General features: G+C 41.4%; 3 protein-coding genes across 4 annotated transcripts in view; 2 read left to right on the top strand and 1 right to left on the bottom strand.

Moving 5' to 3' along the window:
• The first annotated feature begins 13230 nt into the window (after positions 1–13230).
• Positions 13231–41102, top strand: LOC133617094 (uncharacterized). Its single transcript, XM_061976811.2, has 3 exons — positions 13231–13493; positions 27012–27488; positions 37957–41102. Exons 1-3 carry the CDS (start codon positions 13316–13318, stop codon positions 38865–38867), a joined length of 1566 nt encoding a protein of 521 aa, XP_061832795.2. The 5' UTR covers positions 13231–13315; the 3' UTR covers positions 38868–41102.
• Positions 41103–47048: 5946 nt separating this feature from the next.
• LOC133617396 (uncharacterized) lies at positions 47049–64417 on the top strand. Its single transcript, XM_061977336.2, has 2 exons — positions 47049–47301; positions 62344–64417. Exons 1-2 carry the CDS (start codon positions 47124–47126, stop codon positions 63228–63230), a joined length of 1065 nt encoding a protein of 354 aa, XP_061833320.1. The 5' UTR covers positions 47049–47123; the 3' UTR covers positions 63231–64417.
• A 5560-nt stretch (positions 64418–69977) lies between these two features.
• sqstm1 (sequestosome 1) overlaps positions 69978–72089 on the bottom strand; it is a 6443-nt gene continuing 4331 nt past the window's right edge. The window contains exons 6-8 of one of the 2 annotated variants that reach the window (XM_061976813.1): positions 70565–70701; positions 70331–70487; positions 69978–70230 (exon numbers count right to left, since the gene is read on the bottom strand). In XM_061976813.1, coding sequence (XP_061832797.1) covers positions 70067–70230; positions 70331–70487; positions 70565–70701 — 458 coding nt within the window. In that variant the 3' untranslated portion in view covers positions 69978–70066. Of the gene's footprint in view, positions 70231–70294; positions 70488–70564; positions 70702–72089 lie in introns of both variants that reach the window. The other variant, XM_061976812.1, reaches the window with a different exon arrangement.

Below are 72089 nucleotides of genomic sequence, written 5' to 3' on the forward strand. Positions count from 1 at the left end.
CGTACATTTTGGGAGTGAACAGAGTTGTTAGAACGCTGGTTTTTAATATATTATTAAAGTTTGACTGACCTATCTGACTGTTTTTTTGACATTCCCTTTAGCGCAGTTAGATGCGGCTTATAACACGGGGCGGCTTATAGGTGGACAAAGTTTTGAAATATGCCGTTCATTGAAGGCGCGCTTATAACCCAGGGCGGCTTATGGTGCGGAAAATACGGTAGTCCTGCAATTGGGATGAAGCAGTCTAGCACTGAACAGGCTCCTCTGGCTACTGACAACGGTATGCAGAGGGTGACTGGCACCATCCAGGATGCTCACTAGTTTTTCCACAGTCTTCTTCTCTGCTACCGTCACCAGTGAGTCCAGTTTTATTCCGATCATAGAACCGGCCCGCCTGATCAGTTTCTCCAGTCTGGAGCTGTCCTTCTTAGATATACTGCCCCCCCCCCCAGCACACTACCATGTAGTAGAGAACACTGGCAACCACAGACTGGTAGTACATCCAAAAGAGTTTTTTACAAATGTTGAAGGAGTGCAGCCTCCTCAGGAAGTACAGCCTGCTCTGTCCTTTCCTGTACAAGTGGTCTGTGTTAACAGTCCAGTCCAGTTTATTGTCCACCCACACCCCTAGGTACTTGAATGAGTCCACGGTCTGTACCTCGACTCCCTCGATCACAATAGGTTGTGACCTTAGACTCGACCTCCCAAAGTCAATGACCAGCTCCTTGGTCCATGGACTGAGAGGCTACCGTTCACGAAGGAAGCCCTTGCTCCAGAAGCCACACCTTAAGGCTCGTCTAAAGTTTGCTGCTAATCACATGAATAAAGATAAGACCGTCTGGAGAAAAGTTCTGTGGTCAGACTAAACTAAAATTGAGCTGTTTGGCCACAATTCCCAGCAATATGTTTGTAGGAGAGAAGGTGAGGCCTTTAATCCCAGGAACACAAATCCTACCGTCAAGCATGGTGGTGGTAGTATTATGCTCTGGGCCTGTTTTGCTGCCAATGGAACTGGTGCTTTACAGAGAGTAAATGGGACAATGTAAAAGGAGGATTACCTCCAAATTCTTCAGGACAAGCTAAAATCATCAGCCGGAAGGTTGGGTCTTGGGCGCAGTTGGGTGTTCCAATAGGACAATGACCCCAAACACACGTCAAAAGTGGTAAAGGAATGGTTAAATCAGGCTAGAATTAAGAGTTGTAGAAATGATTGGAAACTCAAGACAGCCGTGACATTATGTTCTTTACACGTGTATGTAAACTTTTGACCACGACTGTATGTTGTTGTTTTTGTAATATTTATTTATGACTCAAAGTTGATACACTGTAATAGCAAGGGAGGCAATTGGAAGGAAAACAAGTGGGTCTAGGCTCTGGTGTTGACTGTGACTAAGTGGTTTGAGTCTTACTGAAGGTTTTACGATATATATATATATATATATAAGTTTTACGAAAAAAGTCCAAAGTCACGGGAGGGCGGAGGGAGGATAAGGCTGAGGGCCGCCAGGCCAAGTGTCCTCGCAACCAGCGGGGAAGAGTCAGGTGGCGACGGCGAGTTGAACGCCGCCGCAATTGGCGAGGCGGTCGCCCATGGAACGGCCACATCCGTGGCCAACGTGAGGTCCATGGCTGCCTGTGCGTCAGGACAGCTGGGAGTCGCGGAGGCGACGATGCTGGAGACGCATCCAAAGCCGTGGGACCGCCCGCCGGAGACAAGGAAGACAATGTCGTCGGCGTGGGCAGAGCCAGAGACGAAGAAGACGATGTCGTCGGCGGAGCCAGAGACGAGGAAGACGATGTCGTCGGAGTGGGCGGAGCCAGAGGGAGGGCCCACCTGGGTTGATGGCGGCGTCCACAGGCCCCCCGGGGTTAAAAGTAGCTGTGCCTCCCCAGCTGCACAGCTACTCATAGCCCCCCACCCTCAAGGGTCGGATCCAAGACGTCCCCACATAGGCCCACAGACGACATAGATGGGTGGGAGGAAGCTTGAAACGATGCTAAAGCTCTCGGTTTGGCCATCAACCCCAGAATTCTGTCAAGCCTCTCCACCATAAAAATCTCCGCCATAGAAATCTCTGCGGGGTTCTTATTTGGCTGGAGTATTCTGTCAGGAAGTGTTGGTGACGCACCCCAAGATGCAGAGATGGCAGGCTTGATGCAGGAAAACAGGACTCCGGAACCAGCATACAGGAACCAGGAAACAGGCAAACTGGAAACAGTTAACACAAACCAGCATACAGGAAACAGCAAACAAGAGACGAGGAACCAGGGAGAACTGGAGACAGCAAACAGTCCACAACATATAGCTAGTAATACTCCAGCACTGACTGGAGGGCGAGGCAGGTATAAATAGTGGCATAATTGGCAATTGCCACCAGGTGTGCCAGACTGCCAATCAGGTACAGTGTCATGTCTGTATTATTATGTTTTGTTTTAAGTCATGTTTTGTTTAGTTTCTGTCTTTTCACTCCCTTGTCTGGTCACCATAGCAACCATTAGTTTTCACCTGTCACGTCACGCACCTGTTTCACGCTTTGAGTCACGCACCTGCTTTCACTAATCATGTCCATAGTATTTAAGTTCATTAATTTTCTGTTGTTCGGCCTGACGACCTCACCCCATATATGCTTCTGCACACCCTTATGATCCTTGCTGCTCTTTTTTCATGCCGGTTCCATGCCAAGTAAGTTTTTGTTTATCAAGCCACAGTTTATGTTTTGTTTAATTGTTCATAGTTTCCGCCACTGTGCGCGCTTTGGTTTGATCCTTTTTTGTAGTTCTAGTGTTTCAATAAATCATGTACCTTCATTCCCGTCTCGCCCGTGCCAACTTTCCGTTGCATCCCGGAAAAGCAAACTCCCAAGATCAAGTCGTGACAGTAGGTCGTCAGCAGACCCGCTTTTCCGCACCTAAGTTGGCCGAGTTGGACATTTTGGACGAGGCTTCTTGGGCGGTCCTGTGCGCGATGGAGGATGAAACTCTGCGCTACTCCTCCGTGGAGTACAGAGACTCCATTTGGTCCCAGGAATGCGGGGACGCAGCGCAGTGCCGGAAGCGCCGCTCCCGACGAAGGACTTCAGGAAGAACTTCCGCGAGCCAGCAGGACACGCCGCTCCCACAAGCCCCTCCCCCTCCGGGCGTAAGCAAGCAGCAGCCAGCCCGGCTTCGCCCGGATGACGTCAAAGACCAGGATTTTTTTTTTCTGAATTCTTTTTCTTTTGATTCCCCGCTCCCCAGGACTCAAGCCACACCCAAGACACAAAACAATTTTTTTTCACCCACTCAATCCCAGGTACAAAAAAGACAATTTGGACAATTTAATGGGGAAGTTTCTGCCCTCCTCCGCCCACCCCTACAGAGAGTTCCAGACCGCAGGGAGCGCGTCTGGTATCCGCCCCTTGAGGGGGGGGCTAGGGCTGGGAATTGTTCAGGTGGGGTGGCTCAGCATCACCATGTCAAGCCACAGCCTCCCTCACGGCCGCACCACCAGTCTTCCGACCTGTCAAGCCACAGCCTCCAGCACGACCGCCCTCACCAGTCTTCCGACCCGTCAAGCCACAGCCTCCAGCACGACCGCCCTCACCAGTCTTTTACCATGCCAAGCCGCAACCCCCAGCTAGACCACCTCCACCTGCACTGCACCAGTAGCTGCACCACGGCTAGCGCCAAGGCTAGCACCAGAGCCACGGCTAGCACCTGTCGTTGCTCCACGGCTAGCACCAGTAGCTGCACCATGGCTAGCGCCAAGTCTAGCACCAGAGCCACGGCTAGCACCTGTCGCTGCTTCACGGCTAGCACCAGTAGCTGCACCACGGCTAGCGCCAAGGCTAGCACCAGAGCCACGGCTAGCACCTGTCGTTGCTCCACGGCTAGCACCAGTAGCTGCACCACGGCTAGCGCCAAGGCTAGCACCAGAGCCACGGCTAGCACCTGTCGCTGCTTCACGGCTAGCACCAGTAGCTGCACCACGGCTAGCGCCAAGGCTAGCACCAGAGCCACGGCTAGCACCTGTCGCAGCTCCACGGCTAGCACCTGTCGCCGCACCAAGGCTAGCACCTGTCGCCGCACCAAGGTTAGCACCAGCTCCATGTCAAGACCAAGACCCTCCACGCCAAGTCCAAGACCAAGACCCTCCACGCCAAGACCAAGACCCTCCACGCCAAGACCAAGACCCTCCACGCCAAGACCAAGACCCTCCACGCCAAGTCCAAGACCCTCCACGCCAAGTCCAAGACCAAGACCCGCCATGCCAAGACCAAGACCAAGACCCGCCATGCCAAGACCAAGACCAAGACCAAGACCCGCCATGCCAAGACCAAGACCAAGACCCGCCATGCCAAGACCAAGACCCGCCATGCCAAGACCAAGACCAAGACCCGCCATGCCAAGACCAAGACCAAGACCCGCCATGCCAAGACCAAGACCAAGACCTAGACCAAGACCAAGACCCGCCATGCCAAGACCAAGACCCGCCATGCCAAGACCAAGACCCGCCATGCCAAGACCAAGACCCGCCATGCCAAGACCAAGACCCGCCATGCCAAGACCAAGACCCGCCATGCCAAGACCAAGACCTGCCATGCCAAGACCAAGACCCACGCCAAGACCAAGACCTATACCAAGACCCACGCCGAGCTTTGCCGCCTGACGCGCCACGCCGAGCTTCGCCGCCTGACTCACCACGCCAAGCCACGCCTGCCACGATGACGACGCGCCTGCCTTTTCGTCGGCCACGGATATGGCCGCTACCTGGTCGCCCGCCACGCCAAGTGCGCCCACCTCCCAGTCGGCCACGAATGTGGCCATTCCCTGGGCGCCCGCCTCGCCTGCTGCAGCGGCGTTCCACTCGCCGCCGCCACCTAACTCTGCCCCGGTGGATACGGGGACACGTGGTCTGGCGACCCACCGCCATGTCCCCCTCCCGCCCTCCCATGACTTTTGTTAAGTTTTTTTTTCTTGAACATCTGGTATCTGTCCTTAAGGGAGGGGCTCTGTCATGTCTGTATTATCATGTTTTGTTTTAAGTCATGTTTTGTTTAGTTTCTGTCTTTTCACTCCCTTGTCTGGTCACCATAGCAACCATTAGTTTTCACCTGTCACGTCACGCACCTGTTTCACGTTTTGAGTCACGCACCTGCTTTCACTAATCATGTCCATAGTATTTAAGTTCATTCATTTTCTGTTGTTCGGCCTGACGACCTCACACCACATTTATGCTCGACACATTTCTAACTCCTTTTCATGTCCATCATTCACGCTGCTCCTTTTTTGTCCATGCCAAGTAAGTTTTCTTTATTCAAGCCATAGTTTGTAAGTTTTGTTTAATTGTTCATAGTTTCTGCCAATGTGCAAGTTTTGTGTTTATAGTCTAGTTTTGTTTCTCCGCCACTGTGCGCGCTTTTCGTTTATTCCTTTTTTTTGATAAATATAAATAAATCATGTACCTTCATTCCCGGAAAAGCACACATCCAAGATCAAGCCTTGACATACAGGTGAGGGAAAATAGCGCTCAGGGAGACAAGCAGGAAACTGAACCAAAATAAGAGCGCTGACAGGAAATAAAACATAAACACAGAAGAAAAACTCAAACATAACCAAACTGTCAGTGACAAGCCTGACATAAATAAACATTTACATAATCTTTCTGTGTAAATATCTCATTTCACAACGTATATATCTGCGGCTTATGCAACTAAGATATTGAAAAATATGTTTTCCTCTAAAATGTAGTCGGTACGGCTTATATAGTCCTAAAATATTGTAATTGCATGTGTTAATTAAATTATTAAGTAGTATGTGTCCTCTTCCTTCTCATTTTCCCAAGTTGTCTTGAACTGATTTTTTTAATTTAACATCCACATCCGGCATGAAGGTTTCTTAAGGTTCCAGGTTCCAAAAACCTTTGGAACAGCAAGCTTGACAGTGTAGGTACTGTAGTTGTACTAACAAGCATGATGTGCTGCGCGTAACATGATCGATATTATAGTGACTTACTCGATGGTCTGTTTGGTCCAGCTGGCCAGATACGTTTTTTTCAAGTTGAAATTGGATAACCACATAATTTACTGTAGGTCTGCATAGTTTGGCTCCAAGTTCCACATTTATACCCCCAGGTCACGCCGACCTCACTCTCTCGGCTTTCGTCTGCTCCGGCGTTTCACACTCTTCTTGGTTCGCGGTTCTAGAAGCAGCAGTTCATCCTCAGTATATTCAGCTTCAAAAAGATACGGCTGGGAATCCTCATTTTCCCAAAAATAGTCGTCTTTGTTGTCTGTTGCCAAGTCTGCCACGGTTAGATCTGCTATGATGTTGCCGGAAGTCGGAAGTCCGTTGCTATGGAAACAAAAATAAACGCGCTGGGGAAAGAAGTGATCAAATGATCAAAATATGGTAAATATTGTACATATTACATATTGTTATGAAGGTGTCTGTTACTACATTATATATATACTTGCAGTGTGTATATTATACATATGACATATTGTTATGAAGGTGTTTGTTGCTACATTATATATATACTTGCAGTGTGTATATTGTACATATTACATATTGTTATGAAGGTGTCTGTTACTACATTATAATATACTTGCAGTGTGTATATTGTACATATTACACATTGTTATGAAGGCATCTGCTACTACATTATATATGTACTTGCAGTGTGTATATAAAACATATTACATATTGTTATGAAAGTGTCTGTTACTACATTATATATATACTTGCAGTGTGTATATTGTACATATTACATATTGTTATGAAGGTGTCTGTTACTACATTATAATATACTTGCAGTGTGTATATTGTGCATATTACATATTGTTATGAGTGTGTCTGTTACTACATTATATATATACTTGCAGTGTGTATATTGTACATATTACATATTGTTATGAAGGTGTCTGTTACTACATTATAATATACTTGCAGTGTGTATATTGTACATACCGTATTTTCCGCACCATAAGGCGCCCTGGGTTATAAGCCGCGCCTTCAATGAACGGCATATTTCAAAACTTTGTCCACCTATAAGCCGCCCCGTGTTGTAAGCCGCATCTAACTGCGCTAAAGGAATGTCAAAAAAACAGTCAGATAGGTCAGTCAAACTTTAATAATATATTAAAAACCAGCGTGATGTGGGCGTGCATGGAATCGTATATCAACATGGACGGAGCTGCTGAAAAAAGCCACCCGGCCTCTTCGCGTAAACTTAAACTTACCTTAACCACTCGCTCATCTTTTCTTCATCCATCCCTTCGAGTTAGCTTTTATGATGACGCCGGCTGGAAAGGTCTCTTTTGGCAAGGTCTTCCTTTTGAATATCACCATGGGTGGACGTTTCTGGCCATTAGCATGGCAAGCTAGAACCACAGTGAAGGATGACTTCTCATTCCCTGTGGTGCGGATATTCACCGTACGTGCTCCCGTTGTATCCACAGTGCGGTTCACAGGAATATCAGTTGCTGTGAAATAGTAATCCGTGTGCGGATGGAGAGATTGCGTCTTTTCATGAACCGGATCCCTGTCACTTGGTAGGAGCCATTTTGTGGTCTTTACAGATGTAAACACACAAAGGAAATGAAACGTACGGTATATCCGCGCGCTTTTTCTTCTTCTACGCGGGCGGGTGGTTGCTTACAGTAGAAGAAGAAGCGCTTCCTGTTCTATGGGGGCGGGTGCTTACCTTGGCGGTTGCTTGCGTAGAAGAAGAAGCGCTTCCTGTTCTACCGGGAAAAAAGATGGCGGCTGTTTACCGAAGTTGCGAGACCGAAACTTTATGAAAATGAATCTTAATATTTATCCATATATAAAGCGCACCGGGTTATAAGGCGCACTGTCAGCTTTTGAGAAAATTTGTGGTTTTTAGGTGCGCCTTATAGTGCGGAAAATACGGTATTACATATTGTTATGAAGGTGTGTGTTACTACATTATAATATACTTGCAGTGTGTATATGAAACATATTACACATTGTTATGAAGGTATCTATTACTACATTATATATATACTTGCAGTGTGTATATAAAACATGTTACATATTGTTATGAAGGTGTCTGTTACTACATTATATATATACTTGCGGTGTGTATATAAAACATATTACACATTGTTATGAAGGTGTCTGTTACTACATTATATATATACTTGCAGTGTGTATATAAAACATATTACATATTGTTATGAAGGTGTCTGTTACTACATTATAATATACTTGCAGTGTGTATATTGTACATATTACATATTGTTATGAAGGTGTCTGTTACTACATTATAATATACTTGCAGTGTGTATATAAAACATATTACACATTATTATGAAGGTATCTGTTACTACATTATATATATACTTGCAGTGTGTATATAAAACATATTACATTTTGTTATGAAGGTGTCTGTTACTACATTATATATATACTTGCGGTGTGTATATTGTACATATTACATATTGTTATGAAGGTGTCTGTTACTACATTATAATATACTTGCAGTGTGTATATTGTACATATTACATATTGTTATGAAGGTGTTTGTTACTACATTATATATATACTTGCAGTGTGTATATAAAACATATTACATATTGTTATGAAGGTGTCTGTTACTACATTATAATATACTTGCAGTGTGTATATTATTGTACATATTACATAATGTTATGAAGGTATCTGTTACTACATTATATATATACTTGCAGTGTGTATATAAAACATATTACATATTGTTATGAAGGTGTCTGTTACTACATTATAATATACTTGCAGTGTGTATATAAAACATATTACACATTGTTATGAAGGTATCTATTACTACATTATATATACACTTGCAGTGTGTATATAAAACATATTACATATTGTTATGAAGGTGTCTGTTACTACATTATATATATACTTGCGGTGTGTATATAAAACATATTACACATTGTTATGAAGGTGTCTGTTACTACATTATATATATACTTGCAGTGTGTATATAAAACATATTACATATTGTTATGAAGGTGTCTGTTACTACATTATAATATACTTGCAGTGTGTATATTGTACATATTACATATTGTTATGAAGGTGTCTGTTACTACATTATAATATACTTGCAGTGTGTATATAAAACATATTACACATTATTATGAAGGTATCTGTTACTACATTATATATATACTTGCAGTGTGTATATAAAACATATTACATTTTGTTATGAAGGTGTCTGTTACTACATTATATATATACTTGCGGTGTGTATATTGTACATATTACATATTGTTATGAAGGTGTCTGTTACTACATTATAATATACTTGCAGTGTGTATATTGTACATATTACACATTGTTATGAAGGTGTTTGTTACTACATTATATATATATTTGCAGTGTGTATATAAAACATATTACATATTGTTATGAAGGTGTCTGTTACTACATTATAATATACTTGCAGTGTGTATATTATTGTACATATTACATAATGTTATGAAGGTATCTGTTACTACATTATATATATACTTGCAGTGTGTATATAAAACATATTACATATTGTTATGAAGGTGTCTGTTACTACATTATATATATACTTGCGGTGTGTATATAAAACATATTACACATTGTTATGAATGTGTCTGTTACTACATTATATATATATATACTCGCAGTGTGTATGTAAAACGTTGAGAGGATTTTAAGTTGTTTTAGAGGGCTTTGAAGGCTACAACGGTGACTCCCATTAGCCGCATTTTGCAAGCCTTTTTTTTTTATCATCTTGAGAATCCTAAAAAAAAAGGAGACGTGTGTTCTTGTCTCTCATGATTGTGGGAAAAAAAAGTGCTGTGTCCCTTTTAAGTTTGATGGCTTTGTATATGCCACCCGATCGCCTCCCTAGGGAGGTGTTTAGGGCACGTCCGACCGGTAGGAGGCCACGGGGAAGACCCAGGACACGTTGGGAAGACTATGTCTCCCGGCTGGCCTGGGAACGCCTCGGGGAAAGGGAAGTCTGGGCTTCCCTGCTTAGGCTGCTGCCCCCGCGACCCGACCTCGGATAAGCGGAAGAAGATGGATGGATGGATGGATGGATGGATGGATGACTTTGTATATACACTGAGACAAAGTCTAAGTTCATTATGTTCATTGTGTTTTGGAAACAGCACCATTTTGTTCCTCAGAATTTTCAACTAACTTGAGGTGTTCTGTCCAGAAAATTATTTGAGATTTGTACATTTTTAGAAATTTCTTGTTCTATTTTTTGGCCAAAAGAAAACAAACTGAAGTTGTCTTCATTTTTAAGTTATCATGCCATGATTTTACCTGCCCGGCCAACTTCGGAATAGACGTTCCTCTGAGCACAAATGAGTTTGACACCCCTGCTTTGGAGCCTTTCTCTTCTTGTGGCCCTGAACTCATCCAATGGTCGTGTAGAGTCCGGTCACTCGGATTTGCAGTGACCTATGTGATTGAACATCCTGTGAGTGGAGCTTTTCACCTCTTGGCGCTCCAATGCTTCCTCCTCCGGTGCTTTATCAGGCTCACCAGGCGTCAGGTCGTTCAACATTCAACTTGAACACCGAATGAAAACCAACAAATAGCCCAATATTCCAATGAACATACATTTTCACCATAATACTAAATAAATTAACTAGTCTTCCTCCCACCTCCTAAGACATGCACCTGGGGATAGGTTGATTGGCAACACTAAAATTGGCCTTAGTGTGTGAATGTGAGTGTAAATGTTGTCTGTCTATCTGTGTTGGCCCTGTGATGAGGTGGCGACTTGTCCAGGGTGTACCCCGCCTTCCAGTGTAAAAGAAAGGGCATCTCTATCCTCCTTCAAAACCGCACTAAAAGAACACCTCCAGGCAACTTCAACCCTAAACTAACACCCTCCCTTCCACATCATACCTCTTCGGATTGTAAATAATCAAATGTAAATAATCAAATGTAGACACTTTTTCTTATACTTTCTAATCTCTCTCTGTGTCCACTACTTGCTGTACATATCCTACCAAGTGAGACCAATACTGTTCTAATGTCCATTTCTCTGATGATGCAATTGTTGATGACTGAAGTGTTGATACCAACCAAACCTAAACGCCCCCCCCCCCCCCCCTCCACATCCCACACCCAGGATTGTAAATAAGGTAAATAATTAAATGTATATATTCTGATTATTATCTTGTGTGATGATGATAGTATATATCTGTATCATGTATCATTAAAGAAGTTGAAAAACTTATTAGGGTGTTACCATTTAGTGGTCAATTGTACGGAATATGTACTGCACTGTGCAATCTACTAATAAAAGTTTCAATCAATCAATCAATCAATCAATTCCGCCCGATTGTAGCTGAGATAGGCTCCAGCGCCCCCCGCGACCCCGAAGGGAATAAGCGGTAGAAAATGGATGGATGGATGGATAGTTCAAACCAGGGGTCACCAACACGGTACCCACGGGCACCAGGTCGCCCGTAAGGACCAGATGAGTAGCCCGCTGGCCTGTTCTAAAAATAGCTCAAATAGCAGCACTTACCAGTGAGCTGCCTCTATTTTTTTATTTTTTTTTATTTACTAGCAAGCAGGTCTCGCTTTGCTCAACATTTTTAATTCTAAGAGGGACAAAACTCAAATAGAATTTGAAAATCCAAGAAAATATTTTAAAGACTTGGTCTTCACTTGTTTAAATAAAATCATTTATTTTTTTACTTTGCTTCTTATAACTTTCAGAAAGACAATTTTAGAGAAAAAATACAACCTTAAAAATTATTTTAGAATTTTTAAACACATATACCTTTTTACCTTTTAAATTCCTTCCTCTTCTTTCCTGACAATTTTAAATCAATGTTCAAGTAAATTTATTTTTATTATTGTAAAGAATAATAAATAATTTTTAATTTAATTCTTCATTTTAGCTTCTGTTTTTTCGACGAAGAATATTTGTGAAATATTTCTTCAAACTTATTATGATTAAAATTCAAAAAAATTATTCTGGCAAATCTAGAAAATCTGTAGAATCAAATTTAAATCTTATTTCAAAGTGTTTTGAATTTCTTTTAAAAATTTTGTTCTGGAAAATCTAGAAAAAATAATGATTTGTCTTTGTTAGAAATATAGCATGGTCAAATTTGTTATATATTCTAACAAAGTGCAGATTGGATTTTAACCTATTTAAAACATGTCATCAAAATTCTAAAATTAATCTTAATCAGGAAAAATTACTAATGATGTTCCATAAATTATTTTTTTTATTTTTTCAAAAAGATTCGAATTAGCTAGTTATTCTCTTCTTTTTTTCGGTTGAATTTTGAATTTTAAAAAGTCGAAATTGAAGATAAACTATGTTTCAAAATTTAATTTTCATTTTTTTCGTGTTTTCTCCTCTTTTAAACCGTTCAATTAAGTGTTTTTTTCATCATTTATTCTCTACAAAAAAACTTCCGTAAAAGGAAAAAAATTTGAGAGTTGACTTTTGTATTTTACATGAGTTATTATTTGTACAAACATGGTGCAAAGTAATTCATGATTTGTTAAAAAATGTTAGTGGCTAGCTAGTTAAAATGGGATATTGTGATTTCACAAGACTGTCTTAGAAGTGATCATTTGAAAATGTTCAATTTGAAAAATGTGCACTTAGAGAAAATATATTTTTTTAAAGTGTTGCATATTGATATTTATCTGTTTCTATATATATTTATTGTGAGAAATCATTAAGATGATCAGTGTTTCCACAAAGATAAATATCATTAATTATTAATAATAACATAGAGTTAAAGGTAAATTGAGCAAATTGGCTATTTCTGGCAATTTATTTAAGTGTGTATCAAACTGGTAGCCCTTCGCATTAATCAGTACCCAAGAAGTAGCTCTTGGTTTCAAAAAGGTTGGTGACCCCTGCTTTAAACCATTCATAAATTCTAACCTTGTACAGTAACTCACTCCTATCAATATTCATCTAGAATGCTTCTAACAGTACAGTTATCAAAATGTACTGTGACATCACAACAGTGGATGTAAAATCAAACTGATTTGTCACTTCAAGGAGCTGTTGGGGCAGATGCTTGGGCGCAAACTTTCCATTGATTTTAAGCGTTGAATCTGATCCACACTCCGGCACAGAAAGTGGCGGTAATGCACCGTTAAGCTGTGCCGTAAAACACAAAGACAGTTGTTACATTTGCGCATGCGTGTCTTTGTAATGGGGCGCATGCGCATAGCTCAAACGTCGCGGCAGCTCAGTACGCCATTAGCGCGGCGACACAGAGACGTTAGCATCTAGCGTTTAGCATTTAGCATTGCTCAAGTTTGTCGGTGTGCTCGCTACAAGACATCAAACATGTTGAAAGAGTTGGTGAAAGAGCGACTAATGGCGGCAGCCGATGAAATATTCGCGCTGTTTGAAAGCACGATAACGTCGTACGAGGAGGAACTTTCTCGAACGAGAGAGGAGAAGGAGCGACATCGACAACAACTGGAAGCTGTCTGCAAAACTCAAATTGTGCTACACGTTGAAGGTATTTTTACATTTTCATCATCCTCATACTTCATCTTTTACACGACGTTATGTGACTAATATACGGAACAATGTGAAATAGTTTGACATGTATATCGAGTATATTTAAGAAGTCTTTAATAGCACATGAACAACATACAGCCATGAGACGCAACCACCTCGTGTCGTCCGTTTTTACGACAGCCGTATTCCAGGTCTGTCTCGGGCCCCATCCATCCCATCCATTTCCTACTGCTTATTCCCTTCGGGGTCGCAGGGGGTGCTGGAGCCTATCTCAGCTACAATCGGGCTAGGGTGACCATTTCCATGACACCAAAAAGGAGGACATTATGCGGCATATCAATAAATTACTATGATGTACATAGGACTCTGGTATACTCTTATTTATAGTACAATTTTGAGTGGTTTAAAGATGATGTTTGTGTGGCTGAATAGGAAAAAATATTAAAGTCAAGTGTTTGTTAACAGTATTTGTATTTATTCAATACATTGTGGTGTTCAAAAAGTGACCACTGAGATGAATCTGTGCAGAGTGCCACAAAGCATAACATGTGTGGACTTAAATGTAAACAACAATTAACAGGTAACATATATAATAAAAAATTAAAAAAATGCCACAAAAAATGTTCCACATCAACATCAAGGCTGCTTGCTGCATATCTGGTTGCGTTATGCAGAATATGGGCCAAACAGTTTGCAGGCAGCACATCTTTTTGGCTCAGTTTCAGCTTCTGATACACACTGTTATGTTTGCCATAATTGACACTGGCATTGTCTGCTGCATATGCAGACATGTTTTTCACCTCTAAGCCAGACATCTCAAGTTTTGCCAGCAGCTGGTTTGTTATGGCTTCTGACGTTTCGTTGCTGTCACTATAAAAATCCAACAGGACATGTTGGATGCCTTCATTAAAGTGAAAATACCTTACCACAATGGGAAAACACTTGTTTGTTCCTTTATTTGAGGCGTCGGTTGCCACGGAAAAGGGTAGGTTGTTTTCTTTTATGTAGTCGGTATGTTCCTGTACCGAATAGTGAGCGATGACGTTCTCGCACAATGCCTTGGCTTTTGTTCGGCCACAGGCCATCCCTTTAGCTGTGGGCGAGTCACTGAAAATCTCCCGGTCCACTTTCATGCCGCAGTCTAAACTTCTGTAGGACTGGTGATGCTTTACAGCATGGTACACCTTGCACAGCTCCGCAGCGGTTATCTTGTCATCCAGGGGAGACAAAACTTCACGAAAAAATGTCCTCATTGAAGAGGTACCTGCCGCACGTTTATTACTTTTATGTTTATCCGTACCCGCATGCCGTTCAATTGCAGCTTTCCCCTGACTACTTACGTTGACATCACATCGACAAAGTGTGCAGAAGCCATGGAATGAGTCTCGACTGCTTTTCGTTTTAAATTCGTGCTCTTTTATCCATTCAGAATTAAACGAGGTCTTGCGTTTTGGCATGATGCTAACTTTCTGTCAATGTCATGCCGCAGCAGCACATGGACCCTTGTTTACTTTTTTAACCAATGATAAGCAGATTTGTATCCGACACCGCTCTTAGCCAATCATTTGATATGTTACTGCGTTGGGGGCATTTTTTTATGGTCTTTGATTGGCTATTGCGCTGCAGCCCAGCAAAGATGAAGAACTCCGCTCTTCAAGCCTCGTGCCTCAAAAAGGAGGACAAATACATGTCCGGCTTGATGCTGCGTCGGCCGCCGGACAGGGCATTAAAAATCCGGACTGTCCGGCCTAAATCCGGACACCTGGTCACCCTAAATCGGGCAGAAGGCGGAGTACACCCTAGACAAGTTGCCACCTCATCGCAGGGCCAACACAGATAGACAGACAACATTCACACTCACATTCACACACTAGGGCCAATTTAGTGTTGCCAATCAACCTAGCCCCAGGTGCATGTCTTTGGAGGTGGGAGGAAGCCGGAGTACCCGGAGGGAACCCACACAGTCACGGGGAGAACATGCAAACTCCACACAGAAAGATCCCGAGCCCGGGATTGAACCCAGGACTACTCAGGACCTTCGTATTGTGAGGCAGCTGAGGGTCAACAGTTGGGACTGGGGGGGGCAGGGGGTGTGGAGAGAGAGGAGCGGATGCTTTCTACTTTAGTCCTGAAGAAAGAGATGAAATTGTTGCACTGCTGGCCCTGCAATCAGGATAAGCGGAAGAAAATTGATACTGTAGTTTTAAAGGCCTACTGAAACCCACTACTACCGACCACGCAGTCTGATAGTTTATATATCAATGATGCAATCTTAACATTGCAACACATGCCAATACGGCCGGGTTAGCTTACTAAAGTGCAATTTTAAATTTCGCGCAAAATATCTTGCTGAAAACATCTCAGTGTGATGACGCCTGCGCGTGACGTCACGGATTGTAGAGGACATTTTGGGACAGCATGGTGGCCAGCTATTAAGTCGTCTGTTTTCATCGCAAAATTCCACCGTATTCTGGACATCTGTGTTGGTGAATCTTTTGCAATTTGTTCAATGAACAATGGAGACAGCAAAGAAGAAAGCTGTAGGTGGGAAGCGGTGTATTGCGGCAGGTGTTGTGCCGGATAACGCACCCCCGCCGTAGAATGCACCCCCTGACTGTTGTGCCGGATAACACAGCCGGTGTTTCATTGTTTACATTCCCGAAAGATGACAGTCAAGCTTTACCATTGGCCTGTGGAGAACTGGGACAACAGAGACTCTTACCAGGAGGACTTTGAGTTGGATGCGCAGACGCGGTACCGTGAGTACGCATGCAGCTGCGGCTTCCAAACATTTGATCGCTTGCCTGTACGTGCGTGCCGCAATGTGCATGTCATGTACGTAACTTTGGGGAAATATATGTGTTGTATGAACTTTGGGGAGGTGAATGGTACTTTGGGCTGTGGGATTGAGTGTGTTGTGCAGGTGTTTGAGTTGTATTGGCGGGTTATATGGACGGGAGGGGGGAGGTGTTTGTTATGCGGGATTAATTTGTGGCATATTAAATATAAGCCTGGTTGTGTTGTGGCTAATAGAGTATATGTCTTGTGTTTATTTACTGTTTTAGTCATTCCCAGCTGAATATCAGGTCCCACCCGCCTCTCACAGCATCTTCCCTATCTGAATCGCTCCCACTGCCCTCTCGTCCTTCACTCTCACTTTCCTCATCCACAAATCTTTCATCCTCGCTCAAATTAATGGGGAAATCGTCGCTTTCTCGGTCCGAATCGCTCTCGCTGCTGGTGGCCATGATTGTAAACAATGTGCAGATGTGAGGAGCTCCACGACCTGTGACGTCACGCGCATATCGTCTGCTACTTCCGGTACAGGCAAGGCTTTTTTATCAGTGACCAAAAGTTGCGAACTTTATCGTCGACGTTCTCTACTAAATCCTTTCAGCAAAAATATGGCAATACCGCGAAATGATCAAGTATGACACATAGAATGGACCTGCTATCCCCGTTTAAATAAGAAAATCGCATTTCAGTAGGCCTTTAATCACTGATGCATCAACACACATTCATCCATCCGTTTTCTACTGCTTGTCCCTTTTTGAGAGTCACAGGGGGGCTGGAGGCTAACCCAAAGGCAGGGTATACCCTGGACAAGTCGCCGGGCCAACACAGATAGACAACATTCACACTGATATTCACACACAAGGGCCAATTTAGTAAAACAAACACGTCTGACTAAAGCTTGGATGTCAAAGTCAAAGCCCGCGGGCCAAATCTGGCCTGCGAATGAATTATCTATGGCCCCTGGGATGATATTTGATTAGTAATAGAACCAGGTCGCAGGCCACAGCCGCCTGCTGCTGTTTTGCATGCACCAATACTCCATCAGTCCTGGCGCTAGGAATTTTCCAAATGGGGTCCATCCATCCATTTTCTACCGCTTATTCCCTTTTGGGGTCGCGGGGGGCGCTGGAGCTTATCTCAGCTACAATCGGGCGGAAGACGGGTTACACCCTGGACAAGTCGCCACCTCATCGCAGGGCCAACACAGATAGACAGACAACATTCACACTCACATTCACACACTAGGGCCAATTTAGTGTTGCCAATCAACCTATCCCCAGGTGCATGTCTTTGGAGGTGGGAGGAAGCCGGAGTACAGGGAGGGAACCCACGCAGTCACGGGGAGAACATGCAAACTCCACACAGAAAGATCCCGAGCCCGGGATTGAACCCAAGACTACTCAGGATCAATCAATCAATGTTTATTTATATAGCCCTAAATCACAAGTGTCTCAAAGGGCTGCACAAGCCACAAAGACATGCTCGGTACAAAGCCCACATAAGGGCAAGGAAAAACTCACCCCAGTGGGACGTCGATGTGAATGACTATGAGAAACCTTGGAGAGGACCGCATATGTGGGTAACCCACAAATATTCTTTCACTTTCTTCTTTCCTTCATGGATCTAATAATAATAATAATAATAGATTTTATTTGTAAAGAAGCACTTTACATTGAGCAAACAACCTCAAAGTGCTACAGCGTGTTGAAAAAAATAAAAATAAAAATAAATAAAAACTAGAACAGCCTAATAGCTAGAACTAATATGGACAAATCTATAAAAAGGCTTTTTTAAAAAGAAGGGTTTTTAAGCCTTTTTTAAAAGCATCCACAGTCTGTGGTGCCCTCAGATGGTCAGGGAGAGCATTCCACAGACTGGGAGTGGTGGAGCAAAAAGCTCGGTCTCCCATAGTTCGTAGCTTTGTCCTCGGAGGTTGGAGGAGGTTAGCCTGTCCGGAGTGAGTAGTTCTTTGAGGTAGAGGGGGGCATTTCCATGGAGGCACTGGTGGGTTAGTAGGGAGACTTTGTATTCAATCCTGAGTGGAACAGGAAGCCAGTGAAGAGATTTGAGAATTGGTGTGATATGGTCATATTTCCGCACTCTCATCAAGATCCTAGCAGCACTATTTTGTATGTATTGCAGCTTCTGGATGTTGTTGCTTGGGATCCCGACAAGAAGTGCGTTGCAAAGGCGTGGACGAGCCTCTCGGCATCAGAGAGAGTGAGTGAGGGGCGGAGTTTATCAATGTTCCTGAGGTGGTAGAAGGAGGTCTTGCACAGTTGTTTTATTTGAGCCTCAAAGGTCAGGTGAGGGTCCATTCTAACACCCAGATTAGTGACTGAGGATGAGAGGTGAATGTCGTGGCCGGAGAAGGTGATGCTGGTGATGGTGTATGACTGAGTCTGATGTGGGGTGCCGACTAGAATGGCTTCGGTTCTGGAGCTGTTCAGTTGAAGAAAATTGTGTTTCATACACTCCTTTATCTCCTCCAGGCAGTTTGTAAGTGTGGATGATGGCAGGGCTGCAGAGGGGGTTGGGTTTGTTTTCAGGTAGAGTTGAGTGTCATCGGCATAGCAGTGGAATGATATTCCGTGCTGGCTGATGACACAGCCAAGGGGGAGCATGTAGAGTGTGAAAAGCGTGGGGCCGAGGACTGATCCTTGAGGGACACCACAGGTGACAGAGAATGTGTCCGACTTTGCCTCTCCCAGAGAGACGAACTCTGTTCTTTCGGTGAGGTAGGACGCGAACCAGTTTAGGGCAGTATCAGAGAGTCCGATGGTGGAGTGTAAGCGGTGTAGGAGGATGCGGTGATCAACAGTGTCGAATGCTGCAGTGAGGTCGAGGAGGATGAGAAGAGATGGTGAGCCAGCATCAGCAGGTCATTGGTGACCCTGACCAGAGCAGTCTCCGTGCTGTGGCCAGAGCAGAAACCAGACTGGAACTTTTCATAAATGTTGTTGGTTTTAAGATGGTCATGAAGTTGGGCATCAACTACCTTTTCCAGCACCTTTGAGAGGAATGGGAGGTTGGAGATCGATCGGTAGTTGGCCAGCACTTCTGGGTCTAGGCTGGGCTTTTTGAGTTTTTGGTTTGATGACTGCAGTTTTCAGGACAGTGAGGACCTGACCAGCCCTGGAGGGAGTGGTTAATGATTTTGGTGATCAAAGGACTTATGGCAGATGTGTGCGTTTTTACCAGGGCTGAGGGAAAGGGGTCCAGGACACAGGTGGAAGGTTTCATCTTCCTCATGATGCCCTCAACCTCTCGCTGTGTGATGTCTGTGAAGCAGCAGAGAGGCTGAGTGGTCCCAGGCTGCGGGTCGACAGTTAGGACTGGGGGTCAGGGGGGGTTGAGAGTGGAGCGAATGTTTTCTACTTTAGTCCTGCAGAAAGAGATGAAATTGTTGCATTGCCCCTGTGTGGTGTCCGAGTGTAGGGGAGTTTGGGGTTTGAGGAGATGATTTATGGTGGAGAAAAGTTGCTTGGAGTTTCCAGGGCTATTGTTGATGATATTGGAGTAAAACCGGGACCATGTATCACTGAGGGACTTTGAATAGGCCTTCTGATGTTCTCGATAGGCTATTTTGTGAACAGTGAGTCCAGAGTCCATGAAACGCCATTCAAGGACACGCCAAGCTCTCTTCAGATGACTGTTCGGGTTTTGACAGGGGCATGGAGGTCTAGGAGGCTGCTGAGCGAAGTGTTGTAGAAGTCTACTGACTCAGTGACTGATGGGAAGTTGGCAGAGGAGAGATGCAGGAGGTCAATGGCCAGGGTGTCTGGGTTAATGTTATTTAGATTCCTGAAACTGATTTGGAGTTTGGGATTTTCAAGGGGGGACATGAAAGGCAGCACCATTGAAATGGCCTTTTGGTCAGACACACCCAGGTCATACAACAAGAGGTTGCTGATGGGGACAGAGTTGGTGATGACCAAGTCGAGAGTGTGGCCCCTGGTGTGTGTTGGAACATCAACATGTTGTGTCAGGTTGAGGCAATCTAAAAGATGCAGGAACTCAGCAGCAGAGTGGCAGGAGGGGGTGTTGACATGAATGTTAAAGGCCTACTGAAATGCGATTTTCTTATTCAAACGGGAATAGCAGGTCCATTCTATGTGTCATACTTGATAATTTCGCGATATTGCCATATTTTTGCTGAAAGGATTTAGTAGAGAACATTGACGATAAAGTTCGCAACTTTTGGTCGCTGATAAAAAAGCCTTGCCTGTACCGGAAGTAGCAGACGATATGCGCGTGACGTCACAAGTTGTGGAGCTCCTCACATCTGCACATTGTTTACAATCATGGCCACCAGCAGCGAGAGCGATTCGGACCGAGACAGCGACGATTTCCCCATTAATTTGAGCGAGGATGAAAGATTTGTGGATGAGGAAAGTGAGAGTGAAGGACAAGAGGGCAGTGGGAGCGATTCAGATAGGGAAGATGCTGTGAGAGGAGGGTGGGACCTGATATTGAGCTGGGAATGACTAAAACAGTAAATAAACGCAAGACATATATATACTCTATTAGCCACAACACAACCAGGCTTATATTTAATATGCCACAAATTAATCCCGCATAACAAACACCTCCCCCCTCCCGTCCATATAACCCGCCAATACAACTCAAACACCTGCACGACACACTCAATCCCACAGCCCAAAGTACCGTTCACCTCCCCAAAGTTCATACAGCATATATTTCCCCAAAGTCCCCAAAGTTACGTACGTGACATGCACATAGCGGCACGCACGTACGGGCAAGCGATCAAATGTTTGGAAGCCGCAGCTGCATGCGTACTCACGGTACCGCGTCTGCGTATCCAACTCAAAGTCCTCCTGGTAAGAGTCTCTGTTGTCCCAGTTCTCCACAGGCCAATGGTAAAGCTTGACTGTCATCTTTCGGGAATGTAAACAATGAAACACCGGCTGTGTTATCCGGCACAACAGTCAGGGGGTGCATTCTACGGCGGGGATGCGTTATCCGGCACAACACCTGCCGCAATACACCGCTTCCCACCTACAGCTTTCTTCTTTGCTGTCTCCATTGTTCATTCAACAAATTGCAAAAGATTCACCAACACAGATGTCCAGAATACGGTGGAGTTTTGCGATGAAAACAGACGACTTAATAGCTGGCCACCATGCTGTCCCAAAATGTCCTCTACAATTCGTGACGTCACGTGCAGGCGTCATCATACCGAGACGTTTTCAGCAAGATATTTCGCGCAAAATTTAAAATTGCACTTTAGTAAGCTAACCCGGCCGTATTGGCATGTGTTGCAATGTTAAGATTGCATCATTGATATATTAACTATCAGACTGCGTGGTCGGTAGTAGTGGGTTTCAGTAGGCCTTTAATATCTCCAAGTATTACAATATTGGCTGAGGTTGTGCAGAGTGTGGTGAGAAGGTCATGTATCTCTGGGATGAAAGCAGAGTTTGGTTTGGGGGGTCGGTAGATCAGGAGTATTGTCATGGAGAACGGGGGTTTGCATTTAAATGCAAGGCATTCAAATGAGGAGTGCACAGGTAGGGGCAGGGGGGACAAATCAAATTTCCTTCGGTGTACAACAGCCAGGCCACCATCACGTCCGGTTTTGCGGGCTTTTTCGAGGTAGCCGTAGCCAGAAGGACAAGCTTCATTCAGAGCAGAGTAAACCTCTGGTTGATGCCATGTTTCTGTGACCTGTTTGTCAATTATGTGATCTTGAATGAAGGAGGCTTTGTTATTGAGAGATTGTGCATTTAAAAGTTCAATTTTGACTTGTGTTGAGGTGGTGAGTTTCTGCAGGCTGTAATCCACTCCACGTTTTCTGTCCTGCTTGGTGTGTGGAGGTCTCGCGGTGCTTCCCGTGCTGTCATGCAGTGGTCTCGTGACGTTTCTAGTGCTACTAATGACAGGAGCGAAAGCGCTCTGATGACGTGTCAGATGTGCGACAGGTGTCCAGATGGATGGAATTCGGGCTGGGCAATATGGCCTTTTTTAATATTGCGATATTTTAAGGCCATATCGCGATACACGATATATATCTCGATATTTTGCCTTAGCCTTGAATGAACACTTGATGCATATAATCACAGCAGTATGATGATTCTATGTGTCTACATTAAAATATTATTGTTCATACTGCATTAATATATGCTACTTTTAAACTTTCATGCAGAGAAGGAAATCACAACTAAAAAAATCACAAATTTTTTCTTTCGGTGTTGATCTGGAAATGTTTGCCTCTGCATTTTGATGGTGTGGGCGTGTGGCACTGAACGGAGATGTTGACATGCGGAGTGAGTACTCTTCATTCTCTAGCAGGTGACTTTTCAAATGATACTACATATTAGCAGTAATGCTACTTTTTATAGCAACGCTTTTGCCCCACACTTGACAAATTACGGTTGTCTGTTCGACATATTCCCACTTGAAGCCAAACCACCGCCAGACTATGGACCCCCTGCTGTTTTTTGGGGGGGAATTAATTATTCCTTCATTTGTTACCAGATTCGCACCTTCTCTCTCTCTCGTATTACCACTCGCATGGCTGCGCTAGCATCACAGCTAACGTTACCCATGCTGCTACCAGGGCGTATACGTATGTGACGTATGACGTGACAGTATGTGACTTATGTAAGAAGGTGCGCTTGTCTGTTTGTGAGAAGGAGACACAGGAAAGAGCGAGGAGAGCCTGTAGTGTAATGCCAGCAGCTAAAAGCAACTGCGTGAGAACGTATTGTAACCTGTATGTTACTCTAACAAAGCACTGTACAAGTACTAAGTAGAATAGTGAATGTTATGTCTGGGCTAGATCAGAAGAAACTAAACTCAGCTCTAGGAATGGAGAGTAATAAAGACTGAACACAGGATTTATGTTTAAGTGGTACCATATTATATTAAAGAACAATAGGAAAAATAACAAACATTAAACATGTAAATTCAAATGGCCATTCACATATACATACATTCACACAACGTTCAGTTATTTACAATATCAGTATACGTGATTTAGTCCTTGTTTTTTACCAACGATGGTATGAGCACAACACAAATACATAGTTCATTAAATGGCCCCGCAAAGTCCACGTTGTGGTGGCAGTGTCCAGAGGGGTTTTAGTGAAGGGACGGGGAAAAAGTGAAGGTTCAGGAGAATGAACTTGTTGCGTTTTGGCAAAAAGAAGGGAAAAACAGAGGGCGGCTGCTGAGAAGCCTCCTATCAGCCCGGGGTTCGGTTGGGTGGATTCCGTTCAGGTAGTTCGGTTCCAGGCATAAAGCTTCAGACTCTAGTTCAGGGGCTCTAAGCTCGCCATCCAACCTGGCCTGTATAAAAGGGCAGGACCAGTCAAGTTTCCAGTGCGCACACAAAAGAAAATACATTCAAATACTAAATACTAAATAATACTACTGTATTCAAATAGCAAAGTATATTCCTTAATATTGTACAATAAATAGTTCATAAATCCAATTAGAATAAATATAATAATTGTTATATAAAAATATTCATTTCTCTAAAAAGGTATCAAAATATAAACACTGCATCCACAAATAGAGTGCTAGCAGACACAGTGGTTGACTGGACTGCTTCATAAAGTGCCTTGGATGCATAGCACTGATAACTATCAAAGCTAGTATGACAACACAAGAACAATAAGACAATTGTTGACAGTAATAACATTTCATTCATTGGGTTTAACTATATTCAGAGTTCAGAGAAACCGGGCATATAAGTAGATGCTAACAGCTCCATTCAAAATGAATGCAGCGGCTAGGCTACGTAAAGCTACACAAATGCAACTCACCAATTCCGCAGATAAATCACTCTCAAACACTCCCGCGGACGACCCACGGCTCCGGTAGTCGGCTCCTACAGTTCGACATCATTACATTTCAGTTTAGAAGGCTGATTTGATAATTAAAGCGTAAAACCGAGTCACATACCTGCAGCAACCTCACAGTGTGTCCCTCTCGCTCTCACCGGTAGCAGCCGACTTCCGGGTTTTATGCTCGTCTGACAGCCGCGTTAAGTCACGTGACCGCGTGACGTAATGACGCACGCAAGAAATGCTTAGACGATGAAAATAAATAAGGATATTTAAATGGGGTTTTGTCACCCGGGTTACAGTATACTCCAATATCACGATATAGTCATTTTCTATATCGCACAGAGACAAACCCGCGATATATCGAGTATATCGATATATCGCCCAGCCCTAGATGGAATACACTGATCAAGCTGTTGGTGGTAGACAAACTTTTTCCGACAACTTCTGTGGATATATCGGGGCCGACGCAGAAGTCAGAGTTCATTGATGATGGGGATTTTATATCCAGGAGTGATTGTGGAGTTGAATCGAAGGAGTTTGGAGATGGAATATCTGAATGTCATGCTGACCAAGGGAGGATTTTGCCTAGCCCAGCTAGCCGCTAACCCAGGGGTGGGCAATTAATTTTTACCGGGGGCCGCATAAGCAACCCGAGCACTGCTGGAGGGCCACACCGACAATATTTCAATTAAATTTTGCTCAATATTATTTTTGATATACCCTAAGATAAATAATAATAATTAATAATAATAATTTCATTTAACCTAACTTAATTTTATACAAAAGCAGATTGCTTTTGATGGTTTTATTTTTAACACTGTCTTACACTACACATCCTGATGTATACCGTATTTTCCGCACTATAAGGCGCACCGGATTATTAGCCGCACCTTCAATGAATGGCATATTTCATAACTTTGTCCACCAATAAGCCGCCCCGGACTATAAGCCGCGCCTACGCTGCGCTAAAGGGAATGTCAAAAAAACAGTCAGATAGGTCAGTCAAACTTTAATAATATATTAAAAACCAGCGTTCTAACAACTCTGTTCACTCCCAAAATGTACGCAAATGTGCAATCACAAACATAGTAAAATTCAAAATAGTGCAGAGCAATAGCAACATAATGTTGCTCGAACGTTAATGTCACAACACACAAAATAAACATAGCGCTCACTTTCTGAAGTTATTCTTCATTCGTAAATCCTTCGTCTTCGGTGTCCGAAGTGAAAAGTTGGGCAAATTTACGATCCACTGGCAGATGTTGGCGTCGTCTGGCGCTGCCTCCTCGTCTTAGTGAAGGTGTGTTCGCCTTCTGTCATCCATTGTTCCCACGCAGTTAGCAGTCTAGCTTCGAATGCCCTGTTGACACCAATATCTAGCGGCTGGAGGTCTTTTGTCAATCCACCCGGAATGACGGCGAGTATTGAATTAAGCGCGTAAGCGTGTCTCTCAATGTGCTGTTATGAGCTAGCAAATATAACAACTACACTACCCAGCATGCAACGATAGTTACGAGCATGCGCGGTAGCCCTGAGAAGCGTTGTTGTATGCTGGGAGTTAGAATGTGGTTATGAGCACGCTGCGAGTAAACGTTGAGAACTCAGTTAACACGCCTCGTCTGCATTATTTATAATTAGACAGACAACACACTTAATAGGAGCCATTTTGGGGTCTTTACATAAACACACAAATGGAAATGAAACGTCACATATCCCAGCATGCACCGCGCGCTTCTTCGTCGTCCACTGTTCCCACGCAGTTAGCAGTCTAGCTTCGAATGCCCTGTTGACACCAATATCTAGCGGCTGGAGGTCTTTTGTCAATCCACCCGGAATGACGGCGAGTATTGAATTAAGCGCGTAAGCGTGTCTCTCAATGTGCTGTTATGAGCTAGCAAATATAACAACTACACTACCCAGCATGCAACGATAGTTACGAGCATGCGCGGTAGCCCTGAGAAGCGTTGTATGCTGGGAGTTAGAATGTGGTTATGAGCACGCTGCGAGTAAACGTTGAGAACTGAGTTAACACGCCTCGTCTGCATTATTTATAATTAGACAGACAACACACTTAATAGGAGCCATTTTGGGGTCTTTACATAAACACACAAATGGAAATGAAACGTCACATATCCCAGCATGCACCGCGCGCTTCTTCTACGGGGAAAAAAGATGGCGGCTGTTTACCGTAGTTGCGAGACCTAAACTTTATGAAAATGAATCTTAATATTTATCCATATATAAAGCGCACCGGGTTATAAGGCGCACTGTCAGCTTTTGAGAAAATGTGTGGTTTTTAGGTGCGCCTTATAGTGCGGAAAATACGGTAAATACAATGCAAAAATGTCCATTTCTGCACAAGGTTAATTTTAGGTCACTTTATCCTGCATTTGGACAACCATCTGTTTTTAAAAATAGTTTTTAATCATATTTATTTTATATTGTTTTTTATATTGGTTTTATATGTAATTATTTTTTGTTTTTTTTCAGTCAATGGTGGAGCTAAGGATAATATTTCAATATTGTGTTTAATATTGTTGTGCAGCACTTTGGAAACATTTTGTTGTTTAAATGTGCTATATAAATAGAGTGGATTGGATTGTCACACCTGCCAGCTTGTACCATTTCAGTCCTAAAATGTCCAAACACGCATTTACCTATGTGAACAAGTCATTACCTGTGGTTGTCTCTTTAATTGACTGCATGGCTGCCAGCTCCTTCGTGATTTGAAAGTCTGTAGTTGTCCCACGTAAGAAGATGAGCAGCTGGGAGGTGTCACGTACATCGCAGCTCTCATCCAAAGCCAGCGAAAAACAGTCAAAGTCTCCGGCAGATTTTCCTTCATGCGGCCCCTAAGCTAAAATGAGTTTGACACCCCTGGACTGAAGTGTGTTTGTGTCCTGTAGACATCCAGCAGCTGAGTGGTCGTCGAGAAGTACATCCACCGACGCCACAGGACGGAAGATCCGCTTTGAGGCAGGAGGATCCACAGCCCACCCACCTTAAGGAGGAAAAGAAGGAAGGTTGTATCAGTCAGTCAGGAGAAGAGTGTCTTCTCGGGCCGCAGGAGGCTGATCTCACCAAGTTGCCTCTGACTGGTGACTCTGTGAAGACTGAAGACCATGAAGACAAACCACAAGTTGACCACCTCATAGCTCCTCTATCAGATAGTGACGACATAACGTCACACTCTGCTGAGGATAAAGATGAGGACTACACCCAAGTACCTTTGAGCAGCGATACGGACGGTGGGGGTGATACCAGGACTCACACTGACAACCAACACCCTGAATGCTCTGAAAAGAAGACGGATAAAAAAGGTTCTACCTGCTCGTTTGGTGCTCAAAGTGTTTGTAATAAAGAGGATTCTGCTCCACACACAGGTAAAAAAACTATCACATGCTCCGTTTGCGGCAGTAGTTTTTCTCGAAAGTCCACTTTGACTGTACACATGAGAATGCACACAGGAGAAAAACCTTTTAATTGTTCAGTTTGTGGCGACACATTTTCTCAGAGAAGCTCTTTGATTGGGCACATGAGAGTACACACAAGCGAGAAACCTTTTATTTGTACAGTTTGTGGTGATACATTTTTTCAGAGTTCCAGTCTGACATTGCACATGAGCACGCACACAGGAAAAAATCCTTTTAATTGTTCAGTTTGTGGCGACAGATTTTCTCAGAGGGGCTCTTTGACTGCGCACATGAGAGTACACACAAGCGAGAAAACTTTTATTTGTACAGTTTGTGGTGATACATTTTCCCGGAGTTCTATCCTGCTATTACACATGAAAATGCACACAGGAGTCAAACCTTATAATTGTTCAGTTTGTGGTGACACATTTTCTCAGAGGGGCTCTTTGACTGCGCACATGAGAATACACACAAGTGAGAAACCTTTTTTTTGTACAATTTGTGGTGAAACATTTTCCCGGAGTTCCAGCCTGACATTACACATGAGAACGCACACAGGAGTCAAACCTTTTATTTGTTCAGTTTGTGGCTACAAATTTCCTCGGAGGTCCAGCCTGAAGTTGCACATGGCAAAACATACCGGGATAAAACCGTTCCTTTGCTCAGTTTGCCACAATCGATTTTCTAAGAAGTACTCTTTAACTGTGCACATGAGAACACACACTGGAGAAAAACCTTTTATATGTTCAATTTGTGGCGATAAATTTTCCCGGCGGGACAGAATGAAATCACACATGAGAAAACACACAGGATAAAATTAGTTGTCCAATAAGTGATAAAGGTTATTATGATAAGCAACGTTTGACAGCACACATGTCCACACACAGCGGAGAATAAATGTTTCCGGGTCCAGTTTGTGCTACAAGGCTGTCAAGTTGTGGAAGTGGAATGTCTCACGTGAGAAGTGGAAATAGTAATTTTAGTAGTAGTTTATTTTAGATTCCCTCATGAGTTTCAGGTTAGTGTGCCACTAAGAACAGCAGCTACGTTATTTTAAATCAACTCTGAAACAAAAAGGAAATGTTGACTTACATGATAAGACAGTCTGATTGGTTGAAGACAACAGGGATAGAGTTTTTCCTCAAATCAAAAAGTGTTTGGTATATTATCTGTCTTTATGATGCACCAACATATACTTCATCAGTTAATAAAATGAGCTGAAAACCACACATCAAGCACATACCGTCGTGGTCAAAAGTTTACATACACTTGTAAAGAACATAATGTCATGGCTGTCTTGAGTTTCCAACCATTTCTACAACTCTTGTTTTTTTGTGATAGAGTGATTGGAGCACATACTTGTTGGTCACATAAAACATTCATGAAGTTTGCTTTTTTTATGAATTTATTATGGGTCTACTGAAAATGTGAGCAAATCTGCTGGGTCAAAAGTATACATACAGCAATGTTAATATTTGCTTACATGTCTCTTGGCAAGTTTCACTGCAATAAGGAGCTTTTGGTAGCCATCCACAAGCTTCTGCTTGAATTTTTGACCACTCCTCTTGACAAAATTAGTGCAGTTCAGCTATATTTGTATGTTTAATCTGACATCACATGGACAAAGATAAGACCTGGAGGAAAGTTCTGTGGTCAGATGAAACAAAAATTTAGCTGCTTGGCCACAATACACAGAAATATGTTTGGAGAAGAACAGGTGAGGCCTTTAATCCCAGGAACACCATCCCTAACGTCACGCATGGGGGTGGTAGTATTATGCTCTGGGCCTGTTTTGCTGCCAATAGAACTAGTGCTTTACAGAGAGTAAATGGCACAGTGAAAAAGGAGGATTACCTCCAAATTCTTCAGGACAACCTAAAATCATCAGCCCGAAGGTTGGGTCTTGGGCGCAGTTGGGTGTTCCAACAGGACAATGACCCCAAACACACGTCAAAAGTGGTAAAGGAATGGCTAAATCAGGCTAGAATTAAGGTTTTAGAATGGCCTTCCCAAAGTCCTGACTAAACGTGTGGACAATGCTGAAGAAACAAGTCCATGTCAGAAAACCAACACGTTTAGCTGAACTGCACCAATTTTGTCAAGACGAGTGGTCAGAAATTCAAGCAGAAGCTTGTGGATGGCTACCAAAAGCTCCTTATTGCAGTGAAACTTGCCAAGGGACATGTAAGCAAATATTAACTTTGCTGTATGTATACTTTTGACACAGCACATTTGGTCACATTTTCAGTAGACCCATAATAAATTCATAAAAGAAGCAAACTTCATGAATGTTTTTTGTGACCAACAAGTATGTGCTCCAATCACTCTATCACAAAAAATAAGAGTGGTAGAAATGATTGGAAACTCAAGACAGCCATGACATTATGTTCTTTACAAGTGTATGTCAACTTTTGACCACCACTGCACAACATAAAGTGGCAAAGGCTAAATAACTCCTGAATCAAAAGTGTACTGTTCATTGGTGTTATTTTAACAAGATGTGTTCAAAAATATTTTTAATAATATTTAAGTCTTTGTCATGTCCGAAAAATAACAGTTGGCCATTTCTTTGGTGTTTGTAAGATTGTAAAGGACTGATGTTGATGTGCTAAAACCTCTTTATTGTTTAAAAGCTTCATACTATATTAATTGTTCCTTGTCATGCACATAATAAATATTAAAAGTGTTTGGATGTATTCATTAAATCAATGTATTCTTCTGAATGTTTTATAGTTTTAAAAAAACCATCAACCCTACCTGACGCTCTGATTAAATTAAAGAGGAGCTCCAAGGGATGAACCTGTAGGTGAGCACATAGCGATGAACTTGGATAAGTTCTAGAAACATCCGCATCAGTGTGTCCATATTGATGACAAATGGGTAGATGCAAAATTAAAAAAAGTTATTACTTTAATCACAGCGAAACAAAAAACCTCCAAGAAAGTGCCATATAGTGGGAGAAGTTCAATGAATTTCAACGGTCACATCCATCACTAATGTGTGACCAACAATTGATGCAAACTCACAAAGAATGAAAATTGTAAAATGCTTTCCTTAACACAACTCCTATTTTAAATGATAATAAATGATAAATGGGTTATACTTGTATAGCGCTTTTCTACCTTCAAGGTACTCAAAGCGCTTTGACACTACTTCCACATTTACCCATTCACACACACATTCACACACTGATGGAGGGAGCTGCCATGCAAGGCGCTAACCAGCACCCATCAGGAGCAAGGGTGAAGTGTCTTGCTCAGGACACACCGGACATGACGAGGTTGGTACTAGGTGGGGATTGAACCAGGGACCCTCGGGTCGCGCACGGCCATTCTTCCACTTCCGCGTGTTTGTTGATAATGAAGCAAAGCTGCTAAAATTGAGAATACATCAACAGCCAAATTGGTTTGATGACAAGCTATAGTACAGTCAGATGTTCAGTTGTTTATCGTTTTAAATTAAAGCATTTCAATCCTTTAGTCCTTTTAATGCGTGCAGCAGGCTGTTGGAGATCTTTTTTCAGTCTGTGGCCAGTGCCCTGTACTTTGCAGTGCTTTTTTGGGGGAGCAGCACCAGCAAAAGGGACTTGAACCGGATTGACAAACTGATCCGGAAAGCCGGGCAAACTATTGGCATGCAGTTGGAGGCGTTTGTGTCAGTGAGGGACAGGAGGACACTGGACAAACTGCTCGCCATCATGGACAATCCTGCCCACCCACTCCACCAGACAATTGAGGGACAGCGGAGCTCATACTCCAACAGGCTCCTTCAGCTTTGTTGCTAAGTGTATATTTTACAAACCCCGTTTCCATATGAGTTGGGAAATTGTGTTAGATGTAAATATAAACGGAATACAATGATTTGCAAATCCTTTTTAACCCATATTCAATTGAATGCACTACAAAGACAACATATTTGATGTTCAAACTCATAAACTTTATTATTTTTTTGCAAATAATAATTAACTTGGAATTTCATGGCTGCAACACGTGCCAAAGTAGTTAGGAAAGGGCATGTTCACCACTGTGTTACATGGCCTTTCCTTTTAACAACACTCAATAAACGCTTGGGAACTGAGGAAACTAATTGTTGAAGCTTTGAAAGTGGAATTCTTTCCCATTCTTGTTTTATGTAGAGCTTCAGTCGTTCAACAGTCCGGGGTCTCTGCTGTTGTATTTTACGCTTCATAATGCGCCACACATTTTCGATGGGAGACAGGTCTGGACTGCAGGCGGGCCAAGAAAGTACCCGCACTCTTTTTTTACGAAGCCACGCTGTTGTAACACGTGCTGAATGTGGCTTGGCATTGTCTTGCTTAAATAAGCAGGAGCTTCCAAAACCTGTATGTACCTTTCAGCATTAATGGTGCCTTCACAGATGTGTAAGTTACCCATGCCTTGGGCACTAATGCACCCCCATACCATCACAGATGCTGGCTTTTGAACTTTGCGCCGATAACAGTCTGGATGGTTCGCTTCCCCTTTGGTCCGGATGACACGATGTCGAATATTTCCAAAAAACAATTTGAAATGTGGACTCGTCAGACCACAGAACACTTTTCCACTTTGCACGAGTCCATCTTAGATGATCTCGGGCCCAAAGAAGTTGGCGGCGTTTCTGGATGTTGTTGATAAATGGCTTTCGTTTTGCATAGTAGAGCTTTAACTTGCACTTACAGATGTAGCAACAAACTGTATTTAGTGACAGTGGTTTTCTGAAGTGTTCCTGAGCCCATGTGGTGATATCCTTTAGAGATTGATGTCGGTTTTTGATACAGTGCCGTTTGAGGGATCGAAGGTCACGGTCATTCAATGTTGGTTTCCGGCCATGCCGCTTCTGTGGAGTGATTTCTCCAGATTCTCTGAACCTTTTGATGATATTATGGACCGTAGATGTTGAAATCCCTAAAATTCTTGCAATTGCACTTTGAGAAACGTTGTTTTTAAACTGTTTGACTATTTGCTCACGCAGTTGTGGACAAAGGGGTGTACCTCGCCCCATGCTTTCTTGTGAAAGACTGAGCATTTTTTGGGAAGCTGTTTTTAAAGTTAAAAAGTTAAAGTTAAAGTACCAATGATTGTCACACACACACTAGGTGTGGCGAAATTATTCTCTGCATTTGACCCATCACCCTTGATCACCCCCTGGGAGGTGAGGGGAGCAGTGGGCAGCAGCGGTGGCTGCGCCCGGGAATCATTTTGGTGATTTAACCCCCAATTCCAACCCTTGATGCTGAGTGCCAAGCAGGGCATATATACCCAATCATGGCACCTATCTGTTCCCAATTAGCCTGCACACCTGTGGGATGTTCCAAATAAGTGTTTGATGAGCATTCCTCAACTTTATCAGTATTTATTGCCACCTTTCCCAACTTCTTTGTCACGTGTTGCTGGCATCAAATTCTAAAGTTAATGATTATTTGCAAAATTAAAATATTTATCAATTTGAACATCAAATATGTCGTCTTTGTAGCATATTCAACTGAATATGGGTTGAAAAGGATTTGCAAATCATTGTATTCCGTTTATATTTACATCTAACACAATTTCCCAACTCATGGAAACGGGGTTTGTATATACGTAATATTTTATATTGCTACTATGGTACATTTTTGTCTACTTTATACCTGCATTATCCTTCCCATCCTTTGTAACTGAGCTACTGTGTGGAACAATTTCCCTTGTGGATCAATAAAGTTTGTCTAAGTCTTAAGTTCAAGACATGACAGTTAGCTTGCTGTTGGTAAATTAAATGTACATTTTGTGCAAAAAATAAAATCGCTGGTCAGTGTTATGCCAATAATATTTGTTTTATAGCATTATTGTGTCTGTTGTAATCTAAGTCCGCGTTAAAGATAATGACTTATAAAGTTATATCCGGAACACTGGCACTAACCACAGTCGCTAACTAGCTGCAGGACCTGGCAACAACTTAGCTGCTTTGATTGATTGATTGATTGATTGAAACTTTTATTAGTAGATTGCACAGTACAGCACATATTCCGTACAAATGACCACGAAATGGTAACACCCCAATAAGTTTTTCAACTTGTTTAAGTCGGGGTCCACGTTGGTGGGCATAAATACAGAGCAATAGCCTTCGATTCACAAAATATAACCAATAGTAATGTTCACTCTTACTTGTGAAAAGTAATCCCCCAGGTCCGACAATTTGTGCAAGAAAATGGAGCACAATACTCTGCCATGTTCTTCCCTCTTCTTTCTGCTGCTCAAAGAGGAGTAGAATACCGGTTCAAGATGGCGGCCGGATCTCCTGCGCCTCTGCACCCAATGCGGCATCTATTCATTTATGATATCTATGCCTATATCCCTTTTATGTTTTTCTATTTTTTTTTTGTATTATTTTTTTTTATTGACCAACAAACATACATTTGAAATTCACACAAAAGTCAAGGCATTTTCAACATCAAGACAATAGAACAAAGCACATACATATAGAGTAATAATACTAAAAAAATATGGAAACAAATAAAAAAGACAAAAATGGCTGTCTAAATCATTTTAAATGTTTTTAACAAGGATATCAATTGAAGAGCTTTTGTACTTTTAATCATTCTCCAAGATTATATTGTTCGCCTATATCCCTTCTGCTCTTTGCTTTCACCACACGATTTCTCAAGGAGACGCAATCTGTCCGCGCATGCACAAAATATCATGCCAGCGATTTACATTTTTCTAACTGAACTTTATTTACATTCAAACATGACATTATAGTTCGTAACGAATTAGCGCAATCATTGTACAAAGATGATTGCACAAATGTATGCAAGAAAAACAATAAGAAGACAAAAGAAAAATATATGAAGTTCAAGCCTTTTCATTAAGTCTGTTTCCTAACAAAATCTGAAATAAAAGTTATTTTACCTGGTGACAATATTATTATATTTAAAATGCCGAAACAAAAACACATTTTCATTTGAAAGAAATCTAATGTATATATATATATATATATATATATATATATATGTCTTAATAAGGTTATCCAAAAAATAGTGCTCGATACCGTAGTAGAGCGCAATATATGTATGTGTGGGGAAAAAAAATCACAAGACTATTTCATCTCTACAGGCCTGTTTCATGAGGGGTACCCCCCTCATGAAACAGGCCTGTAGAGATGAAATAGTCTTGTGATTTTTTCCCCCACACATACATATATATATATATATATATATATATATATATATATATATATATATATATATATATATATATATATATATATATATATATATATATATATATATATATATATATATACATACATATATATATATATATATATATATATATATATATATATATATATATATATATATATATATATTAGAGATGTCGATAAATGCTTTAAAATGTAATATAGAAAATGTTCGGTATCGGTTTTTTAATTATCGGTATCGTTTTTGTTTTTTTTTGTTTTTTTTTATTAAAGCAACATAAAAAACACAAGATACACTTACAATTAGTGCACCAACCCAAAAAACCTCCGTCCCCCATTTACACTCATTTACACAAAAGGGTTGTTTCTTTCTGTTATTAATATTCTGGTTCCTACATTATATATCAATATATATCAATACAGTCTGCAAGGGATACAGTCCATAAGCACACATGATTGTGCGTGCTGCTGGTCCACTAATAGTACTAACCTTTAACAGTTAATTTGACTCATTTTCATTAATTACTAGTTTCTATGTAACTGTTGTTATATTGTTTTACTTTCTTTTTTATTCAAGAAATGTTTTTAATTTATTTATCTTTTTTATTTTTTTAAGGACCTTATCTTCACCATACCTGGTTGTCCAAATTAGGCATAACAATGTGTTGATTTCACGACCGTATATATCGGTATCGGTTGATATCGGTATCGGTAATTAAAGAGTTGGACAATATCGGATATCGGCAAAAAGCCATTGTCGGACATCCCTATTATATGTATGTGTATATATATATATATATATATATATATATATATATATATATCATCAGGCGCCGTTATGAACGGCAACAATATAAACATTAAGAAAAAAATAAGATCTTCTATCAAAATGTGGACATAAAAAATTGTTTCACTTTGCTGTACTTTCCAGAATATAAATCGCTAAATTCACTTAATTATCAACTGATAGCCTCGAATAATTACGGTGGCTCGCAGGGGACATGGTGGAAGAAATGGAGCGGGGGGATTCCACCATGTTTATGCTTGCGCATGCGTGTTGAGAATTGCATCGCGCATGCGCAAACGGATCGGGCAAGTTACTCGGGGGGTGACACATACGTTAGCATTTAGCATTGCTCAAGCTTGTCAGTGTGCTCGCTGTAAAGCATCAACATGTTGAAAGAGTTGGTGAAAGAGCGACTAATGGCGGCAGCTGATGAAATATTCGCGCTGTTTGAAAGCACGATAACGTCGTACGAGGAGGAACTTTCTCGAACGAGAGAGGAGAAGGAGCGACATCGACAACAACTGGAAGCTGCTCGCAAAACTCAAATTTTGCTACACGTTGAAGGTATTTTAACACTTTCATTATCCTTATACTTAATTTGTTATACCACGGAGCTAAATTGGACTCGATCTTTTCTGACTCGCTGTGTTTTTTAATTTTGCATGTGTTATTTTATAAGGAAACCAAGTACACACAACATCCGGTTGGCAGCCATCTTGACTCTTTATTTAACACTGCCTCCCTCTGGCCACATGTTGTATTACACATCACATTACTTTACAAAGCTTATCCTGACGTCCCCCGTCCCCCCCAAAAGTAATCATCCACAAAACGGACGACTCAGAAAAAATCCCGCTAATGAGAAGAAAAAAATTAAGTAACACATTTTTTGTGAAACGGAGGTAATTCTCGTAAACTCGGTACACTAGTACGCTCGTCTCTCGTGACGGAGGACCAAGGTTCGAGTCCCAGGGAAAACGGAAGCAAGGACTCAACCTGAGGGGTGAGGGTAACTGATGTCAAAAATCGATTCACATCTGAATCGCGATTTTTATTCATCCCGATTCTAAATCGATTCATAAATGTTTTTAAATCGATTTTAAAAAACGTATATATATGTGTGTGTGTGTGTGTATATATATATATATATATATATATATATATATATATGTATATATATATATATATATATATATATATATTAGGGCTGCAACAACTAATCGATTAAATCGATAATAAAAATAGTTGGCGATTAATTTAGTCATGATTCGTTGGATCTATGCTATGCGCATGCGCAGAGGCAATTTTTTATTTTATTATTATTATTTTTTTTTTTTATATAAACCTTTATTTATAAACTGCAACATGTACAAACAGCTGAGAAACAATAATCAAAATAAGTATGGTGCCACTATGCTGTTTTTTTTCCCAATAAAATACTGGAAAGGATAGAAATGTAGTTTGTCTCTTTTATCCGATTATTAATCGAAGCAATAATCGACAGATTAATCGATTATCAAATTAATCGTTAGTTGCAGCCCTAATATATATATATATATAATTTTTTTATTTATTTATGTTTTATTATTATTATAATTATTATTTAAAAAAATATACTTTTTAGGTCATCTCCATGCAACCAAAGAGTTTTTCTAACCTGTAATTGTTTTTTGGTTGTTTTTTTTTAAGTTTAATTATCAGAATCGGAAATACTTTAACAAGATTTTCAGCACAATCCCATTCAACAGCAGACAAAAATTACAGGGAGACAGAACAGGATCACTGACGGGTCTGCCAACTTCCGGCGCCCCTTACAAAAAAGGTGAGAAACAGGTAAACGCTGGGGAGGGGGTCCAGACTGAGGCCAGGGGGGAAAAAAACTCATTGCCATAGCACACATAAACATGTGTGTAAGAGGGAAACATCAAGGAACACAAAGGACATGAAAGACATTAAAAGAGCAGAGCTGATGCAACCAGCCACTTCTACACACAGCCACAAAAGTAAAACAACAACAAAACAAAAAAACATATACACTCTGCGGTGTTTCACGCCATCGTCTGCTGCGGTGGGGGGAGCGTGGCCAGAGACAGGAGCAGACCCAACAAAGCAACCAAGAGAGCCAACTCCACCCTTGGCCGCTCACCAACTCTCGGTCAGTGTCCAGTCCGCATGGATGAGCGAGGATACGTTAATTACGAGACAATAATTATAACTATTATGCCAAATAGTTACAATGCGAGAATCAGTTTGAATTAAGAATCGATTCTGAATTGAATCGTCACCCCAAGAATCAGATCGAATCGTTAGGTGCCCAAATGTTCACACTCCTACGGGCCATGTGTACAGTCATAAGCCTCACTCCCTGACGATGACAAGAGCTGACAGCTCAGGCTTTTAGCTCGATGCTTAGCACGCTTGACTAACATTTCGAAATTACACATGTCTTAACTAAAGTATGTTTGTATCCGGCAGATGGCCAGCAGCGTCGTCAAGAAGAACATCCCCCTACGCCACGGGAGGGAAGCTCCACGTTGATGCAGGAGGATCCACAGCCCCCCCACATTAAAGAGGAAGAGGAGGAACTCTGGATCAGTCAGTCAGGAGAAGAGTGTTTTCTCGGGCCACGGGAGGCTGATCTCACCAAGTTGCCTCTGACCGGTGTCTCTGTGAAGACTGAAGACCATGAAGACAAACCCCAAGTTGACAACCTCTTAGCTCCTCTATCAGATAGTGACGACATGACATCACACTCTGCTGAGGATGAAGACGAGGACAACACCCAAGAACCTTTGAGCAGCGATACAGACTGTGAGGGTGGAATGAGGACTCACACCGACAACAAACACCCCGAATGCTCTGAAAATAAGACGGACAAAAAACGTTTTACCTGCTCGCTTTGTGCCAAAAGCTTTTGCGTCAAAAAGGATTTTGCGCGACACACGAGAACGCACACGGGAGAAAAACCTTTCAGTTGCTCGTTCTGCAGTCAACGGTTCACCCAGAAAGACAATATGATCTCGCACATGAGAACGCACACCGGAGAAAAGCCTTTTAGTTGCTCACTTTGCTGCAACAACTTTTCCCAGAGGTCCACGCTGACCGCACACATGAGAACACACACGGGGGAAAAGCCTTTCAGCTGCTCAGTTTGCGCCAGCACTTTTTCTCATAAAGGCTCCTTGACTGTGCACATGAGAAAGCACACGGGGGAGAAACCGTTTACTTGTTCAATTTGTGGCGATACGTTTTCTCGGAGGGCCAGTATGGAATTGCACATGAGGAAACACACAGGAGAAAAACCTTTCAGTTGTTCAGTTTGCGATAAAGGTTATTACCACAAGAAGAGCTTGAGGGCGCACATGTCAACACACGATGCAGAGTAAATGTTTTCATGTCTAGTTTGTAGGGTCACGTAGTAGTCGTTAGTGTTTCCCATGTATTCAAAATTACTTGTAAGACTGCCACAAGTAATAAACATAAATATATACGGTATATATATTTTGTTTGTATTTTTTAAAGGTTTTGCGATACAGTAAATAAAACAGGCGATATATGTGCTTCCACCTCCTGCAAAGATGTTCCACATTTGTTTTAAAATTTGAGGTTTGAGCAACAGGCGGCACACGCTTTTGAGGAGTAAAGTTGGAGGTCAATATTACTTCCTACAGATTGGGGTGGAACAAAAATCTCATTTGATGAATGTTTGTACAAGTTTGCGTTGCTAATTCCTGTTAGCCTATCAATGAGCTGGTCCATTGTACAAACCCCGTTTCCATATGAGTTAGGAAATTGTGTTAGATGTAAATATAAACAGAATACAATTATTTGCAAATCTTTTTCAACCCATATTCAATTGAATGCACTACAAAGACAAGATATTTGATGTTCAAACTGATAATCGTTATTTATTTGTTTTGCAAATAATAATTAACTTAGAATTTCATGGCTGCAACACGTGCCAAAGTAGTTGGGAAAGGGCATGTTCACCACTGTGTTACATCACCTTTTCTTTTAACAACACTCAGTAGACGATTGGGAACTGAGGAAACTAATTGTTGAAGCTTTGAAAGTGGAATTCTTTCCCATTCTTGTTTTATGTAGAGCTTCAGTCGTTCAACAGTCCGGGGTCTCTGCTGTCGTATTTTACGCTTCATAATGCGCCACACATTTTCGATGGGAGACAGGTCTGGATTGCAGGCGAGCCAGAAAAGTACCCGCACTCTTTTTTTACGAAGCCACGCTGTTGTAACACGTGCTGAATGTGGCTTGGCATTGTCTTGCTGAAATAAGCAGGGGCGTCCATGACGGCGCTTAGATGGCAGCATATGTTGTTCCAAAACCTGTATGTACCTTTCAGCATTAATGGTGCTGTCACAGATGTGTAAGTTACCCATGCCTTGGGCACTAAAGCACCCCCATACCATCACAGATGCTGGCTTTTGAACTTTTGCGTCGATGGTTCGCTTCCCCTTTGGTCCGGATGACACGATGTCGAATATTTCCAAAAACAATTTGAAATGTGGAGAAACGTTGTTCTTAAACTATTTGACTATTTGCTCACGCAGTTGTGGACAAAGGGGTGTACCTCGCCCCATCCTTTCTTGTGAAAGACTGAGCATTTTTTGGGAAGCTGTTTTTATACCCAATCATGGCACCCACCTGTTCCCAATTAGCCTGCACACCTGTGGGATGTTCCAAATAAGTGTTTGATCAGTATTCCTCAACTTTATCAGTTTTTATTGCCACCTTTCCCAACTTCGTTGTCGCATGTTGCTGGCATCAAATTCCCTAAAGTTAATGATTATTTGCACACAAAAAATGTTTATCAGTTTGAACATCAAATATGTTGTCTTTGTAGCATATTCAACTGAATATGGGTTGAAAATGATTTGCAAATCATTGTATTCCATTTATATTTACATCTAACACAATTTCCCAACTCATATGGACACGGGGTTTGTACGTTAGCATTAAGCTAGCAGCATCCTTCATCCTTCATCCATCCAATTTAAAGTTAAAAGTTAAAAAAGTTAAAGTACCAATGATTGTCACACACACACTAGGTGTGGCGAGATTATTCTCTGCATTTGACCCATCACCCTTGATCACCCCCTGGGAGGTGAGGGGAGCAGTGGGCAGCAGCAGTGGCCGCGCCCGGGAATCATTTTGGTGATTTAACCCCCAATTCCAACTCTACCGCTTGTCCCGTTCAGGGTTGCGAGGGTGCTGGAGCCTATCTAAGCTGCATTTGGGCAGAAGGCTGAGTACACCCTGGACAAGTCGCCACCTCATCCCAGGGCCAACACAGATAGACAGACAACATTCACACTCACATTCACACACAAGGGCCCATGTAGTGTTGCCAATCAACCGATCCCCAGGTTTTTTTTTTCCATTCATACCAAACTGTATTGTTGATTTAACATGACTCCTACAGAAATGAGCACTTTATGATTGTACATTCCTTTGTGTGCTTAGTTTTGCAGTAATTCAACTGTGGAGACGTTCAATAAACAACTTTTTTTTAGATTATTTTTATTTTAAATTTGTATATTTCAAAGGGGACAATGCAATTTCATGAAACACATGACTACACATGGTTTAAAAAGACAGAATTAGCCAGAAGGCTAGTTTTCATCTGTTGTCCCCTGGCCATGATGTAAAAAAGGCAGTCAAATTACAGTTTAAAAGAAAAAGGAAAGAAAGTGAGAGAGAAAGAAAAAAAGGACACAATACATGCAACGTTCCCTCTAAGGTGCGCGCCTGTGCAATTGTGCACTGCTCAAGCGTCCTCTGCGCACGGCAAATCTATGCCACGCACAAAATCAAGTAAAAAAAATAAGCGCACAACAATTTTCGACACACGGACACGACAGAGAAAACAGTTTTCGTCATCATTGTTCAAATATTGTAACATCTGTCGAGACGCATTGAGGACATGAATTCCATCCATCACTTTACTGAGCAAAACTCTTCATTGTCGGCCATAAACACATCCCCAAAACATTAGTAAAAAAAATGATATCTAGCAAAAGTGGTCATTTTCTGCAGTACAAACCAGACCAAAAGCAACTTTGTTATATCAACAGCAGCCGCTCGCTCTTTCTCACTTGCGCCAACACATGCACATATGGCACTTTGCCACTGACGCTTACAGCCACACAAAAAGTCGGACAACTCCAACGCCACACATAAAGTGTAATACCAGGTTGTTACACTATGATTTACCAATCAAATGTAGAGATGTCCAATAATATCGGCCTGCCGATATTATCGGCCGATAAATGCGTTAAAATGTAATATCGGAAATTATCGGTATCGTGTTTTTTTTAATCGGTATCGGTTTATTTTTTATTTTATTTTTTTCATTATTTTTTTTAAATTATTAAATCAACATAAAAAACACAAGCTACACTTACAATTAGTGCACCAACCCAAAAAACCTCCCTCCCCCATTTACACTGATTCACACTCATTCACACAAAAGGGTTGTTTCTTTCTGTTATTAATATTCTGGTTCCTTCAATACAGTCTGCAAGGGATACAGTCCGTAAGCACACATGATTGTGCGTGCTGCTGGTCCACTAATAGTACTAACCTTTAACAGTTAATTTGACTAATTTTCATTAATTACTAGTTTCTAGGTAACTGTTTTTATATTGTTTTACTTTCTTTTTTATTCAAGAAAATGTTTTTAATTTATTTATCTTATTTTATTTTATTAATTTTTTTTTAAAGTACCTTATCTTCACCATACCTGGTTGTCCAAATTAGGCATAATAATGTGTTAATTCCACGACTGTATATATCGGTTGATATCGGTATCGGTAATTAAAGAGTTGGACAATATCGGAATATCGGATGTCGGCAAAAACCCATTATCGGACATCCCTAATCAAATGTGTGCTTATTCTAGTGTCATTTATTAGGAATCTTCATTTATAAATATTAATCATAAAATGCTGTTAGTATATTAAATAAATACTAATAAAAATATATTTTTTACAAACAGGAAGTTGCAGGAATGTACACATGATCCCCTACTTACATCTCATTGTGCAACATGTGAATGTTTAATGGGAACTAAATGCAATGTCTGAAAGGGGTACAAACTATTTCCAAAGCAGGACCTCCACCATGACAAACAATACAAGTACACAGTTCATGAAAAACAATATTTTTTGTTATTGTCATTGTAAGTGGGCCTAAACACTTATATTAGAAAATAACCTCATGGAAATGACTGCTGTTATTTGATTATAATAATAAGAGAATGTTGTCTGTCTATCTGTGTTGGCCCTGCGATGAGGTGGGGACTTGTCCAGGGTGTACCCCACCTTCCACCCGAATGCAGCTGAGATAGACTCCAGCACCCCCCGCGACCCCGAAAGGGACAAGCGGTAGAAAATGGATGGATGGATGGAGATTGAACTTGTTATTTAGTCAGGTTTGGGACAGGTGTGCTGCTGGTGTAGCCACAGTGTGCACGTCTGATGTTGCTCACATGTGCTCCACTGAATGCTCAGGGAGTTTTTGCGTTTGCTCACACACATGAAAAATTAGAGGGAACATCGAATACATGTACAATATGATAAAAAATAAAATACAAAATCACAACATAACATTTATATTAGCATCAAAACAGGCTCATCTTTTAGTGCTGGCAGCTGTAGGCTGCCAGCACTAAAAGCGTAAGTTGTGAGCAATTTAACCTCCTCAGGCACTGAGTTCCACACATTTGCACTCCTTACTGACCAGGCCCACTTACTGAAAGTGCTCCTGCGCAGAGGAATATAACAGTCACCTCTGACAGAGTCTGATTTTTTTTTACATCTCTTAATTTAATTTGCAAACTACATTTCAACATTCAAAGAAGACAGAAAAATGTATGTCAATAAACCTGTGCAGCCTGTGTTACATTGCAGTAAAAAAAAAAAAAAAAAAAAAAAAAAAAAATTAAAGCTGCAAGCAGCGATGGACGGGACCGACTTTGAGGTCTCATAAAATCCAAACCGGAGCAGTAATTAAAACTCTTTCATCAACTTTTAATCAGAAGGGTTCAATCTCTCCTGTGCTAATTTGAAACCGACACGACAAATGCGCTCAGAGGAGATAATGTTTGAAAAAAGGTGACTGTTTTTACACAACTTTTGTTTTGAAGTTTGTCAGTGTATGAAATATAGGTCTAAGTGAGACCTACATAGAAGTTTTTGTTTTATGTCTCTACGACATTCCTACTGGGAGTTACAGGCAGGTGTGTCTGTGTTTTCTTCCTAGGGGGCGCTAGAGCGCAATTTTCAGTTTTGGGGTTTGGTTTTTTGATTAGATCGCAATTTTTGCCAGTCCTGATGTGTGTGTCCAATTTGGTGAGTTTTGAAGCATGTTAAGGGGGTCAAATTACAGCTCAAAGAGGCGGCGGTATAATAATAAAAAGCTAGAAATATAATAAGATCCCTTGTCCCAAAGGGACATTTGGTCCCTAAAAAACAGCAACAATGGAAAAATAGTTATAATGTTATAATGTAAGGAAAAAAAGTGAATAATAATTACCAATAACACTGATTTATATATGTATATATACACACATACATAACAAATTGTATTAAAAAAAATCATACGCCATACTGTAAACGACTGTTTTTCAACCTTTTTTGAGCCAAGGCACATTTTTTTCATATAAAAAATACGGAGGCACAGCACCAGCAGAAAAGGTTAAAAAATGAGACTCCACTAGGTTGTCATGCCTTATTTTGACTTTGTTGTTGTTTCCTGTGTGTAGTGCTTTAGTTTATGTCTTGCGCTGTTATTTTGGTGACTCTTCCTGTTTTGTTGGTGTTCTCCTGTAGCAGCTTCACGCCTTCCTTTGAGTGCTATTGCCCGCACCAAAGTGTATTTCTTTTTTTAGCTTTAACTTTTCATTTTTTAGCATTGTAACCACATTTGCAAACAAATTTTCTCTTCATAGAATGTTCTTTCAATAAAGAAATAAAGTGCAACAATGTCAAAGCATCATAACAAACAGTTATGTCAAATAGCAGCAGAAGTGCACTTTTTGGAGAGCTGTATTATTTTCAGTTTTGTACCCAAGGGACTGCTTTTATTTAACACTATATTATTATTTATACATCTATAGTGATCACAGAGACAGGTTGTTTTTGTGTTACTGTATATATTTGTTTTTCTGAAAAATCACACTTAATATACTTTGGGTAACAACAGTCAATATTTTTTTTTTTTTTTTTTTTTAGGGGGGTAACAGTCAATATTTATTTATTTATTTATTAGATTTTATTTTTTTTCTTATATAATAAAAGTGAGCTTTTGTTAAACCAAATATTGTGTGTTTTTTCCCATATACAACAACCTATCTGGACTCGATAAGAGAATCGATAAGGAATTGGTTCGATAAGAGGATTCGATAATAGGCTCAAACTCGCTAATTTCTTATCAAACATCATCCCTAGTCACATGACCGTCGCACGTGGACCCCGACTTAAACAAGTTGAAAAACTTATTGGGGTGTTACCATTTAGTGGTCAATTGTACGGAATATGTACTGTACTGTGCAATCTACTAATAAAAGTTTCAATCAATCAATCAAAAGTGTGAAAGAAAAAAGACACTTTTTTATTTCAACCTGTCCGTACCTCTTTCAAAAGCCTAAAGACTGACCGCACAGTTCCTGACTTCACAATAAAAGTGGCGCTCCATCGCGCCTGCGCTAACAAAATAAGAGTCTCCGAAAGCCAGTGCAAACAAGCTACCAAGCCACGGAGTTTGCCGCCAATGTATTTCTTGTAAATTGTATAAAAAGGAATATGGAAGCTGGACAAATAAGATGCCAAAAACCAACCACTTTCATGTGGTATTAGACAGGTGGGAGGAACTTTTTTTCTCCTCCATTTGAAAATGTGGACGTTGTCAGCACTACTGTCTGATTCCAATCAATGCAAGTCATCAGAATCAGGTAATACACCAACTTATATTCTTGTCTTCATGAAAGAAAGGAATCTATATGTTAAATATGCATTTATATTCATTAAAACACCTTTAACATGTGAACAAAAATGGCAAAATAAATAAATATAAATTATATACTGTATATATAAATGTATGATATATATATGATATGTGTGTGTATGTATATGTATATATGAGGTAGATCACCTCGACTTGGTCATTTATTAAGTAATTGATTAACGTTGAAAAACTTATTGGGGTGTTACCATTTAGTGGTCAATTATACCACTATGTGGGCTTTGTACCGAGGATGTCGTTGTGGCTTGTGCAGCCCTTTGAGACACTTGTGATTTAGGGCTATATAAATAAAGATTGATTGATTGATTGATTGATACGGAATATGGACTGTACTGTGCAACCTACTAATACAAGTTCCAATCAATCAATCAATCAATCAATGCCTACTGAGCCTATGATGCTGTTAAGTTATTGTGGCTCAATTTACCTTAATTTTTTTTATTTTAATGTATTATTATTTAATATATCTTGTTGTTTTAGTTGCTTAAGAGATATTCCTGGCTCTGAATTTGCTCATTGCTATTTTTATGTTTTTGTGCATTATTTGTTGCCGTCATCATTAAATGAACAGGTTACTCATCAGTTACTCAGTACTTGAGTAGTTTTTTCACAACATACTTTTTACTTTTACTCAAGTAAATATTGGGGTGACTACTCCTTACTTTTACTTGAGTAATACATCTCTAAAGTAACAGTACTCTTACTTGAGTACAATTTCTGGCTACTCTACCCACCTCTGCTTCTTTGTGGGGACACTGTTGATTGTCATGTCATGTACGGATGTACTTTGTGGACGCCGTCTCCGCTCCACACGCTGTAAGTTTTTGCTGTCGTCCAGCATTCTGGTTTTTGTTTATTTTGTAGCCAGTTCAGTTTTACTTTTGTTTTGCATAGCCATCTCTGTAGCAATAGGAATTGCTTGTGTGTGTGGTGTTCCTACCCGGACGGTTTAGAGTGACGCACCGGGAGAAGTGTGCCGTATATGTTGAATGGCAACTGTTGAATAAAAGTTCCCTGTGAGTAGGGTAAAGCTCATCCGTCCAGTTTGTAGAGTAATTGAAAGACAGAACAAGCTGAAACAATCCCTATGCTTCAGTGCCTTTTCCTAGCGGGACTTGCCTTTTGTAAATTTTTGGTTAAAGCGTTACATACTCTCTTACGGCACACTAGTTGAAAAACACTGCTGTAAACCAAATCCAAACCAAACTTTCTAGTTAAATAATGTGTAGGATTAACCTGTTTGGCACGCAGCATCAAGGGTTGGAATTGGGGGTTAAATCACTAAAAATGATTCCCGGGCGCAGCCACCGCTGGTGCTCACTGCTCCCCTCATCTCCCAGGGGGTGATCAAGGGTGATGGGTCAAATGCAGAGGATAATTTCGCCACACCTAGTGTGTGTGTGAGTGACAATCATTGGTACTTTAACTTTTTAACTTTAACATGTGCAGCTCTCGTCTTGAGCAGTCTTCAATGTCGCCGCAAGATGGCAGCAGTGAGATTCATGGACGCTTCGGCGGTGGTCAAACCTCCATCGACGAAAAACAACTTTGTTTTTAAGGCAGACGTTACCATTTAGCATTAGTGAAGCTCGCTACAAGACATGTTGAAAGAGTTGGTGAAAGAGCGACTAATGGCGGCAGCTGATGAAATATTCGCGCTGTTTGAACGAACCATTGCGTCGTACGAGGAGGAACTTTCTCGAACGAGAGAAGAGAAGGAGCGACATCGACAACAACTGGAAGCTGCTCGCAAAACTCAAATTGTGCTACACGTTGAAGGTATTTTTTTAACACTTTTATTATCCTCATACTTAATCCTTTACACGAAACAGGTGAACTGACATTACATTTTGTCGATCTTGAGGCACAAAGAAATGTGCGGAGGAGGAACTTTAGCTTTCTTTAGAGATGCATTGAATTATAATAAGGATATTCCGCCATCTTGACTCTCGCCGTGTCTCGCGATATCATCACACCAACAATGTTACAGCAACGTGATCACAGTTATCATTATTATCGCGGTATTGTTGAATGTGCTCAAAAAGTACTTATACACACACTAAACTATTTTAAGCAAACTGTATTATTTAAATAACTAAGATAAATAGACACACATTATACAAACCCCGTTTCCATATGAGTTGGGAAATTGTGTTAGATGTAAATATAAACGGAATACAATGATTTGCAAATCCTTTTCAACCCATATTCAATTGAATGCACTACCAAGACAACATATTTGATGTTCAAACTCATAAGCTTTATTTTTTTCTTGCAAATAATAATTAACTTAGAATTTCATGGCTGCAACACGTGCCAAAGTAGTTGGGAAAGGGCATGTTCACCACTGTGTTACATGGCCTTTCCTTTTAACAACACTCAGTAAACCTTTGGGAACTGAGGAGACACATTTTTTAAGCTTCTCAGGTGGAATTCTTTCCCATTCTTGCTTGATGTACAGTTTAAGTTGTTCAACAGTCCGGGGGTCTCCGTTGTGGTATTTTAGGCTTCATAATGTGCCACACATTTTCAATGGGAGACAGGTCTGGACTACAGGCAGGCCAGTCTAGTACCCGCACTCTTTTACTATGAAGCCACGTTGATGTAACACGTGGCTTGGCATTGTCTTGCTGAAATAAGCAGGGGCGTCCATGGTAACGTTGCTTGGATGGCAACATATGTTGCTCCAAAACCTGTATGTACCTTTCAACATTAATGGCGCCTTCACAGATCTGTAAGTTGCCCATGTCTTGGGCACTAATACACCCCCATACCATCACAGATGCTGGCTTTTCAACTTTGCGCCTATAATAATCCGGATGGTTCTTTTCCTCTTTGGTCCGGAGGACACGACGTTCATAGTTTCCAAAAACAATTTGAAATGTGGACTCGTCAGACCACTGAACACTTTTCCACTTTGTATCAGTCCATCTTAGATGAACTCGGGCCCAGCGAAGCCGGCAGCGTTTCTGGGTGTTGTTGATAAACGGTTTTCGCCTTGCATAGGAGAGTTTTAACTTGCACTTACAGATGTAGCGACCAACTGTAGTTACTGACAGTGGGTTTCTGAAGTGATCCTGAGTCCATGTGGTGATATCTTTTACACACTGATGTCGCTTGTTGATGCAGTACAGCCTGAGGGATCGAAGGTCACGGGCTTAGCTGCTTACGTGCAGTGATTTCTCCAGATTCTCTGAACCCTTTGATGATATTACGGACCGTAGATGGTGAAATCCCTAAATTTCTTGCAATAGCTGGTTGAGAAAGGTTTTTGTTAAACTGTTCAACAATTTGCTCACGCATTTGTTGACAAAGTGGTGACCTTTGCCCCATCCTTGTTTGTGAATAACTGAGCATTTCATAGAATCTACTTTTATACCCAATAATGGCACCCACCTCTTCCCAATTTGCCTGTTCACCTGTGGGATGTTCCAAATAAGTGTTTGATGAGCATTCCTCAACTTTATCAGTATTTATTGCCACCTTTCCCAAATTCTTTGTCACGTGTTGCTAGCATCAAATTCTAAAGTTAATGATTATTTGTTTATCAGTTTGAACATCAAATATGTTGTCTTTGTAGCATATTCAACTGAATATGGATTGAAAATGATTTGCAAATCATTGTATTCCGTTTATATTTACATCTAACACAATTTCCCAACTCATATGGAAACGGGGTTTGTATTAGTGCGTTTAAACAGAGGTGGGTAGAGTAGCCAGAAATTGTACTCAAGTAAGAGTACTGTTACTTTAGAGATTTATTACTCAAGTAAAAGTAAGGAGTAGTCACCCAAATATTTACTTGAGTAAAAGTAAAAAGTATGTTGTGAAAAAACTACTCAAGTACTGAGTAACTGATGAGTAACCTGTTCGTTTAATGATGACAGCAACAAATAATGCACAAAAACATACAAATTGCAATGAGCAAATTCAGAGCCAGGAATATCTCTTAAGCAACTAAAACAATAATATATATTGAATAATAATACATTAACATAAAAAACAAATTAAGGCAAATTGAGCCACAATAACTTAACAGCACCATAGGCTCAGTAAGCAGAGATTACAAAGGAAAATAACAAGTTAGCCTTTACGCAAACCATAAACTAATAGGTGTGGGCAGCACCTGGGAACACACTTCTGATTGGTGTTTGTATGTGTGTGTGTGTGTGTGTGTGTGTGTGTGTGTGTGTGTGTGTGTGTGTGTGTGTGTGTGTGTGTGTGTGTGTGTGTATGAGGCTGCAGTGCATTAATAAATGTCCCCACACAATTTACATTTGACAGTGATTCATAGCAGGGAAGCTAACATCAGCCTACAGTGAAGTGAAGTGAATTATATTTATATAGCGCTTTTTCTCTAGTGACTCAAAACGCTTTACATAGTGAAACCCAATATCTAAGTTACATTTAAACCAGTGTGGGTGGCACTGGGAGCAGGTGGGTAAAGTGTCTTGCCCAAGGACACAACGGCAGTGACTAGGATGGCGGAAGCTGGGATCGAACCTGGAACCCTCAAGTTGCTGGCACGGCCACTCTACCAACCGAGCTATACCGCCCCGGTGACAGCCAAAATATCTACCAACGTTACTTACCACCATGTGCTTCCTCAAATTTGACGTGAGTTCATGTAAGCTTAAACTGGTTGTTTTGCCGCTGAAAGGCGGTCACATGACCGCCTGGCTCTGTTTGATTGGTGAAACGGAGTCAAACGTCAGCAGTGACTGCATTTGATTGGTGAAACTGAGTCAAACGTCACCAGTGACTGTATTTGATTGGTGAAACGCAGGCATGCGATAGATCCTACTTTGAAGGTCTGTCTGACAAACCAAAACAAACAAAGCGTGCATAAACAGATCGATAAAAATCAGGAGCGAGTAGCGTGCTGAATGTAGATGAATGGAGCGCAGTAAAAGTAGCGTTTTTTCTATAAATATACTCAAGTAAAAGTATGTTACATTAAAACTACTCTTAGAAGTACAATTTATCCCAAAAGTTACTCAAGTAGATGTAACGGACTAAATGTAGCGCGTTACTACCCACCTCTGCGTTTGAATATCTTCTTTTTATATCGATCACTTTGTTTGATCGCTTAGTTGCTCAGACAGTAGTGTGTTTATACAGGTTTAGATTAGGGAATGGTGTTAATGTATTTTCTTTTCATGTGAGCATTTAGGTTAGCTAACCCTAGTCAGTCCATCGTTTTTATTTATTTATTTATTTTTTTGTCCTGTCCAGCTTCTCAGGCGTATCATATATTTGATGTAGATGCCCGTATCGGCTGTTCAGATTTACTTTACAAAAGAGAAGTGTAGAATACTTCTCTTGTTGCCTTATTTGTATTTGACTTTATTGAATGTAATTATAATATCATTTGGTGCAGGAGGGGCTAGAAAGAGGGAAAAAAGGAAGACAGAGGGGGAAATTGTGGGGACAAGAGGGGGATTAGACAGAGAGACAAAAACAACAACAGCAAACACAACAACAATAACAACAACAACAACACTAGAGCAACATCGGCACATACGATTTGTACAAATATGATGGTAAAAGTGATAGCAAAGAAGCAGTTAGCGAAATAAATAATAATACAGAAATGACAATGAGCATATTTACACTACGAATAGAGCATTACAAATAATAGAAATAGCGCTATTGATAATGAACAATACCAATAACTTACCTCTATTATCAACAATACAGTTGTTCAAATGCAACAATACATATACGTAATGACAACTAGAGATACAAAAAATGAATACCGAAAAATGGAGGGGAAGAAAGAGAAGCAACCTATATTAACCTTGTAGATTGTTATAGTAATAATAGGTTAAGCTTGTGTTACCCAGTTTCCCCTAGGGCAGTGGTTCTCAAATGGGGTTACTCGTACCCCTGGGGGTACTTGAAGGTATGCCAAGGGGTACGTGAGATTTTTTTTTAAATATTCTAAAAATAGCAACAATTCAAAAATCCTTTATAAATATATTTATTGAATAATACTTCAACAAAATATGAATGTAAGTTCATAAACTGAACATCAAATCAAGTAGGCTATTCCATTCATTACAATGCAACAATGCAATATTCAGTGTAGACAGCTAGATTTTTTGTGGACATGTTCCATAAATATTGATGTTAAAGATTTATTTTTTTGTGAAAAAATGTTGAGAATTAAGTTCATGAATCCAGATGGATCTCTACTACAATCCTTAAAGAGGGCACTTTAAGTTGATGATTACTTCTATGTGTAGAAATCTTTATTTATAATTGAATCACTTGTTTATTTTTCAACAAGTTTTATATATTTTTTTCCAAATAGTTCAAGAAAGACCACTACAAATTAGCAATATTTTGCACTGTTATACAATTTAATAAATCAGAAACTGATGACATAGTGCTGTATTTTACTTCTTTATCTCTTTTTTTCAACCAAAAATGCTTTGCTCTGATTAGGGGGTACTTGAATTTAAAAAATGTTCAAAGGGGGTACATCACTGAAAAAATGTTGAGAACCACTGCCCTAGGGCAACAATGTTGATATATGTTCATATATTATTTTTTCGTTTTAATATATTAGTCTATCATTTTTATCAACATGTTTTTAACCACGGTTTGTCAATCATTTTAATTGCATACGGTAATACTCGTTAAATTCGGTTCTCTATCACACACGGACTACAGAATTTATTATTTAGACCAGGGGTGTCAAACGTACGGCCCGCGGGCCGGATAAGGCCCGTTAACAGGTTGTATCCGGCCCTCGAGATGATTAAGTATAAAAATGAGCGGAAATTATTTAACAAAATAAACTGCTCTTCTAAATGTGTCCACTGGATGTCGCAATAGCAATTATTTGCATCCCCTGCCGCAGGAGCGCGCATGACTTCAGAGGGGGCGGAGCTATGTGCCCGGTTAAGATACAGGACTGGCGACATGTTATCTGGGCACACATAAATATGATCAAATAATATGTATCCCATTCTAACTTCATGTGTGATTCATGAAATGAGTCCAAATTCACAAGTTTGGACATATGTACATAATAAGTTAGTACATCAGTTGAGTAAAATGAGTACCGTATTTTTCGGAGTATAAGTCGCACCGGAGTATAAGTCGCACCTGCCGAAAATGCATAATAAAGAAGGAAAATAACATTATGCAACTTTCATAAACTATGAAAAAAACTGCGACTTATAGTCAGAAAAATACGGTAAATTACTTTAACAACATTCTGTAATTTGATTTTGATATTACTATTTATTACATCTTATGATTTACACCAATGAGAGCATTTTAAAACTCTGCCAGACTCAAGCCTATTTGACTGATGAATATCACATAATTTATTCAGAAATGATAAATCACGACAAATAAAGATAGACTACTATGAACAGCAACATGTAAGTGTAGAAAAAAAAACCCCAAAACATTATGATTTGTATGGTTTCAGATTGCGCTTGTTCTATTTTTAAACAAAGAAAACAATCTGAAGTTGTCTTTATTTTTAAGTTATCATGACGTGATTTTACCAGTCCGGCCCACTTGGGAATAGATTTTCGTCTATGTAGTCTATACACCCCTGATTTAGACCAAATTGGGCCGTAATTTATTCTTCAATTTAGGCAGACACGTTCACAACAGTACATCGCAAGCTCTACTCCATTTCCGGTGCATCACTAAATAATGTTTAATCGAAACCTAAATGTTCAAATCAAAATGTTCAATCTGATCGTTCAATCTAAATCTAAATGTTTGATCTAAATCTAAATCTTAAATATATATTTAAATCTAGATGTAAGTGCTAATTGTTAATTCCAAATCTAAACCTAAATGTTGAATCTAAGTCTTAAATCTAAATGTGAGCACTTAATGTTAAATCTAAATGTGAGCTCTAAATGTTAAATGTAAACATAAATGTTGAATCCAAATTTAAATCTTAAATCTAAATGTTTAATCTAAACCTAAATGTTCAAATTGAAATGTTAAATCTAATCGTTCAATCTAAATCTAAATGTTCGATCTAAATCTTAAATCTAAATCTTAAATATTTATTTAAATCTAGATTTAAGTGCTAAATGTTAATTACAAATCTAAATGTTAAATCTAAACCTAAATGTTTAATCTAAGACTTAAAACTAAATGTGAGCACTTAATGTTAAATCTAAATGTGAGCTCTAAATGTTAAATGTAAACATAAATGTTGAATCCAAGTTTAAATTTTAAATGTAAATGTTCGATCTAAATCTTGAATCTAAATCTTAAATCTAGATTTAAATCTAGATTTAAGTGCTAAATGTTAATTCCAAATGTAAATGTTAAATCTAAGTCTTAAATCTAGATGTGAGCATTTAGTGTTAAATCCAAATGTGAGCTCTAAATGTTAAATGTAAACATAAATCCATCCATCCATCCATTTTCTACCGCTTAGTCCCTTTTTGGGGTCGCGGGGGGCGCTGGAGCCTATCTCAGCTACAATCGGGCGGAAGGCGGGGTACACCCTGGACAAGTCGCCACCTCATCGCAGGGCCAACACAGATAGACAGACAACATTCACACTCACATCCACACACTAGGGTCAATTTAGTGTTGCCAATCAACTTATCTCCAGGTGCATGTCTTTGGAGGTGGGAGGAAGCCGGAGTACCCGGAGGGAACCCACGCAGTCACGGGGAGGACATGCAAACTCCACACAGAAAGATCCCGAGCCCGGGATTGAACCCAAGACTACTCAGGACCTTCGTATTGTGAGGCAGATGCACTAACCCCTCTCCCACCGTGAAGCCCTGTAAACATAAATGTTAAATCCAATTTTAAATCTTAAATCTAAATGTTCCATCTAAATCTTAAATCTAAATGTTCCATCTAAATCTTAAATCTAAATGTTTGCTCTAAATCTTAAATCTAAATCTTAAAAATATATTTAAATATAGATTTAATTGCTAAATGTTAATTCCAAATCTTAAATGTTGAATCTTAACCTAAATGTTAAATCTAAGTCTTAAATCTAAATGTGAGCACTTAATGTTAAATGTAAACATAAATGTTGAATCCAATTATAAATCCTAAATCTAAATGTCAAATCTAAATCTTAAATGTAAATCTAAATGTTTGATCTAAATCTTGAATCTAAATCTTAAATCTAAATCTTAAAAATATATTTAAATCTAGATTTAAGTGCTAAATGTTCATTCCAAATCTAAATGTTGAATCTGTCTTAAATCTAAATGTTAAATCTAAACCTAAATGTTAAATCTAAGCCTTAAATCTAAATGTGAGCATTTAATGTTAAATCCAAATGCGAGTTCTAAATGTTAAATGTAAACATAAATGTTGAATCCAATTTTAAATCTTGAATCTAAATCTAAATGTTCCATCTAAATCTTAAATCTAAATCTAAATGTTTGCTCTAAATCTTAAATTTAAATCTTAAAACTATATTTAATATAGATTTAATTGCTAAATGTTAATTCCAAATCTAAATGTTGAATCTTAACCTAAATGTTAAATCTAAGTCTTAAATCTAAATGTGAGCACTTCATGTTAAATCAAAATGTGAGCTCTAATTTGTAATGTTGAATCCAATTATAAATCCTAAATCTAAATGTTTAATTGGGGATAGGTTGATTGGCAACACTAAATTGGCCCTAGTGTGTGAATGTGAGTGTGAATGTTGTCTGTCTATCTGTGTTGGCCCTGCGATGAGGTGGCGACTTGTCCAGGGTGTACCCCGCCTTCCGCCCGATTGTAGCTGAGATAGGCTCCATCGCCCCCCGCGACCCCAAAAGGGAATAAGCGGTAGAAAATGGATGGATGGATAATCTAAATCTTAAATGTAAATCTAAATGTTTGATCTAAATCTTAAATCTAAATCTTAAAAATATATTTAAATCTAGATTTAAGTGCTAAATGTTAATTCCAAATCTAAATGTTGAATCTATGTCTTAAATCTAAATGTTAAATGTAAACCTAAATGTTAATCTAAGTCTTGAATCTAAATGTGAGCACTTAATGTTGAATCTAAATGTGAGCTCTAAATGTTAAATGTAAACATAAATGATGAATTCAATTTTATATCTTAAATTTAAATGTTTAATCTAAACCTAAATGTTCAATCCAAATGTTAAATCTAATCGTTCAATCTAAGTCTAAATCTTAAATATATATTTAAACCTAGATGTAAGTGCTTATTGTTAATTCCAAATCTAAATCTTAAATCTAAATGTAAGCACTAAATGTTTAATCTAAGCATAAATGTTGAATCCAATTTAAAATCTTAAATTTAAATGTTTAATCTAAACCAAAATGTTCAATCAAAATGTTAAATCTAATTGTTCAATCTAAATCTAAATGTTCGATCTAAATCTTAAATCTAAATCTTAAATATATATTTAAATCTAGATTTAAGTGCTAAATGTTAATTCAAAATCTAAATGTTGAATCTATGTCTTAAATCTAAATGTTGAAACTAAACCTAAATGTTAAATCTAAGTCTTAAATCTAAGTGTGAGCACTTAATGTTGAATCTAAATGTGAGCTCTAAATGTTAAATGTAAACATAAATGTTGAATTCAATTTTATATCTTAAATTTAAATGTTTAATCTAAACCTAAATGTTCAATCGAAATGTTAAATCTAATCGTTCAATCTAAGTCTAAATCTTAAATCTAAATCTTAAATATATATTTAAACCTAGAATTAAGTGCTTAATGTTAATTCCAAATCTAAATCTTAAATCTAAATCTAAATATAAGCACTAAATGTTTAATCTAAGCATAAACGTTGAATCCAATTTAAAATCTTAAATCTAAATGTTTAATCTAAAATAAATGTTCAATCTAATTGTTCAATCTAAATCTAAATGTTCGATCTAAATCTTAAATCCAAATCTTAGATATATATTTAAATGTAGATTTAAGTGCTAAATGTTAATTACAAATCTAAATGATAAATCTAAACCTAAATGTTAAATCTAAGTCTTAAATCTAAATGTGAGAACTTAATGTTAAATCTAAATGTGAGCTCTAAATGTTAAATGTAAACATAAATGTTGAATCCCATTTTAAATCTTAAATCTAAATCTAAATGTTCGATCTAAATCTTAAATCTAAATCTTAGACCCATAATAAATTCATAAAAGAAGCAAACTTCATGAATGTTTTTTGTGACCAACAAGTATGTGCTCCAATCACTCTATCACAAAAAATAAGAGTTGTAGAAATGATTGGAAACTCAAGACAGCCATGACATTATGTTCTTTACAAGTGTATGTACACTTTTGACCACGACTGTAAGGCCAATGGTAGACTTAAAAGGATGCGCTGAAGAGATTATGTTGTGACCTGGGGACTCGTCGGTGTCTCCCCGGTGGAACTGCAAGAGGTAATCGTAGGCCGGGAAATTTGGGCTTCTTGACTGAGACTGCTGCCCCGGCGATCCGGACATGCGGAAAATAACCACCATTTTTGTGTTATTTATATTTCAGTAGTCCTGCATATATTAAGTTGAATTAATTATTTGTTTTTAGATGAATACTTGGGCCTATTGCACTAGCGCACTTTGGTGTTGGTCATTGTGGTGGTGTTTGATGGATACTTGGGCCTACTGCGCTGCTGCACTTTGATGTTGGTCATTATAGTTGTGGTAGCCATTTTTGTGTTATTTGTTTCTCCGGTACTGCATACTACTTTTTTTTTTTTTTAATTACAAATTAATTTACATTTGTGTCATTACAGCACCTGTGAGGAAAGCATATAGGGTGCACCGGTGAAACTGATTGGACAATTGTCGGGTGGAGTGACTTGCGGCGACAACATTTTTTTAACCACTGCTTACGCAACACTTGAGCTTAGTTTTGTTTATAGCTTTGTATTGTTGCGCCGGACCAGTTCTTCCTCCAAGGGAAGCTAAGTTACTGGTCAATCCCAAGTTCTTTCGATGACATATCATTGGCGATCACTCGACGCGAGTATGATAGTCCTCCTGTTGGTGAGTCTAGTCATCTGTGGGTCCTCAGGTGGCTGTGGAGGCCAATCCGTGATCCACAGACTCTATTGCAGTGGGGGCATATGTGCGTGATTGTCGTGGTAGTAGTGGTGGTTGTGGTGGTGGTCTGAGGAGCTGTTTTGGTAGTGGATCTCTCCTTTCTTTGTTGCCTCTTGGTTTCCGCGGCACGGTGGAGGTCCTTTTCTAACCGTGCTGTGCCTTCATGGACCATCCTGCTCCACAAAACCCTCTGGTGGGCAGTCTCCTCCCAGGTGTTGAGGTTGAAGCAGCATTTCCTCAGATGGATTTTGAGGTTATCTTTATACCGCTTCTTCTGCCCCCCTTGGGTGCGTTGTCCTTCCGTCAGTTGTCCGTACAACATCTGTTTTGGAAGGCGACTGTCTGGCATGCGAATTACATGGCCTGTCCATCGCAGCTGGTGCCGACTGACAGTTGTAGTGATACTGGGCATGTTAGCTTCCTTCAGAACACTAATGTTGGTACGCCTATCTTCCCAGCTGATCCTGAGGATCTTGCGGAGACATCGCTGGTGGTACTGCTCCAGAGCCTTCAGGTGTCTGCTGTAGGTGGTCCAACTATCAGCCCCATAGAGCAGAGTGGGCAGAACTACAGCTTGATATACAAGAAGCTTGATGTTGGTCTGGATGACCCGATTCTCAAAAACTATTTTCTTGAGCTTAGCAAAAGCTGCGCTGGCACAACCAATGCGGTGGTGGATCTCGGCATCGATGACAGCTCTCTTTGAAAGAAGACTGCCAAGATAAGCGAAATACTCCACGTTTTCCAAGATGTTGTTGTCCACATAAATTGTGGGGGGTTGGGAGGGTGTGTCAGGGGCCGGTTGGTACAGGATCTGAGTCTTCTTTATGTTGATGTCAAGTCCCAGGAGTCGGTACGCTCTGGCAAAAGCATCCATGATGTTCTGGAGGTCCAACTCAGAATGAGCAACTAGAGCATTGTCATCTGCGTACTGAAGCTCTGTAATGGAGGATATAAGCACCTTGCTTTTTGCCCTTAACCTCCTCAGGTTGAAGAGCCCGCCGTCTGTCCGGTATATGAACTGGACTCCCTCAGGCAGGTTTTGACTGGTGAGGTGAAGTATGGCTGAGATGTAGATAGCAAACAGGGTTGGTGCGATGATGCAGCCCTGCTTGACACCAGTGTCAACTTTGAAGGGAGCCGTTTCAGAGCCGCCATTTCCAACTACCACTGCGGTCATGTCGTCATGCAACAGACGCAAGACCTTCAAATACTTGTCTGGGCATCCGATCTTGGAGAGGGCACCCCAGAGGGCAGTTCTGTTCACAGAATCAAAGGCCTTTGTAAGGTCAATGAAAGCCATGTATAGTGGCAGGTGTTGTTCCCGACATTTCTCTTGCAGTTGACGAACTGCAAAAATCATGTCCGATGTTCCCCTAGCTGGACGAAAGCCACACTGGGACTCTGGGAGGATCTCTTCTGAAAGCGGCAATAACCGGTTTGCCAAAATACGGGCCAGTATTTTTCCTGTTGTGGACAGGAGAGAGATGCCTCTGTAGTTGCCACAGTCCGCCTTATCTCCCTTCTTGAAGATGGTGACAATCAGGGCGTCCCTGAGTTCGGCTGGGATTTCCTCCTTATCCCAGATTTTACCAATGAGGCTATGGATGTGGCAAAGGAGTTTTGGTCCGCCTTGCTTTAACATTTCTGCTGGTATCCCATCTGGTCCGGAAGCCTTGTTGTTACCCAGTTTTCTGATGGCATCCTGGACCTCATTTTCGGTGGGAGGATCACCCAAATGCTCCATTATGGGTCGCTGAGGAATCTGGTTGATGGTTTCCATCTCCACTGTGGAGTTCCGATTCAGGAGCTCTTGAAAGTGTTCACGCCATCTGGAACTGATACCTACATCGTCCTTGAGCAGGGTTTGTCCATCTTTAGAGCGGAGGGGGTTTAGGCCTCGATAGCTGGGCCCATAAACAGCCTTGGTAGCACTGAAGAAACCCCTGGTATCCCCAGAGTCAGCAAGCTTCTGGATTTCCAGAGACTTCTCCATCCACCATTTGTTTTTCAGCTCTCTCACTCTGCTCTGGACAAGTGCCTTTGCCTTGGCGTGGGCCTGCCTTTTGTCCCTGCAGTTGATGTCACTCTGCCAAGAACAAAAAGCTTTCCTTTTGGCATCAATCAGCTGTTGTATTTCGATGTCGTTTTCATCGAACCAGTCCTGGTGTTTCCTAGTCCTGTAGCCAATGGTATCCTTGCTGGTTTCAAGTAGCGTGGTCTTAAGAGCCTTCCAGTGTTCCTCCACATCCTCAGGATATTCTTCCGGGAGTCTCACAGACAGGGTGTTTTGTAGATGTTGCACCCTATCTGTGTCTCCAAGGCTATCAATGTTAAATTTAGGGCGGAACAGTCTCCTTTGTGTCCTCCTCTTCTGCCGCAGCTCGATGTTCATTTTGGAGCGGATGAGGCGGTGGTCTGTCCAGCAGTCGTCTGCACAAAACATGGCCCTGGTGATGTTAACATCCTTACGATCTCTGGCCCTGACAATGACATAGTCTATGAGATGCCAGCGCTTTGATCTGGGATGCATCCAGGACGTTTTGAACCGGTTTCTCTGGCGGAAAAGGGTGTTTGTTATCAGAAGACCATGTTCAGCACACGTTGACAGAAGGAGGACTCCGTTGGAGTTGACATTCCCAACACCTTCTTTACCTAGAGTGCCTTTCCAGAGCTTGTGATCCTTGCCAACCCTGGCATTGAAGTCCCCGAGTAGAAGGATCTTATCTTCTTTCGGGATATCCGATAGAACCTGGTCTAAGGTTGCATAGAAGGTCTCCTTGTCTTCATCATGTGAGTCCAAAGTTGGTGCATAGGCACTCACAGCCGTTGCCATCTGATTGTTTGAGAGCCTCATGCGTAGGGTCATGAGTCGCTCATTGATGCCTATTGGAGAATCGGAGAGTTGGGAGATGAGCCGGTTTCTGATGGCAAATCCCACTCCGTGGATTCTGGGTTCATCAGCTGTTTTTCCCTTCCAGAAGAAAGTGTATCCCCCTTTCTCCTCCTTTAGTTGCCCCTCCTCAGCCAAACGGGTTTCAGACAGGGCAGCAATGTCGATCTTGCATCTTTTCAACTCCCTGGCAACGATTGCCGATCTTCTTTCTGGACGATTGCTTGAGGCACTGTCCATAAGTGTTCTCACATTCCAAGCTCCAAAGTTCATTGTTTTTGTTTTTGTTTTTCGACCGCTATGAGGTGAACCCACTGGACGCGGTATTCCAGTCAGGTTATAGGAGGCAGGCTATTTTTAGGGCACCTTTTCTAGCCCCTTCCCGTTTAGGGTGAGCAGAGTGGATCCTAAATAGGGCTGCTCAGACGTGTGTGCTGCTGCCGAAATACTCTCTCTGCCTCGGTCCGAGAGCAAGGCGACTGAATCAGGCACCCACCGCCTATGTGCCAGTGCGTGGCTAGAAGCTCCCAGACTTCACTGTCCTGCTCCCGTCACCATTTCCTGGTCGCCAAAGGACTTATAGGGGGGTTGGGTAATGATGGGTCCTTCAGGAGAACGCCTGTGCGGGGAATCTTTTAAAGTGGGGAAACTGGCGCACAGGCAGTCACCACACTGTCCTTGGCAAAGAGAAGGCCAGGGTCCAATGGCATGGAGACCAAGACAATTGGGGGCCCATCTTTGCTGCAGCCTTCTTCCGCCTTTGTGACCGTTGTGGAGGTTCTCTATATCCATCATCCGCCCACTCCGCCGTTGAGGTCTTTTTTGACGAGGGAAACGGGCAGTCTCCAACGTCACTTGCTTTTCTCTCAGGGTGTGCTCCCCTAGCCTTTTGTCTTCCCAGACTAACCCACAAGGCAGCGGGGCAGTGGTTGGGTGATGCCAGGGCGTGTCCACAATGTGGGCCTGCGCATCCCGCCTCTGGGGACCACTGCAGCTCCGAGATCCCCTGCCACGTTTGCCTTGAGCCGCAGGGCTCAAGTTACCGTGTGTGGCCACGTGGAGGCCTGGCAGGAGTCTTGGTGAAGGAGAGGCTGTGTACTGGCAGGAGAAGACTGACGCACAAAGCTGCTTCTCCGTTCACCACAAAGGCTAGCCAGCGGCAGTGTCTGTAAGCGAGAGGTTAGCAAGCAGATGGGAAGTAGACATGCAACCTTCCCTCCAACTACTGCACTAGACGCATCACAACACCCTGTAGGCTAGGTCCACACACACACAATGATGACATATATGCTGAGTAAGAAGGACCATCAAGACAGAATTGGAATATTTATTAAAGTTGTACTAAAGCTTTAGGAGATCAACTTAATCAATACATTCATATCGACTGCTCTAGTTGATCTGGGATTCCAAGGGGAAAAACAACTTATTTTCAAACAAAGACAATCCCCATCTCCCCCTCACCCCACTGATAAGAAACCAATGGGGGAGGTCTTCACATTCCAAGGTTGAGTCATAAAACAGACAATCTGAAGACAAAGAGACTGGTAGAATAAACAAAGGAAAAGTACTAGATCCTCTAAACATGGCTATGTAAAAAGGAAGAACTCTTAAACATATCTGCATCCTTCCACAATATGTAGTTAAAGTTGTTTTTGTTAACTTTGGAAAGAAAACCTTTTTTATTGCAAACAAAGCTATTTTTTGGAAAGACTTAAGTTGTAGTTTGAAGTGCGTATGAAAGTGCACCACCTGTCCTGTCTCAGTCCACGGCCTTTGGTTCAGAATCTGTAAAGTTTAGAAAGGCCGACACAATAACCACTGATGCATCAACAAACAGTGAATAGAAAAACAAAGACATGTCTGAAGTAAAATGTGTTTGTTTTCTGCAGACGTTCAGCAGCTGAGTGGTCATCGGGAAGAACAACCTGCTAATAAGCCACAGGAGGTAAACCCCACTTTGAAGCAGGAGGATCCACAGCCCCCCGACTTTAAAGAAGAAGAAGAAAGAGAAGTCTGGATCAGTCAGTCAGGAGAAGAGTGTCTTCCCAGGCCGCAGGAGCCTGATCTCACCCAGTTGCCTCTGACTGGTGTCTCTGTGAAGACTGAAGACCATGAAGACAAACCACAAGTTGACAACCTCTTTGCTCCTCTATCAGATAGTGACGACATGACATCACAATCTACTGAAGATGGAGACAAGGACTACACCCAAGAACCTTTGAGCAGCGATACGGACTGTGAAGGTGATGTGAGGACTCACACTGACAACCCACACCCTGAATGCTCCGACGACAAGACAGGTTTTACCTGCTCATTTTGTGCCAAACATTTTTGTAGTAAAAGGGATTATGTTCGACACACAGGAACACACACAGGAGAAAAGCCTTTCAGTTGCTCCGTCTGCGGTAAAAAATTCATTCAAAACACAAATCTAGAATCACACATGAGAACGCACACAGGAGAAAAACCTTTCAGTTGCTCAGTCTGCGGCAAAAGATTCAATCAGAAAGTAAACATGATGACGCACATGAGAACGCACACGGGGGAAAAGCCCTTCAGTTGCTCCATTTGCTGCAATGCGTTTTCCCAGAGGGCCACGTTGACGGCGCACATGAGAACACACACCGGAGAAAAACCTTTTCTATGTCCAATTTGCGGTAATACATTTTCTCAGAGGGCCAGCATAAAAAAACACATGACAACAGTCTGTGGTAAAAGATTCAGTCAGAGCGTGAATATGACAACACACACAGGAGGGAAACCTTGTAGTTGCTAAGTCTGTGGTAAACATACGAATAGGTCATCAAGTGGGAGATGTGTGATGTTGGTTGAGGACAACATGAACAGGGTTTTCCCTCACATCAAAAAGTAATATGTGTTTGTATGAAGTCTAATACATTAAACATTCGGCAGTATTTGCTTTGTTGTTTTATCGGTTTCATCGCAGGTAGTTTCACTCAAATACAGAAAGTACATTGTACACTTAATACAAAACCCAAAACCAGTGAAGTTGGCACGTTGTGTAAATGGTAAATAAAAACAGAATACAATGATTTGCAAATCCTTTTCAACTTATATTCAATTGAATAGACTGCAAAGACAATATACTTAATGTTCAAACTGAGAAACTTAGAATTACAATTTAATGGCAGCAACACGTTGCAAAAAAGTTGGTACAGGGGTATTTTTACCACTGTATTACACGGCCTTTCCTTTTAACAACTCTCAGTAAACGTTTGGGAACTGAGGAGACACATTTTTGAAGTGGAATTATTTCCCATTCTTGCTTGATGTACAGCTTAAGTTGTTCAACAGTCCGGGGGTCTCCGTTGTGGTATTTTAGGCTTCATAATGCGCCACACATTTTCAATGGGAGACAGGTCTGAACTACAGGCAGGCCAGTCTAGTACCCGCACTCTTTTACTATGAAGCCACGGTCTTGTAACAGGTGGCTTGGCATTGTCTTGCTGAAATAAGCAGGGGCGTCCATGATAACGTTGCTTGGATGGCAACATATGTTGCTCCAAAACCTGTATGTACCTTTCAGAATTAATGGTGCCTTCACAGATGTGTAAGTTACCCATTGTCATGATCCGTGGTCCGGATCATGTTTTGTGTTATCGGTTTGTTTTGGACTCCTTTTAGTTCCTGTTTATGCACTTCCTGAGTTTTGTCACCATGGTTACTTATGATTTTCACCTGCTTTTTACGCTCATCAGAGACTACTATTTAAGCCTGCCTTTTCCGGTCACTCGTCGTGGCTTCATTATTTGCTTCCCACTACTGTCCCGTGAGATTTCGAGTTCATGATTCCTGTGCTAAGCGATTCTTTAGCTTCTAGTGTTCCTGTGCTAAGTAAGTTACCTTAGCTTCCCGTGCGATCGGCACGCACCCCTTTTGTTTTGTTTTTGTCTGTTTGTATCCATTTATGATTTATGATAAATAAATCATCTCCTACCTGCACGCTTTCGTCCGGAGTCGTCAGTTTTGCGTACCGGGAGAACGAACCTCAGCAAGCTGCACCCCAAACCGTGACACCCATGCCTTGGGCACTAATACACCCCCATAACATCACAGATGCTGGCTTTTGAACTTTGCGCCTAGAACAATCCGGATGGTTCTTTTCCTCTTTGTTCCGGAGGACACAACGTCCATACTTTCCAAAAACAATTTGAAATGTGGACTCGTCAGACCACAGAACACTTTTCCACTTTTCATCAGTCAGCGAAGCCGGCGCCATTTCTGGGTGTTGTTGATAAATGGCTTTCGTTTTGTATAGTAGACTTTTAACTTGTACTTACAGATGTAGCGACGAACTGTAGTTACTGACAGTGGTTTTCTGAGGTGTTTCCGAGTCCATGTGGTGATATCCTTTACACACTGATGTTGCTTTTTGATGCAGTACCGCCTGAGGGATCGAAGGTCCGTAATATCATCGCTTATGTGCAGTGATTTCTACAGATTTTCAGACTATTATGGACCGTAGATGATGAAATCCCTAAATTGTAAGTTACAATGTAATTAACACTTTTCCACATTGCATCAGTCCATCTTAGATGAGCTCGGGCCCAGCGAAGCCAGCAGCGTTTCTGGGTGTTGTTGATAAATGGCTTTCGCTTTGCATAGTAGAGTTTTAACTTGCACTTACAGATGTAGCGACGAACTATAGTTACTGACAGTGGTTTTCTGAGGTGTTTCCGAGTCCATGTGGTGATATCCTTTACACACTGTTGTCGCTTTTTGATGCAGTACCGCCTGAGGGATCGAAGGTCCGTAATATCATCGCTTATGTGCAGTGATTTCTACAGATTTTCAGAATATTATGGACCGTAGATGATGAAATCCCTAAATTGTAAATTACAATGTAATTACCGTATTTTCCGCACTATTAGCCGCACCTAAAAACCACAAATTTACTCAAAAGCTGACAGTGCGGCTTTTAACCCGGTGCGCTTTATATATGGATTAATATTAAGATTCATTTTCATAAAGTTTCGGTCTCGCAACTACAGTAAACAGCCGCCATCTTTTTTCCCCGTAGAAGAGGAAGTGCTTCTTCTTCTACGCAAGCAACCGCCAAGGTAAGCACCCGCCCCCATAGAACAGGAAGCGCTTCTTCTTCTACTGTAAGCAACCACCCGCCCGCGTAGAAGAAGAAAAAGCGCGCGGATATTACCGTACGTTTCATTTCCTTTGTGTGTTTACATCTGTAAAGACCACAAAATGGCTCCTACTAAGCGACAGGGATCCGGTTCATGAAAAGACACAATCTCTCCATCCGCACACGGATTACTATTTCACAGCAACTGCCTAAAGACTTTCAAGAAAAGCTGGCTACTTTCCGTGCATATTGTAAAAACAAGATAGCTGAAAAAAAGATCCGGCCAGAGAACATTATCAACATGGACGAGGTTCCACTGACTTTTGATATTCCTGTGAACCGCACTGTGGATACAACGGGAGCACGTACGGTGAATATTCGCACCACAGGGAATGAGAAGTCATCCTTCACTGTGGTTCTAGCTTGCCATGCTAATGGCCAGAAACTTCCACCCATGGTGATATTCAAAAGGAAGACCTTGCCAAAAGAGACCTTTCCAGCCGGCGTCATCATAAAAGCTAACTCGAAGGGATGGATGAAGAAAAGATGAGCAAGTGGTTAAGGTAAGTTTAAGTTTACGCGAAGAGGCCGGGTGGCTTTTTTCACGCAGCTCCGTCCATGTTGATATACGATTCCATGCGCGCCCACATCACGCTGGTTTTAATATATTATTAAAGTTTGACTGACCTATTTGACTGTTTTTTTGACATTCCTTTAGCGCAGTTAGATGCGGCTTACAACACGGGGCGGCTTATAGGTGGACAAAGTTTTGAAATATGCCGTTCATTGAAGGCGCGGCTTATAACCCAGGGCGCCTTATGGTGCAGAAAATACGGTAACACTTTTCCACTTTGCATCAGTCCATCTTAGCTGAGCTCGGGCCCAGCGAAGCCAGCAGCGTTTCTGGGTGTTGTTGATAAATGGCTTTCGCTTTGCATAGTAGAGTTTTAACTTGCACTTGCAGATGTAGCGACCAACTGTAGTTACTGACTGTGGGTTTTTTAAGTGTTCCTGAGCCCATGTGGTGATATCCAACTTCACTGGCTTTGGGGTTTGTACATTGAAATGTCTAAATCAACAACATTGTGTCGAAATACTAGAACAATATTAGGAAATAACTGGAAAACACCAACGTTTTTTCCTTTTCTGATTGAATTCTGTTTAGAGGATTTAAATTGCTTCTAAACTCACATAACTGTATTGTGACAGTTAGGGTATCACTCCTAGCCTATTATTGGGTTAATTTATTACGGTTGTGCACGCATAATCTTTGAAATAAACTTTGCAATTTGGAATGTTATCTCTTCGCAACCATCCAAAAAGAAAAGGGCCAAAGTTAGTGGGAGAGGGAAAGTTTTAGTGATAGTTAGCAACAGTCGCCTCGTCTCTGAAAAAGCAAACTGGCCAAACTCGGCCCCCTCCTGCCAGAAACATCCCCGCCAAGCAGACTGCCCACCCCTGCCATATACCTGACTGCACCTCCCTCACCCTAAGACCACTATCTAAAACAAGACAGTCCCAAACCCAGTCCTAAAAACACTGCTGCAAACCAGACTGTCTCCCAGTACCAAAATCACCCCTCAACCCCAAGTCCTGAGACCACGAACACAAACTGGACTGTACCACCCCTGTGTATATATAATTTAAAAAAAACTCCCACCAACCAGACTCCGCCCCCAATTCGAAGACCATTATTACAAACCAGACTGCCCCCATCACAAACCAGACTGTCCTACTCTGTCCCCAAAACATTCCTGCCATCCAATCTGCCCCCAGCTCTAAGACAACCATCACCAACTAGACTATCCCTGCCAGTTTTAGGACTATTATCACAAACCAGACTGTCCCACCCCCAGTCCTGAAAATATACCCACCAACTAGACTGCCCCCCAGTTCTAAGACCACTCTCACAAACCAGACTGTACCATTCTCTGTGCCAAAAATACCGCCAAAACACCCCTACCAACTAGTCTGACCCCAGTGCTAAGATCACTATCACCAACTAGACTGCCCCCGCCCCAGTTCTAAGACCACTATCACGATTCAGAAACCAGACTGTCTCACCCCCAGCCCTGTAAATATACCCAGCAACTAGACTGCCCCCCCCCCCCCCCCCCAGTTCTGAGTCCACTATCACAAATCACTGTACCATCCCCAGTCCTGAAAATATACCCATCAACAAGACGACCCCCCAGTTCTAAGACCGCTATCACAAACTAGACTATACAACCTACTCAGTGGCTTAGTGGTTAGAGTGTCCGCCCTGAGATCGGTAGGTTGTGAGTTCAAACCCCGGCCGAGTCATACCAAAGACTATAAAAATGTGACCCATTACCTCCCTGCTTGGCACTCAGCATCAAGGGTTGGAATTGGGGGTTAAATCACCAAAAATGATTCCCGGGTGCGGCACCGCTGCTGCCCACTGCTCCCCTCACCTCCCAGGGGGTGATCAAGGGGATGGGTCAAATGCAGAGGACACATTTCACCACACCTAGTGTGTGTGTGACAATCATTGGTACTTTAACTTTAATACAACCCCGTGTGCCAGAAATATTGCTACAAACCAGACATGCCCCCTTGTCAACAATCAGACTGTCTTACTCTGTCCCAAAACACCTCTGTCAACCAGTCCGCCCCTCTGTTCTAAGACATTTAGCACCAACTTCACTGCCCCTGCTAGTTTTAAGACCGCTATCACAAACTAAACTGTACAACCCCCTGTGCCAAAAATATTGCCACAAACCAGACTGCCCCCTTGTCAAAACTAGACTGTCCTACTCTGTCCCAAAAACATCCCTGCCAACCAGTCTTCCCCCTGTTCCAAGACCACTATCACAAACCAGACTGCCCCACCCTAGTCCTGGAAAGTATACCCACCAACAGGACTACCACCCAGTTCTAAGACCGCTATCACAAGCCAGACTGTACCACCCCGTGCCAAAAATATTGCCACAAACAAACCAGACTGTCCTACTCCCAGTACTGTAAATATACCCACCAACAAGGAGACCCCCCCAGTTCTGTGCCAACAAACCAGACTGCCCCCTCGTCAATAAACATACTCTCCTACTCTCAGTACCAAAAACACTCTTACCAACCAGTCTGTCCCCAGTTTTAAGACCACTCACCAACTAGACTGCTCCCCTGTTCTGAGACCACTGTCACAAACCATCTGTCCTACCCCAGTCCTGAAAATATACCTACCAACAAGACAACCAACAGTTCTAAGACCGCTATCACAAACTAGACTATACAACACCCTGTGCCAGAAATATTGCTACAAACCAGACATGCCCCCTTGTCAACAATCAGACTGTCCTACTCGGTCCCAAAACACCTCTGTTCTAAGACATTTATCACCAACATCACTGCCCCTGCTAGTTTTAAGACCGCTATCACAAACTAAACTGTACAACCCCCTGTGCCAAAAATATTGCCACAAACCAGACTGCCCCCTTGTCAAAACTAGACTGTCCTACTCTGTCCCAAAAACATCCCTGCCAACCAGTCTTCCCCCTGTTCCAAGACCACTATCACAAGACTGTCCCACCCCAGTCCTGGAAAGTATACCCACCAACAGGACTACCACCCAGTTCTAAGACCGCTATCACAAGCCCGTGCCAAAAATATTGCCACAAACAAACCAGACTGTCGTACTCCCAGTACTGTAAATATACCCACCAACAAGACGACCCCCCAGTTCTGTGCCAACAAACCAGACTGCCCCCTCGTCAATAAACATACTCTTCTACTCTCAGTACCAAAAACACTCTTACCAACCAGTCTGTCCCCAGACCACACACCAACTAGACTGCTCCCCTGTTCTGAAGACTGTTAAAAATATTCCCACAAACCAGACTGCACCCTGGTCAAAAATCAGACGGTCCTACTCTGTCCCAAAAACATCCCTGCCAAACAGTCTTCCCCCCAGTTCTTAGACAACTATCACCAACTTCACTGCCCATGCTAGTTTTAAGACCATTATCACAAACCAGACTGTACCAACCCAGTCCTGATAATATTACCACTAACAAGACTGTCCTCCAGTTCTATGACCACTATCAGAAACCAGAGTATACCTCCTGTGCCAAAAATACCGCAACTAGACTTGGCAAAAATATACTCTCCTACTCTATGAGTACCAAAAACACCCTTACTGTCCCCAGTTCTAAGACCACTCACCAACTATAGACTACCCCCCAGTTCTGAGACCACATCAGGACCAAATATATTCCCACCAACCAGAGTTCTCTGCAGTTCTAAGACCACTACGACTTTCCCCAAGTCCAAAGAACACTATCACAAACCAGACTGTCCCAACCCCCTCTTAAAAACACCCCAACCAACCAGACTGGCCCCTCCCCCTATTTTCAGATATTAAGCCACATTACACCTGTGATGTCTTCGTAAAGAAAAACAGTGTTGAGGATCTCCAAAAGTTTTATTGAGATTTGAAGAAAATGGACTGATTGATTATTGATGCAAACAAATCAATAAATGAAGCGATGACATCACTGGCGCTGTGGGTTGGGCTTTTTGGCGTATTGGATGGCGTCGAGGGCGGCTCCGATGTCGAAGTTTTTGGCCTGAAGGAGGCGTGTCAACCAGCCACTCTCGTCAGTGAAGCCCATGGACAACATCTGGGACAACGACTCCACCAGCCGGGGATCAGCCTCTGTGCAGGGGCAAAGGTCAGAGGTGAGGCCATGTGTCAAACAGGAGCTTAGGGAAGGTCGTACCTGGATGCAGGTGAGGGTACAAAGCCTCTTTCACACCTGAAGGACCCGGCTGAGGAGCCACGGGAGGACCCTTGTTCACTTGGTCCACTTTGAGGTCCTGAATCCCGGCTTTCAAGGACTGCACTTCTCCACTGGACGGGTCCACCTCTTTGGAGTTCAGGTGAGTCCACTCCTCATCGGAGTCTTTGCCCACCTGTCCATGCGGACACAGGACAGGCTTCAGAGTCACGTGACCGCAACACACTAACAGGAAGTGACCACTCAACCGACCTTTGCCGGCTCACCGCCGCCGTTGGCACCGCCCTCCTCGGCGGCCCCGTCCATCTCCACGTCGCCTTCACTCTGAGGGGGCGGGGTCACCTTGGTCTTTTGACCCTGGTGCTCCACATCGATGTCCACTTCGATGCCTGCAAAAAAAAACACGTCACTTCCTTGTTGTCTGAACAGTTGCAGGAAACCCTTTTTTCCCCCATTCCCACACAGAGGTTACGCCTTTATTTTGAAGGCCACAGATTTCCAAATATACATACAGTCGTGGTCAAAAGTGTACGTACACTTGTAAAGAACATAATGTCATGGCTGTCTTGAGTGTCCAATCATTTCTACAACTCTTATTTTTTTGTGATAGAGTGATTGGAGCACATACTTGTTGGTCACTGAAGATTGGTTCTTTTATGAATTTATTATGGGTCTACTGAAAATGTGAGCAAATGTGCTTGGTCAAAAGTATACATACAGCAATGTTAATATTTGCTTACATGTCCCTTGGCAAGTTTCACTGCAATAAGGCGCTTTTGGTAGCCATCCACAAGCTTCTGGTTAAATTTCTAACCACTCCTCTTGACAAAATTGGTGCAGTTCATCTAAATTTGTTAGTTTTCTGACATGGACTTGTTTCTTCAGCATTGTCCACACGTTTAAGTCAGGACTTTGGGAAGGCCATTTTAAAACCTTAATTCTAGCCTGATCTAGCCATTCCTTTACCACTTTTGACGTGTGTTTGGGGTCATTGTCCTGTTGGAACATCCAACTGCGTCCAAGACCTGACCTCCAGGCTGATGATTTTAGGTTGTCCTGAAGATTTTGGAGGTAATCCTCCTTTTTCAATTGTCCCATTTACTCTCTGTAAAGCACCAGTACCATTGGCAGCAAAACAGGCCCAGAGCATAATATTACCACCACCATGTTTGACTGTAGGTATGGTGTTCCTGTTCCTGGAAATAAAGGCCTCCCCTTTTCTCCTCCAAACATATTGCTGGGTATTGTGGCCAAACAGCTCAATGTTTGTTTCATCTGACATCACATGGACAAAGATAAGACCTTCTTGGGTCAGATGAAACAAAAATTGAGCGGTTAGCTTTGTGGTATTAGTCAACACGACAAGTCTTTGTGGTTGTATTTCACTGGTGTGCTCTTTAGTTACACTTTTTTATAATAGTATTAATAAAATGTGCACTTTGAACAACCATCAAGTAGGTCCAAACACTTCCTGCTCCCCAAAATAAAATGCTAATTTCAAGAAGCAAAGGTCTAAATACGTCAATAGGCACATAAACAAATATGTAAACAAACTAATACACAACCAGAAATGTGTAAATATACAAATGACGACATATGCAATTGAGTGAGTATACAAATAGGCAGGTCAGCAATGTGCTATGTAAAAATACCTGCTCACATAAATGTGGAAATGTAAACTACGTAAATACTCAAATCACAAATTGGAAATATGCAAGCATCTACACTGCAAAAACTGAAATCTAAGTAAGATTAAATATGTCAAATAAGGGTGATA

The sequence above is a fragment of the Nerophis lumbriciformis genome, linkage group LG16 (genome assembly GCF_033978685.3).
Source record: "Nerophis lumbriciformis linkage group LG16, RoL_Nlum_v2.1, whole genome shotgun sequence".
In the NCBI taxonomy this organism is placed as follows: Eukaryota; Metazoa; Chordata; class Actinopteri; order Syngnathiformes; family Syngnathidae; genus Nerophis; species Nerophis lumbriciformis.

Excerpts from the sequence above, each read along its gene's own strand:
- LOC133617094 (XM_061976811.2), top strand. The coding sequence starts at position 13,316 with ATGTTGAAAGAGTTGGTGAAAGAGCGACTAATGGCGGCAGCCGATGAA. Across the intron at positions 13,494-27,011 it reads AATTGTGCTACACGTTGAAG|ACATCCAGCAGCTGAGTGGT; the intron begins GTATTTTTACAT and ends TGTGTCCTGTAG. Across the intron at positions 27,489-37,956 it reads GGATTCTGCTCCACACACAG|ATGGCCAGCAGCGTCGTCAA; the intron begins GTAAAAAAACTA and ends TGTATCCGGCAG.
- LOC133617396 (XM_061977336.2), top strand. The coding sequence starts at position 47,124 with ATGTTGAAAGAGTTGGTGAAAGAGCGACTAATGGCGGCAGCTGATGAA. Across the intron at positions 47,302-62,343 it reads AATTGTGCTACACGTTGAAG|ACGTTCAGCAGCTGAGTGGT; the intron begins GTATTTTTTTAA and ends TGTTTTCTGCAG.